The sequence below is a fragment of the Tachyglossus aculeatus genome, chromosome 2 (genome assembly GCF_015852505.1).
Source record: "Tachyglossus aculeatus isolate mTacAcu1 chromosome 2, mTacAcu1.pri, whole genome shotgun sequence".
In the NCBI taxonomy this organism is placed as follows: domain Eukaryota; kingdom Metazoa; phylum Chordata; class Mammalia; order Monotremata; family Tachyglossidae; genus Tachyglossus; species Tachyglossus aculeatus.
Window position 1 is genome coordinate 46,523,266 of NC_052067.1, and position 72,089 is coordinate 46,595,354.

The following is a 72,089-nucleotide window of genomic DNA, read 5'->3' on the forward strand; positions in this document are numbered from 1 at the left end:
GTGGAGAGAGGGGTGATCTGGTGTATATGGAGGGGAAAGCAATTTCAGGCCAGGGGGAGGGAATGGGAAAGGGGTTGGTGGTGAGATAGATAAGATTGTGGTACAGCGAGCAGGTTGGTGCTGAGAGGACGAAGTGTGTGGGCTGGGCTGTGAAAGGAAATCGGTGAAGTAAGGTAGGAGTGGGTGAGCTGACTGAGTATTTCAAAGCCGACGGTAAGGAGTTACCATCTTTTTCTATCCAGGAACTTCGCTTCTCTTCCACTGGAGGGCTGGTAGGATCCTCTCTATGGAATTGCCTGATGGAAAAATGGGAAAATCTGCTAACAGTACACACCACGGCTGACAAATTTAAACCATCTCTAGACTGTTAGCTCATTGTGGGCAGGGAACGTGTCTGCTAACTCTGTTGTTTTGAATTCTTCCAAACGCTTAGTACAGTGCTCTGCATAAAGTTAGTGCTAAATAAATATCGCTGATTGATTGATTTATTGATTGATCTCTGCACCGAGATATGTTGCCGACTTGTACCTCCCAAGCGCTTAGTACAGTGCTCTGCACACAGTAAGTGTTCAATAAATACGACTGAATGAATGAATGCACCACATCCTGAACACCCCCTGCCCTTCAGGCCACGAGACAAGAGGTATCAACGTGCCCATATTTTAGGCAAACGTTTGCCTTTTCCTGATCCACCCGGCACTCACTGAACCAACCTCTTTTCCCAAAGATGGAAAAAAACACCCACTGACCATCACTCCCATCTCTTGAACTTTATTCTTCTAGACTGTACGCTCCTTGTGGGCAGGGAATGTGTCTACCAACTCTACCATATTGTACTCTCCCCTTTGATATTCACCCCATCCCAGCCCCACACTGCCTATGTCCATATCCCCATACTGTATTCCTTCTCTATGGGTAATTTATTTTAATATCTGTCTCTCCATTCATTCAGTCACTCCTATTTATTGAGCACTTACTGTGTGCAGAGTACTGCAGTAAGTGCTTGGAGAGTACAATATAACAATAAACAGATACAGGCTCCACCCACAACCAGCCTGACTAGATTGCAAGCAGTCCAGTACTTTACATACAGTAAATGCTCAATAAATACTACTGATTGATTGATTGACTGACTGGGAGGAGAACTGCAGAAATTATGGATTCACCAGCTCAGAAGGGAGGAAAAAGTTCAGAAAAATAATTTGGGGGAGATTTCTACACTCTTGCATGAGTTTCAGGAAATAAATCCATTGACCTCCAGTTACTGCTGCAGCTATCCGTTTGTTATTGGTGGTCAATATCTAGAAACTGGAGGATAACAATCAGTTTACAGATAGAACTGGCTACTGGCTCAGGAAAAAGCTATTCTAGTTTTGCTGTTCGGAGGAATATGGCAAGCCCGGGACTTGAACCAGTAACCTTCCATTCACTGTGAAAGCTCTTGGACATCTAGAGCAAAGCTACTTCAACCTATCATTTAATCAGTCAATCACTCAATCAAAGAAGCAGTGTGGCCTTGTGGATACAGCATGGGCCTGGGAGTCAGAAGGATCTGGGTTCTAAATCCAGCTCTACCACTTGCCTGGTGAGTGACCATGGACAAGTGACTTCACTTCTCTGGGCCTCAGTTTACTCATCTGTAAAATGAGACAGGGAACATGTCCTACCTGATTGTCTTATATCTAGCCCAGCACTTAGTACAGTGCCTGGCACAAGGTAAGTGCTTCATCAACATCACCTCATCTCCTGCTCAGTTTGGGCTCTGGGTCAGGCTGTGGGTCCACGAGAGCCGGCTCATGTGCAGACCTGCTCTATGGATGACACATTTATTCATTCATTCAATCGTATTTATTGATCACTTACTGTGTGCAGAGCACTGTACTAAGCGCTTGGGAAGTACAAGTTGGCAACATAATGACACATGGCCTCCCTACTCCCCCTGGAAGTCAGACCTGACCCCCTTCTATCTTGAACCACAATTTGGGTCCTGGGAGAGGACTCAGACACTGGGTTTGGGGAGCTCAGTGTGTTGCAGAAAAGATTAAGGCCTGGGACCAAGGCTGTTGATTCATGCAATGAATGAACGAATGAATCATGAATGAATGAATTCAACTGTATTTATTTAGCACTTCTGTGTGAGGAGCACTGTACTAAGCACTTTGGAGAGTACAATATAACAATAAATTGATACATTCCCTACCCACAGTGAGCTTGCAGTCTAGAGGGGAAGACAGGCATAAATAAAAATAAATAACAGATATGGACATAAATGCCGTGGGGCTGGATCGGGAGATGAATAAAGGGGCTAAATCAGGGAAACACAGAAAGAAGTAGGAGAAGAGGAAAGGAGGGTTTAGTCTGGGAAGGCCTCTTGGAGGAGATGTGCCTTCATTAAGGCTTTGAAGTAGGGGGAGAATAATTGTCGGATATGAGGAGGGAGGGCGTTCCTTGCCAGAGGAAGGACTTGGGCTAGAACTAGGCCAAGAGCTAGATGAGATTGTGGTGCAGTTTCTGGTTCCAAAAGCCCAGCCCAGAGGCTTCCCATGCAGCCCTACTCTCCATCCGCCTTGAGGAATGTCTTTTGCCCCCATCTGAGGGAGTTCACTCTCAGGAGAGGCAGTGACAAACTGCTACATGATGCTTGGGGGCAATTTACTTAGGGAACCTCCTGTGGGATAGGGACTTCCTGTGGGATAGGGACCGTGACCGTGTCCGACCTGATGACCTTGTATCTACCTTATCACTTAGTGCAATGCTTGGAAGGTCATAAGTACTTAACAGGTACCTTCACTATTACTATTAATAGTAATTCCTTCTCTAAATCCTTTAACCTGTAGGGAAGCAGAAATGACAACCCTGACACATCTGGACAAGTTATAACTCCGAAGAATACAGCAACAAAAAGAGGAAGATAAATTCCCCTTGGGGAAGTGACTAAGCATTTAACAGGAGGAGAAAAGCTGCATTTAGGGAGCAGAAAATCTCCGGGTCCTCCCCCTCAACACAGTAAATCACATGTGGTGGGGCTCTGTGAAAGAGGAAAGATTTTAGCACAAAGCTTGGTCAGGGATCTTCACCAAGTGGTGAGGGCTGAGGCTAAATTCAGCAGCTTATCTCTGCCCTACAGGAACTGGAAGAAGGGAGCGGTTATTTATTTTGTTTTCTTGGCTCTTTTTAATGATTGTCTCATCTCTTTCGAGCTTGTGGTGAAATGTAGAATATTTAGCATTTGTTCTTTAACCCTGACTCCTGGGAGTGAAGTTAAAGTTTCCTGAATTGGATAGTCAAGGGAGAGTGATGGGTGCGGGACATTTTCTCCTAACCCAGAACTCAACAGCTAAATGGCTTTTGGCAGCAGGATAATAGTAAACCAATTCCAGAGCAAAGGAGGGCAAGAAGGGATGCTGGAAAATCACGTTCAGTCACAGGCGAGTCATTTTATTTCTCTGGGCCTCACTTTCCTTCTCTTTAAAGTGGGAATTCAATACTTGTTCTCCCTCCCCCTTGGTATTTATTGAGGGGTTAATGTATGCAGAGCACTGTACTAATTAAGTGGTTGGATGAATACAATGCAACAGAGTTGGTAGACATAAACCCTGCCCTCAAGGAGTTTAAGTCAAGAGGGTCAGGGACTGTGTCTGACCTGATTAACCCATATCTATCCCAGCACTCAGTAAAATGCTTATCAATCAATCAATCATATTTATTGAGCGCTTACTATGTGCAGAGCACTGTACTAAGCACTTGGGAAGTACAAATTGGCAACATATACAGTCCCTACCCAACATTGGGCTCACAGTCTAAAAGGGGGAGACAGAGAACAAAACCAAACATACTAACAAAATAAAATAGAATAGGTATGTACAAATAAAATAAATAAATAAATAAATAGAGTAATAAATATGTACACACATATATACATATATACAGGTGCTGTGGGGAAGGGAAGGAGGTAAGATGGGGGGGATGGAGAGGGGGATGAGGGGGAGAGGAAGGAAGGGGCTCAGTCTGGGAAGGTCTCCTGGAGGAGGTGAGCTCGCAGTAGGGCCTTGAAGGGAGGAAGAGAGCTAGCTTGGTGGATGGGCAGAGGGAGGGCATTCCAGGCCCGGGGGATGACGTGGGCCGGGGGTCGATGGCGGGACAGGCGAGAACGAGGTACGGTGAGGAGATTAGCAGCAGAGGAGCGGAGGGTGCAGGCTGGGCTGTAGAAGGAGAGAAGGGAGGTGAGGTAGGAGGGGGCGAGGTGATGGACAGCCTTGAAGCCCAGGGTGAGGAGTTTCTGCCTGATGTGCAGATTGATTGGTAGCCACTGGAGAGTTTTGAGGAGGGGAGTAATATGCCCAGAGCGTTTCTGGACAAAGATAATCTGGGCAGCAGCATGAAGTATGGATTGAAGTGGAGAGAGACACGAGGATGGGAGATCAGAGAGAAGGCTGATGCAGTAGTCCAGACAGGATAGGATGAGAGCTTGAATGAGCAGGGTAGCAGTATGGATGGAGAAGAAAGGGTGGATCTTGGCAATGTTGTGGAGCTGAGACCGGCAGGCTTAGCACATAGTAAGTGCCAGATCATTATTAATAGAGTCAAGAGAAGAGGATTCAGGTAGTTCTGCCTAAATTCCTTCCTTCCTTGCCATTTCCCCTTTATTTACCAGACACGACCACACCCGTGTGGATTAAATACAGTTTCCTGTTTTTTTTTTTTAACATAACATTTGTTTAGCACTTATTATATGCTGGGCACTGTACTAAGTGCTGAGGTAGATACCAGCAAATCAGGTTGGACACAGTCCATGTTTCACGTGGAGCTCACAGTCTTCATCTCCATTTTACAGATGAAGGAAATGAGGCCCAGAGAAGTGAAGTGACTTGCCCAAGGTCACATAACAGACAAGCAGCAGGTCCTGAGATTAGAACCCAGGTCCTTCTGACCCCCAGGCCCTGAGTCTATCCAGTAGGCCCCGCTGCTTCCCTGTTTCTCCCAGAGTTCACATTCCCCTCCTCTTGTCTGCCTGCCCCTACTTCCTGGCTGGATTTGGAATCCTCCTTCAGGACGCATTGATTGTTTTCTTAAATGTCTGAGGGCTAACCAAAATCGGGGAGAGGAGGGGTGGCCTCCTCTTTCTGCACACCCAGACCACACAGAACAATAATCCTGGGGGTTTATGTTGGCTCTGAAGACCTTTGACATACATCCTTCCATGACTCTCATCTCAGTAGCCCAGAAAAATGGCTAAATAGATATAACTGTTAAAACACTACCATGAAGTCCCAATTCCCCCAGATCTAAAAGTTATTCCCTAATCCTCCTAGCAGGGATGAAGCTCAGCAGACTTTTCGTTGTTCTAATTATGATCTTCGTTAGCACTGAACAGCCTCCCTGCTCTGTATCTCAATTTCACTTAAGTAAATAAGCTGGACCGTTTGGCAAATCTTTGCTATTTTCAACTCTTCACTAGTCCTCAATCAATCCATCAGTTGTATTTATTGAGCACTTCTTACTATTGCGGAGCACTGTACTAAGCGCTTGGGAGAGTACAACACAACAGAATTAGCAGATACGATCCCTGCCGGCAACAAGCTTATGGTTTAGAGGATGAGACAGGCGTGAATATGAATAAGTAATCTGTGATGTATAATTTGAAGATATGTACACAAGTGCAATGGGGTGGGAGCTGATATCAAATGTTCAAATGCTGCACATCTAAGTGCAAAGATGAACCAGAAGGGAGAGTGACCAGGGAAAAGAGAACTTAATCAGGGAAGGCCTCTTCGAGGAGATGTGACCTCAATCAATCAATCAATCGTATTTATTGAGCGCTTACTATGTGCAGAGCACTGTACTAAGCGCTTGGGAAGTACAAATTGGCATCACATAGAGACAGTCCCTACCCAACAGTGGGCTCACAGTCTAAAAGGGGGAGACAGAGAAGAGAACCAAACATACCAACAAAATAAAATAAGTAGGATAGAAATGTACAAGTAAAATAAATAAATAAATAAATAAATAGAGTAATAAATATGTACAACCATATATACATATATACAGGTGCTGTGGGGAAGGGAAGGAGGTAAGACGGGGGGATGGAGAGGGGGACGAGGGGGGAGAGGAAAGAAGGGGCTCAGTCTGGGAAGGCCTCCTGGAGGAGGTGAGCTCTCAGCAGGGCCTTGAAGGGAGGAAGAGAGCTAGCTTGGCGGATGGGCAGAGGGAGGGCATTCCAGGCCCGGGGGATGACGTGGGCCGGGGGTCGATGGCGGGACAGGCGAGAGCGAGGTACAGTGAGGAGATTAGTGGTGGAGGAGCGGAGGGTGCGGGCTGGGCAGTAGAAGGAGAGAAGGGAGGTGAGGTAGGAGGGGGCGAGGTGATGGAGAGCCTTGAAGCCCAGGGTGAGGAGTTTCTGCTTGATGCGCAGATTGATCGGTAGCCATTGGAGGTTTTTGAGGAGGGGAGTAATATGTCCAGAGCGTTTCTGGACAAAGATAATCTGGGTAGCAGCATGAAGTATGGATTGAAGTGGAGAGAGACACGAGGATGGGAGATCAGAGAGAAGGCTAGTGCAGTAGTCCAGACGGGATAGGATGAGAGCTTGAATGAGCAGGGTAGCGGTTTGGATGGAGAGGAAAGGGCGGATCTTGGCAATGTTGCGGAGCTGAGACGGGCAGGTTTTGGTGACGGCTTGGATGTGAGGGGTGAATGAGAGAGCGGAGTCGAGGATGACACCAAGGTTGCGGGCTTGTGAGACGGGAAGGATGGTAGTGCCGTCAACAGAGATGGGAAAGTCAGGGAGAGGACAAGGTTTGGGAGGGAAGACAAGGAGCTCAGTCTTCGACATGTTGAGCTTTAGGTGGTGGGCGGACATCCAGATGGAGATGTCCTGAAGGCAGGAGGAGATGCGAGCCTGGAGGGAGGGGGCGAGAGCAGGGGCAGAGATGTAGATCTGGGTGTCAATAATACTTTACAGTAAGTACAGTGGTAGTCTGGCACATATTGGGGGGGGGAGGTGGGAAAGGGGTCAGCACCTGATCCCACTGAGACAAGCCAAGAAATCGAACTTTTCCGTTACTTTCCCAGAGATGTCCTTAGACCTCATTCTTGATCCATTTGCCAGCTCAGCTTCCTCAACACTCAATCATTTTCTGGTTTTGCCTTCCACGATGTGACCTGTTTCTCTCTCCCCAGGATTCTACAATTTTCCAGGGAAAAAGAGTGGACGAGCATAGACCTGCTATGGAGTTTTGTAAACAGACTGGGTTTTTTCTGCCCCTAAAGCCAGGACTTGCTTTTGCTATCTCAGAGATATCACTTACATTCTTGAAAGGGTTTAGTGGGGTCTCATTCCCCGATTTACTCTGGTACTCGATAAAAACGTAGGTTGTTCTTAACCTCTGTGGTCTCGGGAGAAGGGAGAAACTGCACTGGATTCAGTTTGTTGTGGATGGTGGTCTTCTGACAGAGTGGGTAAGACTGCTATTACTACTACTACTACTACTAATAATAATTATGGTATTAAGCACTATGTGCCAGGCACTGTACTAAGCACTGGGGCAGATACAAGCAAATCGGGTTGGACACAGTCCCTGTCCCACATAGGGCCACAGTCTCAATCCCCATTTTACAGATGAGGTAACTGAGGCACAGAGACGTTAAGTGACTTGCCCAAGGTCACATAGCAGATGGGATTAGAATCCATGACCTTCTGACTTCCAGGCCCATGCCCTATCCACTAGGCCATGCTGATTCTCTACTGCTACCACTACTAATAATGTTTGTGTTATTTGTTGAGCACCTACTATGGGCCACGCATTGTGCTAATCTCTAGTGTAGGTGCAATACAATCAATCAATTAATCATATTTACCGAACACGTAGTGTGTGCAGAGCACTGTACTAAGTGCTTGTGTGTCTCCCCATCTAGGCTCTAAGCTAATTGTGGGCAGGGAATGTGTCAACTCCGTTATATTGTTATACTGTTCTAATGGACTCTCCCAAGCACTCAGAACAGTGCTCTGCACACAGTAAGTGCTCAATAAATACCACCAATTAAATATGACATCCAGAGTAACTATTAAGGGTCAGAGCATCTTTTCCACTTCTTGTTGAAACCAAGCAATCAATGGTATTTATTGAGTGTTCTGTATGTGCAAGGAACTGTATTAAGTACTTAGGATCATGCAATAAAGTTGGTAAGCACAAATTCTACCCTCAAGAAGCTTACAATCTAGTGGAATGGATATATTCATATATACATCTTTATACAAATATATATATATATATATGTAATTTAAATGTATATAAATACACACACCTGAGACCTCTAGCTTGAAAACCAGGGAAAAGCCAAACAAGGCATAATGATGATGATGATAAAATTATATTTGCTTAGTGCTATGTGTCAAGCACTATTCTAAAAGCTGTGATAGATACACATTAATCAGATTGGACACAGTTCCTGTCTCACATGGGGCTCAAAGTAAGATATGAAAAACAGAACTCTGGTTTTCTTCCTAATCTTCAGCCTTCACAAGGGCTAGTGGTCCATATCTGATTAGTAACAACAAACTACTATGTGAAAACACACACACACACACAAGAAACACAATGGCATGCAGCCCCTTGGTGAGTTCTAGATATACCTTGGGGAAAAAGAGAGATTAGATTATAAAAGTCTCTCAGTACAAGGCTTCCTCTTCAGTCAGACACATTCCCTGATAAAATGTCTCAGAACAATTCTCAGACCCCTGTACAGCCCTACTTTAAAGAGTCTGAAAATGATCAAATGTCCGATGAAGGCTTTCTAGGGTCCCGAGGAAAATTCCTGAATAAAGGACCACAAGAAACCATCAAATACCAAATGTAAAAAGATCATTGATAATAAATGTGAACATCTTCACTTTAAAATACTTTTCTTTCCAATCACCATCTTCCCCATAGCTCAAGTCCACAACCTGGTCATTATCTTTGACCCCTCTCTATCTTTCAACCCCCACATTCAGTCTGTCACCAAATAACCCTGTCGCTTCTTCATTACCTCATTTACAGAATCTGCCCTCTTCTCAACCATCCAAACAGTCACCATGCTGGTACAAGCACTTGTATCTCAAATCAAGTACTGTATCAGCCTCCACACAAACCTCCCTGTCTCCAGTCTTTTCCCTTTCAAGTCTAATTGCATTATTTTCCTGCCTGGATTGTTTTCCTCCCCTTCTAGACTGCAAGCTCGTTGTAGGCAGGGATCATGTCTATCAGCTCTGTTATACTGTACTCTTCCAAGGGCTTAATACAGTGGTCTGTACAGAGTAGGAACTCAGTAAATACAGTTGATCGATTGAGTGATTTTTCTAAAAAAATCATTCTGCCCACGTCTCCACACTCCTCATAAACCTCCAAAGGTTGTCTATTCTTCGCCTCCTAACAGAAGCTCCTGACAATTGGCCTTTAGGAATTTAATCAGCTCTCTCCACACAATACATTAATCAATCAATGGTATTCATTGAGCACTTACTGCGGGTGGAGCACTGTACTAAGTGACTGGGAAAGTACAATTCAAGTAACTAAGGCATGATCCCAGCCCACAAGGAACTTACAGTTTACATGGGGAGAGAGATTTTAATAATTGGCAGTAATACTAATTATGGTACTTGTTAAGTGCTTACTATGATGTGTCGAGCACTGTTCTAAGTCTTGGCACTGTATATTGAAATAAATTATTTATAGGGGCTTTGGGTGAGTTTAAGGATATGTAGATAAGTGGTCTTGAGGTGGGGAGAGAGAGCTGGAAAGGAAGAGAAAGTGTAGCAGGAAATGACAGTGCGATGAGCAGGTAATGGAAGAATTTTAGGAAGTTCACTATTTCTATTTCTATAGAAATAGTCATACAGAAATAGTTTCTGTCCAAAAGAAACTATAGAAACTATAAGATTAGTTTTTATTTTACAACAAGATAGCTGGCAAGTCTATCGGAGTTCAGCAAAGGAAGCAGTGGAGTCATTGGTTGCTACAGAAAGAAGTTGGAGGTTTGGAATATCTGGAGTGGGGGCTGCAGACATGGGAGTGGTTGATGGAAAAACAGAAGTGTCAGGAAGCAGTGTGCCCTATTGGAAAGAGCATGGGCCTGGGAGTCAGAGGACCAGGATTCTAAACCTGGCTCTGCCACTTACTTCCCTGCTGTGTGACCTTGGGCAAGTGATTATCAACTACCAAATCTTCATGATGGACAGCCCACTTGCCCACACAAACCTAAAGTGAAGTGACCTACCCAAGGTCACTAAGTAGACAAGTAATCAGGTTGGACATAGCCCTTGTCCCATGTTGGGCTCACAGTCTTAGTCCCCATTTTAGTGGTGAGGTAAATGAAGCACAGAGAAGTGAAGTGACTTTCCCAGGGTCACACAGCAGACAAGTGCCAGAGCCGGGTCCTTCTGATTCTCAGACCCATGCTCTATCCACTAGGTGATGCTGCAGTTTTGTAAATCGAGTTTGGTCCCAAAGAACCAAACAGCCCTAGGGTGACTTTACTTTTGGAAATGAAGAGGTGGCCCTTAACCGCTGTAATCCCAATTGTGAGAAAAAAAAAAAAAGAGTCAACCAGCGACTGTAGGAAATAGAATGTCCAATTGGTGCTGGGCCTGATTGCTACTCCTGCTGGTGACCCACTCAGGAAACTCCAAATGAGAGCCTTCAAGGAACACGACCAAACCTTCCTAAAGGAATTTCCATCTCATTAGCAACAGGACATGGTGGAGGTTACAGATAAACTTGATTCCTTCTGAGCCAAGGGGGCCAGGGACATTGGAAAGACAGCAGGGGTTGGGGTAGGAGGAGTGGGGAGAGGGAAGGTCAGTTGGTCTGTTGGCCCAAGGGTGACCCTGAGAGTAGAGGGACCCTTCCTGCCTGAGCTTGTTGTGGGAAGGAAATGTGTCTGTTTTATTGTTATAGTGTACTCTCCCAAGTGCTTATTACAGTGCTCTGCACACAGTAAGAACTCAATAAATACAACTGAATGAATGACTTCTGTGAATGGCCCCTCCATCTGCAGTATAGTGAGCATTAAGGCCTTAGAGTGTCATTATCGGCATCCCAGAGTTTCTGCTTTAAGGGCCTGTGGCACCTGGAAAGCAGTGAAAGAAACTTTCTGTGGACTCCAGCTTCCTGTTTGCCTACCGGCGGGGCTCATGATTATGATGCCCTGCACTTACCCCAACGTCGTCTCTAGGAAGAGAAGCAAGAGAAGCAGTGTGGGTCAGTGGAAAGAGCCCGGGCTTTGGAGTCAGAGATCATTGGTTCAAATCCCAGCTCCACCAGTTGTCAGCTGTGTGCCTTTGGGCAAGTCACTTCACTTCTCTGTGCCTCAGTTCCCTCATCTGTAAAATGGGGATGAAGACTGTGAGCCCCTCATGGGACAAACTGATTACACTGTATCCCCTCCCCAGTGCTTAGAACAGTGCTTTGTACATAGTAAGCGCTTAATAAATGCCATCCTTATTATCTGTATCTATACCCTTTGGGAACTTGGTATTCACCCCATCCTCTGCCCCACAGCACTTATGGACATATCTGTCATTTATGCATTTGTATTAATGTCTGTCTCCCCCTCTAGACTGCAAGCTCGTTGTGGGCCGGGAATGTGTCTGCCATACTCTCCCAAGTTCTTAGTTCAACGCTCTGCATATAGTAAGCACTCAATAAATATGACTGATGGACTGGGGAAGCAGCATGGTCTAGTGGATAGAGCATGGGTCTGGGAGTTAGAAGGTCCTGGGTTCTGATCCTGGCTCCACCACTTGTCTTCTGGGTGACAAGTGGGCAAGTTACTTCACTTCCCTGGGCCTCAGTTTCCTCATCTGTAAAATGGGGATGAAGACTATGAGCCCCAGGTGGAACATGGATTGTGTTCAACCTAAATAGTTTGTATTTACCCCAGTGATGATCATGATAATGATGATGGCATTGTTAAGTGCTTACTATGTGTCAAGCACTGTTCTAAGCACTGGGGTAGATAAGTCACCTTCACCTCTCTGTGCCTCAGTTCTCTCATTTATAAAATGGGGATTAAGACTGTGAGCCCCATGTAGGACAGAGAATGTGCCCAACCCTAATACCTTGAATCTACCGCAGCATTTAAAACAGTGTCTGACACACAGTAAGCGCTTAAAAGACACCACAATAATTATTAATCCCCACTTTTCTTATGAGGTAACTGCAGCCCAGAGAAGTGAAGTGATTTGCCCAAGGCCACACAGCAGACAAATGGCAGAGCCAGTGTTAGAACCCACATCCCTCTGATTTCCAGGCTCATGCTCTATCCACTAAGACAGGCTGCTTTTTCTTCTATTACTAGTACTACTACTACTATTACTACAAAAACAGCAGGGCGTAGTGGATAGCACATAGGCCTGAGAGTCATAAGGTCATGGATTCTAATCCCTGCTCCGCCACTTGTCTGCTGTGTGATCTTGAGCAAGTCGCTTCATTTCTCTGGGCCTCAGTTCCCTCACCTGTAAAATGGGGTTTAAGACTATGAGGCCTGTATGGGACATGGACTGTGTCCCATCCTGATGATCTTGTATCTACCCCAGCACTTAGTATAGTGCTGGCACATAGTAAGCACTGACCATGTCTACACATGCACCCCATTTTTAAAGGTCCCCCAGATCTGTGTGGATCTGACATTGGATCCTGCACAGGTTTGAGAAGCCTGGTTCAAACAGAAACTCATCACCCTCGGCTTTAAAGCACTTAATCACCTCGCCCCCTCCTACTTTACCTCCCTGACTTTCTCCTACAACTAGCCCACACACTTTGTTCCTCTAACACCAACTTACTCGCTGTACCTCAATCTCATCTATCTTGCCACCAAGCTCTAGCCCATGTCCTGCAATGCCCTCCCTCTTCACACTGACAGACGATCACTATTCCCACCTTCAAAGCCTTACTGAAAGCCCATCTCCTCCAAGAGGCCTTCCCCAACTAGCCCTCATTTCATCTTATAATAATATAATAATGGCATTTATTAAGCACTTACTATGTGCAAAGCACTGTTTCTAAGCGCTGGGGAGGTTACAAGGCCATCAGGTTGCCCCACAGGGGGCTCACAGTCTTAATCCCCATTTTACAGCTGAGGTAACAGGCACAGAGAAGTTAAGTGACTTGTCCAAAGTCACACAGCTGACAGTTGGCAGAGCCCGGATTTGAACCCATGACCTCTGACTCCAAAGTCCATGCTGTTTCCACTGAGCCACACTGCATCTTCTCTCATTCCCTTCTGTGTTGCCCTGGCAGTTAGATCTGCCCTCTTTATTCACCCTTCCCTCAGGCCCACAGCACTTCTGAACATATTCAAAATTTATTTATTTACATTAATGTCTTATCTCCCTCTAGACTGCAAGTTCACTGTGGTCAAAGATTCGCCTACCAACTCTGTCACATTGTACTCTCCCAAGCATTTAGTATCATGCTCTGTGCACAGCAGGCACTCAAATACGATTGATTGACTGATTTTCTCCAATCTTTAAAACCATGTGTCCAGTTGGGGCCTTGACAGCTAATCAAACCGATGGACATCCTCTTTGGTCATGGCTGAACAAAAACTCAGCTGGCCCTTATTCATTCAATCATATTTATTGAGCACTTACTGTGTGCAGAGCACTGTACTAAGTGCTTGGGAAGTACAAGCTGGCAACATACAGAGATGATCCCTACCAAACAATGGGCTTACAGTCTCAGGAGCTGCTGTTCCCTTTCCAGGCCTGGGACTGTTTCAACCAGGGAAAGAACCGAATCTGTGTTGCGGTTAATGTCCCAGGGAGAGTCAAAAGTCATTTGTCCGTGTTGAGCTCGGTGCACCTCCCCGAAGAGTCAAGCTATAAGAACACTGCTCGTGTTTCATGGAGCTAAGGAGGCCCTGAGACAGATCTTCAGTCCATGCTACATGGGGGAAAGAATCTGCTGACTCAGCCCACACTGGCAGCTCTTCACTGGTAGGAACAGGTGCCTGCAATCTCCTGAACGGTGGGGAGACCCTATCCGCACCTGTTTCCCAGAAGCCTGTGGGCTCGTTATCCCTTGGCCACCCACCAGCTAAGCTGATCCCAAACAGGGCTGGGCCCAGCAGATGCCAGGATTCATCTTGGCTTTCTCCCTACTGCAGATGAGCTATCTGTGTCTTCATAGGGAGCTGGGATCTTATGTCCCCTCCCTGAGAAGGAGTTAAATTGGTTTCAGGCTCCCAGTAGGCCTAGCTGCCCAGATTCTTCAAAGACACATGCCCTAAGGTGGGTTAGACTCGAGGAGAATCTGATAGGTTACTGGAGGAATCCCGTATCAATGACCTACAGATTTTGAAGTTTACACAAAAACTAAAGCTTTGAGGAATGGCTTTGCCTTTTAGAGAGAAATACGGAGGTGGAGATGTTATTTGACACTGCACGTTTGGCCTGCAGGTTTTTCAAGTCTTTTTAGGATCAGCATGCCCACGTCTCCCCCATTCTAAAAAAAACCCTCTCTTGACCCCACCTCCCCTTCTAGTTATCACCCTATCTCCCTCCTACCCTTCCTTTCCAAACTCCTAGAACAAGTCATCTACACTCACTGCCTCAAATTCCTCAAAGCCAACTCTCTCCTCGAACCCCTCCAACCTGGCTTCCATCCCCTACACTCCACTGAAACTGCCCTCTCAAAGGTCACCGATGACCTCCTTCTTGCCAAATCCAATGGCTCTTACTCTATCCTAATCCTCCTCAACCTCTCAGCTGCCTTCAACACTGCGGATCACCCCCTTCTCCTCAACACGCTATCCAATCTTGGCTTCACAGACTCCATCCTCTCCCGGTTCTCCTCTTACCTCTCTGGCCATTTACTCTCAGTCTCCTTTGTGGGCTTTTCCTCCCCCTCCCATCCCCTTACTGTAGGGGTTTCTCAAGGGTCAGTTCTTGGTCCCTTTCTGTTCTCCATCTACACTCACTCCCTTGGTGAACTCATTCACTCCCACGGCTTCAACTATCATCTCTACGCAGATGACACCCAAATTTATATCTCTGCCCCTGCTCTCTCTCCTTCTCTCCAGGCTCATATCTCCTCCTGCCTTTTGGGACATCTCCATCTGGATGTCTGCCCGCCATCTAAAACTCAATATGCCCAAGACTGAACACCTTATCTTCCCTCCCAAACCCTGCCCTCTCCCTGTCTTTCCCATCACTGTACATGGCACTACCATCTTTCCCATCTCACAAGCCCGCAACCTTGGTGTCATCCTTGACTCCGCTCTCTCGTTCACCCCCACATCCAATCCATCACCAAAACATGCCGGTGTCACCTCCACAACGTTGTCAAGATCCGCCCTTTCCCCTCCATCCAAACTGCTACCTTGAAGGTTCAATCCCTCATCCTATCCTGACTGGATGACTGAATCAACCTCCTCTCTGATCTCCCATCCTCCTGTCTATCCCCACTTCAGTCTATACTTCACTGCCCGGATTATCTTTGTACAGAAACGCTCTGGCATGTTACTCCCTTCCTCAAAAATCTCCAGTGGCTGCCTGTCAACCTACGAATCAAGTAACCATTTGAGAGTCAGAAGATGTGGGTTCTAATCCTGTATCCACCACGTCTGCTGTTTGACTTTGGGTAAACCACTTAACTTCTCTGTGCCTGTTAATCTGCAACACAGAGATTAATAATAATAACAATAATTATTATTATTATTATCATTATTATAATGGCATTTGTTATGCACTGTTCTAAGAGCTGAAAGATCAACATGGGGCACAAACCCACGACCCTGAGATGGAGAGTCTCATGCTCTACCGACTGAGCTAGCCGGGCTCAGAGCGTGAGCCCCACGTGGGATAACCTGATTATCTTGTATCTACCCCAGTGCTTAAAACAGTGCTTGGCATATAGTAAGAGCTTAACAAATACCGTTATTATTATCATTATTAACAAATACCACTGATTGACTGGGCTCCTGAAGGGCTTGTGCTCATTTTGCCTTGTCCTTCCTGCAAAAGTGTACTTTTTCCGAGGATCCAATCAATCAATGATACTTATTGAGCGCTTACTGTGTGCAGAGCACTGTACTAAGCTCTTGGGAGAGTACAATACCACAGAATTAGCAGAAACGTTCCCTGTCCATAATGAGCATACTGTCTAGAGAAGCAGGTGAAACCAGATTTTCTCCCAGAGAATCCAAAGTAAGCCATTTAAAAGATGACTAAGAAAGCAGGGGGAGGAACTTGATGTATATAAGAAAACTAAAATTAGAAATAATCCAGTGCCATATACTTGCACTCCACAGATCTCCAGTTTGCCTTTTAACCTCAGCAGTGTCTTGGACAAGCTGTGGATCTTCACCCCAAGGAAGTGGACAGCTAGGAAGGAGGCAGCAAGACCTGGGAACTAATTCTGGCTCCACTCCATGTCTGCTGTGTCACTTTGGGTAAGTCATTTAACTTCTCTGGGCCTCAATGACCTCATCTGTAAAATGGGGGTTAAGAATGTGAGCCCCATGTGGGACAGGGACTCTTTCTAACCTGCTTAATTTGTCTCTACCCCAGTGCTTAGAGTAGGGCTTGACACATAGTAAGCACTTAACAAGTAACATTAGTATCATATTGTTACTATTAAGAGAGGTTTACCCACCTGGCCCCTCTCAAGATTGCACCTGGAGAGTTTCCAGTACACTACCCGTCTCACCTACAGGAGGGTGAGTCAAGCAGAGGCCTACCCATTCCATTCCTAGCTGAGGCAGTGGCTAGCGAGTGGAATGCAATCTGCAACAAGTCAAAACTCACCTGTGCTGGGCAGCAGCGGCATGGGAGCGAGTCGAGGGCGGAGACTCAAGTTTACCGTGCAGAAGGCAGCAATGGTAAACCACTTCCGAACTTTGACCAAGAAAACTCTATGGATCCACTACCAGAAAGATTGTAGTTGGAGGAGGGGCATTCTGGGAGAGATTTGTCCATGGAGTCGCTTTGAGTAGGAAAAGACTTGACAGCATAAGATAAGAGAAGACCCACCTGGAGTGCAGTAGTTTGCCCTGAAGTTTCAGATCTGCCGCACAGTCGTCTGACAGTTCCTCTCAAAAACCGTCTGTGGAAAGAGAGAACACGGAAGCATTAGACTCCAGGAGAGGCTTTGAGGGTTTTACAAAAGAGAAGCAGCATTGCCTAATAACCACGAAAGCAGGGGAGAAACTTGATTTTTATAAGAAAACTTCAATTAGAAATAATCCAGTGCCATATAGTTGCACTCCTCAGGTCTCCAGTTTGCCTTTCAACCTCAACAGTATCTTGGACAAGTTCTGGGCCTTTACCCCAAGGAAGTGGGCAGCTAGGAATGAGGTGGCACAAGGAACTGGGTTCTAATTCTGGCTGCGCCACATGTCTGCTGGGTGACCTTGGGCAAGTCACTTCACTTCTCTGTGGTTCAATTCCCTCATCTGTAAAATGGAGATTAAGACTGGGTGACCTATGTGGGACATAGACTGTGTTCCTCAGTTCCTCAGTGCTTAGTACAGTGCCTGGCATATAGTAAGCGTTTAACAAATACCATTAAAAAAGGTAACAACCTCTCCTGTCTCCCCCCAGGGTAATGGGGGCAAAAAGGGGGAGATATTTTGACTCCTTTCCTCTCTCTACCACCACCACCTTGGGGTTCACAACTGAGGCAATCCCAACATCCCAATTTACTTAGGCTTCAATTCCCTGAGCCTTGTTAGGACCAGCTCTGGGAACATAGCCATGATGAAATCAATCCATTATATTTACTGAGCCCTTACTGTGTGCAGAGCCTAAGCTCTTGGGAGAGTACAGTGCAACATAATTAGCAGACACAGTCCCTGTCCGCAATGAGAGGGACCCAAACAATATAAACAAATTACAGCTCTTAGCATATCTCAAGAGAGTTTTTTTAAGAGGATCATTTGTTTGCTGACCCTTTAGGAATGAGTACAGAAAGGAGTTTGGGAAAATAAGGGAAAGGAATGCACTTAGTACAGTGCTCTGCACACAGTAAGTGCTAAATAAATGCTTAGTGATATCCTCACTGGGATTCAGAAGGATCTGAGTTCTAAAATCCCACACCACCACTTGTCTGCTGTGTGACATTGGGCAAGTCACTTCACTTCTCTGTGCCTCAGTTACATACGTAAAATGGGGATTAAGATTGTGAGTTACATGTGGGACAGGCGCTGTGTCCAACTCGATTCATTTGTATCTGCCCTGGCGCTTGGAAGAGTGCCTGGAGAATAAGTGCTTAAAAAATTCCACCATCTAAAGCTCAGGGACAGAGATTTGGTTTCAACCGAATTTAATTTGTAGCCCAAAGGGATTTTCTGTTAAATCAATCTCCCCAGCCTGAGTGGTCATGGCTACTGGCAACCATCTTATTTACCCTGGAGAAGTTTGGTTCTTTTTGGACATTTTTTTCCACACATGGAGATCCTAGCCTGCTTTGCTGGTGTTTAGGAAGGCTAAGCTATTGGCTCTAACGAACACTCCGGTCTACTGGCGGGGGAGACAAGTACAAGACAGGGATGCCATTGAAACAGTGCCCGTGGAAATTCACAACTGGGGGCCCCATTTCCTCACAGCATAAAGTTCCCTAGCCAACCATCCCTTTCTCAATTACAAATAAGAGACTCGAGAAAGGCCTGTAGAGAAGATGGAGATTTTCCTGAAAGTCTTAATTTTGGAGTGGAAGACAAAGTAATCTATCAAGACTGTAAGCTCATTGTGGGCAGGGAATGTGTCTGTTTACTGTTACATTGTACTCTCTCAAGTGCTTAGTGCAGTGCTCTACCCTCAGTAAATGCTCAATAAATATAATTGAATGAATGAATTAATGAAATCTGCCAAGAGCCAGGTTACAGCTATGTGCCAGATTACTGCCTTTTTGCTTGAGAACCAGTCAATCGTATTTATTGAGCACTTACTGTTTGCAGAGCACTGTACTAAGCGCTTGAGTGAGTAAACTATAACAATAAACAAACACATTCCCTGCCCACAGTAAGCTGTCAGACTTCTTGGAGACTTTGACCAATCAATCAATCAACAGTATTTATTGAGCACTTACGGTGTGGAGAGTACTGTACTAAGAACTTGGGAGAGTACCAAGAGCAGACTACCCATTGTCCAGCTAACTGAGGACTCAGCGAAAGGAAATGGGATTCTCCTGAAGTAGACAAGATTTCAAGCTAGATCTAAAGAAGAATGAATGGCTCTGAACATCGGAATTGGCGACTGAGGAGAGCTGAGGAGACTCCTTCTATGAAGTTTGTAAAAACAAGATGGCTTCTCCAAAAATCCAGCCAGAAGGATTGGTTGACTTCTTAAGAATGACCCTTCCAGTTCCGCATCCCTCTGATGCCCTTATCTTCATGCTTCTCTCCAGTATGATGGATGGACAGCTGTTTCTGTTTCCTGTTCCTGGCTTCACAAAAGTATTTCCTCACCACCGTTTGCAACCCCCTTTCCAGCTCTGAAATGAATCCTCCCCTGTCTGAAAGGGTCAAGACAAATCTGTTTAATTCAAAGATGCCTGAGTGTAAACCCAGAAAAATCATCAGTCTACTGTCAGATAGAACATTCATTCGATCATTCTTTCATTCATATTTATTGAGCACTTACTGTTTGCAGAGCACTGTACTAAGCACTTGGGAGAATACAAGAACACCTTGGCCACACGCCTGGGTAGAGATTTTGTATCTTTTAGGCACTTGTTATTCATCCCACCCTCAATCCCACAGCTCTGATGTACATATCAGTCATTTATTTATTTAGATTAATGTCTGCCTTCCCCCTAGTCTGTAAGCTTTTTAGGGGCAGGGAACATATCTACCAATCCTGTTTTATTGTACTCCCCAAGTGCTTAGTACAGCACTCTGCACACAGCAATCCCTCAGTAATTACAATTGATTGAATCAGTGATGACCAGTGTCCTGCAGCTGGCCAGGGGAAGAGCTGAAATTGGAACTAAGAGTCTCTGTTCCTCCCCAAACCTCCAGGATCCTGAAAGAAACAGGAAGTATCCCGGGGCCTAATGTTGATTGTATTTTCTTTGAAGGAGTGGGAACCACAACACCCATAACACAAACAGTCACCATCTATTAAGGGACTGTTGAAGCACTTCAATGTACCAGAACTTTATCCGAGGGGTTTGAGGATTACAGAAAAACATCGAGTACAGAGACAGTCCCTACCACAGGGGAGCTTCCATCCTGAAAGGGAAATCTAAAAATAACTCAGAGTGAGAAGCAACGTGGAGAGAGTCCAAGCCCGGGAATCAGAGGACCTGGGTTCTAATTCTAGATCAGCCACTTGTCTGCTGTGCAATCTCCAGCAAGTAACAACTTCTCTTATCCTCAGTTTACTCACCTGTAAAGTGGATACTTAATACCTGTTCTCCATCTGGTGTTAAGCTGTGACCCCATGGGGGACCGGGACTGTGTCCAACCTGATTATCTTGCAACTTGTACAGTGTGTAGCAAGTGCTTTACGAAAACCACAATAAATGTTATTATTACTCTAGGCTCCCACTGCAACCATTATAATGGGCTAGCTGGTGGTGGGGAAATCCCTCAGATACTACCCCCTTGCCCCTCTCAGGGTGGTACCTGGAGAGTTTCCAGTACTTTTCCGGTCTTGGCTATGGGAGGGAGAGTCCAGCAGAGGCATATCCATTCCATTCCTAGCTTGGGCAGTGGCTCGTGAGTGGAAGGCCATCTGCTACAAGTCAAAACACCCCAGTGCTGGGCAGCAGTGGCATGGGAGAGAGTCGAGGGTGGAGACTCAAGTTGAATGCACGGAAGAAGGCAATGGTGAACCACTTCTGGATTTTGACCAAGAAAACTCTATGGATCCACTACCAGAATGATTGCAGACGGAGAGTGGGGTGTTCTGAGAGAGCTGTGTCCATGGAGTCACTATGGGTCAGAGACAACTCGACAGTATAAGACAAGACACGACTGTCCTTTCACCTCTCACCCCTATAGACTGGCACCCAGAAAGTCTGACCAGCAAATAATAGATGAAACAATCAATCAGTCAGTAGTATTTATTGAGCTTTTGCCATGTACAGAGTACTGTACCCAGCACTTAGATAATACCAACCACTTCCACAGCAGTCTTGTCCCTTCCCTTCAATGCCAGCTGAGATGCCCATTCCTTCCCTAAATCACAGCCTGCCAGGGCTGGTGCCACCTGGGGAGAGAAGCAGTGTGGCATAGTAGCTAGAGCACAGGCCTGGGAGTCAGAAGGTCATGAATTCTAATGTTGGTTCCGCTATTTGTCTGTTTGTGGCCTTGTGCCTCAGTTACCTCATCTGTAAAATGGGGATTAAGACTGTGAGCCCCATGTGGGACAGGGACTGCGTCCAACCAGATTTGCTTGTCTCCACCTCAGCAGTTAGTATATTGTTTGGCACAGCAGAAGTACTTGTCCCACATGGGGCTCACAAGCTTAGTAGGAGGGAAGGGGATTGAATTCCCATTTTACAGTTGCAGATACTGAGGCCCAGAGAAGTGAACTGACTGGACCAAGGTTAAACAGCAAGCAATTGGCAGAGCCGGGATTAGAACCCAGCTGGTGGTCCCCTTTCCACCAGAACATGCTGCTTCTTCCTTCCTCTTAGCCTGGGAGTCCAGTGTGAGACAGGGGCTGTGTACTAAATGCCTTTAGCATATAATACATGCTGAGTAAATGCCATAATCAACCTAACAAATCCCCCATGGCTTTAAAACTCAGTGAGCCCTGTGTGGGTCAGGCACTGTGTCTGACCGGATTATTTTGTATATTTCCCAGTGCTAGATGCATAGTAAGGCTTAACAAATACCACTATTATTATTATTTCCTCTCCTGTCACTATAACTCCGCTTTAAAGTAACATCCAACTTGCTTTCCTTCCTCTTCTCTTCCGCACTACCCTGGCATCATACATGGTAAAACACATCTCCAGTTTCTCCTCAGTCTGGGAAAGGATCATTTGGAAGCCCAGAAAACACAAAGTTCAAGTGCCTGGTGCTAGGCAAACCTGGATTTAACGAGCCTCACTAATTCAGTGATACACTTGCGATTATCCCCATTAATCCATGCTTAATGGGACCTCCCAAAATTCCTCTCTGGGTGGAACAAATGTCTTGGATCCAAGTCCCTAAGCTTGGGAATGTTGCTTTTCTTTCCATATTGGCTCTGAGAATGATCTAAGAATGCAACTGCGTCTTTAAATGTTAAGTATTCTTGTGTCCCGGCTGCTGATCAATCAATCAATTGTATTTATTGAGCACTTACTGTGTGCAGAGCACTGTATTAAGCGCTTGGGAAGTACAAGTTGGCAACATATAGAGACAGTCCCTACCCAACAGTGGGCTCACTGTCTAAAAAGGGGGAGACAGAGAACAAAACCAAAACATACTAACAAAATAAAATAAGTAGAATAGATATGTACAAGTAAAATAAATAAATAGAGTAATAAATATGTACAAACATATATACAGGTGCTGTGGAGAAGGGAAGGAGGTAAAATGGGGGGGATGGAGAGGAAGGAAGGGGCTCAGTCTGGGAAGGCCTCCTGGAGGAGGTGAGCTCGCAGTAGGGCCTTGAAGGGAGGAAGAGAGCGAGCTTGGCGGATGGGCAGAGGGAGGGCATTCCAGGCCCGGGGGATGACGTGGGCCGGGGGTCGATGGCGGGACAGGTGAGAATGAGGTACGGTGAGGAGATTAGCAGCAGAGGAGCGGAGGGTGCGGGGTGGGCTGTAGAAGGAGAGAAGGGAGGTGAGGTAGGAGAGGGCGAGGTGATGGACAGCCTTGAAGCCCAGGGTGAGGAGTTTCTGCCTGATGCGCAGATTGATTGGTAGCCACTGGAGATTTTTGAGGAAGGGAGTAACATGCCCAGAGCGTTTCTGGACAAAGACAATCCGGGCAGCACTGTGAAGTATGGATTGAAGTGGGGAGAGACACGAGGATGGGAGATCAGAGAGAAGGCTGATGCAGTAGTCCAGACGGGATGGGATGAGGGCTTGAACGAGAAGGGTAGCAATATGGATGGAGAGGAAAGGGCGGATCTTGGCAATGTTGCGGAGCTGAGACCGGCAGGTTTTGGTGACAGCTTGGATGTAAGGGGTGAATGCGAGAGAGGAGTCGAGGATGACACCAAGGTTGCGGGCTTGTGAGACGGGAAGGATGGTAGTGCCATCAACAGAGATGGGAAAGTCAGGGAGAGGACAGGGTTTGGGAGGGAAGACAAGGAGTTCAGTCTTGGACATGTTGAGTTTTAGGTGGCAGGCAGACATCCAGATGGAGATGTCCTCAAGGCAGGAGGAGATGCGAGCCTGGAGAGAGGGGGAGAGAGCAGGGGCATAGATGTAGACCTGGGTGTCATCAGCGTAGAGATGATAGTTGAAGCCGTGGGAGCGAATGAGGTCACCAAGGGAGTGCGTGTAGATTGAGAACAGAAGGGGACCAAGCGCTGAACCTTGGGGAACCCCCACAGTAAGGGGATGGGAGGGGGAGGAGGAGCCTGCAAAAGAGACTGAGAATGAATGACCGGAGAGATAAGAGGAGAACCAGGAGAGGACGGAGTCTGTGAAGCCAAGGTCGGATAGCGTGTTGAGGAGAAGGGGGTGGTCCACAGTGTCGAAGGCAGCTGAGAGGTCGAGGAGGATTAGGACAGAGTATGAGCCTTTGGATTTGACAAGCAGGAGGTCATTGGTGACCTTTGAGAGGGCAGTTTCCATGGAATGTAGGGGACGGAAGCCAGACTGGAGGGGGTTGAGGAGAGAGTTGTTGTTGAGGAATTCTAGGCAGCGCTTGTAGACAACTCGTTCAAGGAGTTTGGAAAGAACTGGTAGGAGGGATATGGGGCGATAAGTAGAAGGTGAGGTGGGGTCAAAAGAGGGTTCTTTTAGGATGGGTGAGACATGGGCATGTTTGAAGGCAGAGGGGAAGGAACCAGTGGAGAGTGAGCGGTTGAAGATGGAAGTTAAGGAGGGGAGAAGGGATGGAGCGAGAGATTTCATGAGATGAGAGGGAATGGGGTCAGAAGCACAGGTGGCCGGAGTAGCACTTGAGAGGAGGGAGGAGAGCTCCTCTGAGGATACTGCTGGGAAGGATGGGAGAGTAGCAGGGAGTGTTGAGAGCCCGGGGGTTGGAGAAGGAGGGGAAGTGACCTTGGGGAGGTCGGACCTGATGGATTTAATTTTGTTAATGAAGTAGGAGGCCAGATCGTTGGGGGTGAGGGAAGGAGGAGGGGGAGGAACTGGGGGCCTGGGAAGGGATGTTGCTGATGTTGGTTACTGGTAAGATCTGTGAGAATTCCAAACAATCCAACTGAGATTCTCTTGGAGGTGGGAAGCAAACTGAAAGGAAGGAAAGGGGAAAAATTGTATTTCTCAATGAGGATTGGAAAAGGGGTTGGGGGTGGGGGAGTCAGACCTCTTTCTCTCCTTCTCTTGCTCTCTCTTCCATTTCGACCCTCTCCTAGCTGGAGATAAGGTGGTGGGCTGGGCTTGGGAAATGCCATTTTTTTTTATGGTATTTGTTAAGTACTTACTATGTGCCAGGCACTGCACTAGGCGCTGGGGTGAATAAAAGCTAATCAGGTTGGACACAGTCCATGTCCCATATAGGGCACACAGTCTCAATCCCCATTTTGCAGTTGAGGTAACAAAGGCACAGAGAAGTTAAGTGACTTACCCAAGGTCACAAAGCAGACAAGTTTCGGAGCCGGAATTGGAACTCAGATCCTTTGACTCTCAGGCCCTTGCTCTTTCCACTAGTCCATGCTGGTTTAAAAAATAATAATAGTAATGACAATAGTAATTGTTGTCAAAAGGGCAACTATAAAGGGGGCCACTGTGACTGAACAAGAAGAGAGGCAACGTGACCTAGTGAAAAGACCATGAGCCTGGGAGTCAGAGGACCTGGGTTCTAATCCCTGCTCTGCCACTTATCTGCTGTGTGACCTTGGGGAAGTCACTTCACTTCTTTGTGCCTCAGTTTCCTCCTCTGAAAAATGGGGATGAAGACTATGAGGCCCACGTGGGACATGGACTGTGTCCAGCCTGATTATCAATCAATCAATCAATCATATTTATTGAGCGCTTACTATGTGCAGAGCACTGTACTAAGCGCTTGGGAAGTACAAATTGGCATCACATAGAGACAGTCCCTACCCAACAGTGGGCTCACAGTCTATCTTGCATCTACTCCAGAGCTTAGTACAGTGGCTGGCATATAATAAGCGCTTAACAAATAACATTTAGAAAAAAAAAGGAAGGACGAGGGGAGGTCCATATAGCTAGGCAAATGTGACCATATGGCTCAGAATGAGTCCACAAGAGTAAGCAGGTTTGGACATTTGATTCATGAACAGGAGTCCATAAACTGTGCTGTCCAGTTACACAGTCTTTGGTTAGCAGAGTTCCTGTAGGAAGTGGTGAAGCAGTTGTAGGGAAGAAAATGGGAAACCACATTTCCTCGGTGGGAAGAAGAGAGGATTTGCTACATTTCCCAGCAGTTGAGACCCATCCTAAGGTGAGGCTAAGAGTTCCACAAACACACCTATCATACACCCAAACCAAGTTTTCCAACTTCTTTCAGAGAGTTTTGCGGGAAATTCAGGCATTCCCATGACCTCGGAGCTAACCGCATTCAGTTGCTTTTCCTCTGAGCTTTTGTAATAATAATATTTGTTAAGCACTTACTATATGCCAGGAACTGTACTAAGCGTGAGGGGGAGAGGGGGGATACAAGCAAACTGGGTTGGACACAGCCTCTGTCCCACGGGGGGGTCACAGACTTCACTCCCATGAGGCAACTGAGGCACAGAGAAGTGAAGTGACTTGCCCACAGCAGAGAAGTGGTGAGCTGGGATTAGAAAATAGGTCATTCTGACCCCCAGGCTAGTGTTCCATCCACTAGGCCATTCTGAGACATGATGATGAGTCACCTCTGTCAATTTTTGTGGGATAGGTTAATCAAGGTAAAAACAGGCCGGCTGTCCTGTTTTTCACTCTCACTCTCTCTCTCTCTTTTATGGTATTTGTTAAGTGTTGACAATGTGCCAGGAACTATACTAAGTGCTGGGGTAGCAAATCAGATTGGACACAGGCAACAGCTCTGTCTTCAAGACATTTTACCCAAACATTTGTCTTGAACCATTATGTCCCACCGAGCTGCACTGTGGGTAGCTTTTCCTACCAAACCTCCTGATTGACTGGGAGTCGGAAGAACCTGGATTCTAATCCCAGCTCTGTCACTTGTCTGTTCTGTGACCTTAGGCAACTCACTTCACTTCTCTGTGCCTCCGTTACCTCATCTGTAAAATGGGGATTGAGACTGTGAGCCCCATGTGGGACAGGGATTCTGTCCAACCTGATTTGCTTGTATCCCCCACAAAGCTTAGTACAGTTCCTGGCACATAGTAAGTGCTTATCAAATATTATTATTACAAAAGCTCAGAGGAAAAGCAACTGAGTGCTATGATTGAGTATTCATAGTAAACACTTAACAAATACGACAATCACCACTATTATTATTAGTATTACTGACATTTGGAGGAAAACATCTTACCTCGATTTGATTGAGGGCTAACAATATAGATGGAAAGAAAGCGCATTGTACCTGATAATAACCACTGCTGCATTACAAACACCATTTGCTAGGGCAAGGGACCACAGAAATCTTGATAACAAGAGCCTCATGGAAATTTAATTATGGAGAAACAGCCTGCCACCCCCCGAGCAGCCTAGACTTTAGTGTCCAATTAATAGCCCACGACATGTCCAAATGCCGGCAGGATCCCTGCAGTTATGATTTTGGATGAAAAAACCCGAGATGTTTTATCCGCCACTGGAGGCCCTCCAAACAAACTATGTCAAAGCAGACTTTATGATCTGCCCTCAGGGTAACCATTACTGACCAATGCGCCAGATTGCCAACATATGTCCCTTTCAAAGATAATCTGGTGCGATCCTAGTCATCACTACACTTCTGTGACCTCCAGAAGCTTTCTCTAAAAATCCCTGCAACTGCACCTATGCTTAGTACAGTGCTTTGCACACAGTAAGCACTCAATAAATATGATTGATTGATTAAATTATATATTATAAATGATTTATTCAGATCAGTTTCTGTCTCCCCCTCTAGACTGTAAGCTAGTAATAGGCAGGAAATTTGTCTTTCAATTCTGTTGTACTGTACTCTACACATAGTAAGTCCTCACTGAATATAATTAAACAATAGTAACCGCTTAACAAATACCATCATTTAATGATGATAATGATGAACAGCGATAAATCCTCAAGCAATGATTAGAGGTTCAGTTTATGTCTGTCTCCATCTCTAGACCATAAGCAAATTCATTCACTCAATCGAATTTACCGAGTGCTTACTGTGTGCAGAGCACTGTATTAACCACTTAGGATTGTGGGCAGGGAACGTGTCTGTCAACTCAGTTGTATTATACTCTCCCAAGCCCTTAGTACAGTGCTCTTCACATAGTAAGTGCTCAATATATACTACTGATGGTGGTTGTACTTCCCAAGCACTTAGTACAGTGCTCTGCACAAAGTAAGCGCTCAATAAATATGATTGAATGAATGAATAATGATGAGGCAAAGATCATTTATTTAAAGGAAGGTCTGTACTTCTAGACTGAGCCCTAGACCAGTTGAACTCTGGGGCAGGTCTTGATTTCAGCTATGTATGAAATCATTATTCCTGTCCAAAACACCAGGAATTTTAAATAATTTCTGCTCCTGACTCATTATTATCACTTTGTCTTTTTTTTTAACAACATGTGTTAAGCATTTCCTAGGTGCCAAGCACTGTACTAAGCAAAGGGGTAGGTACAAACTAGTCAGTTGGACACAGTGCATGTCATACATGGGGCTTACAGTCTTAATTCCCATTTTACGGATGAGGGAACTGAGGCCCAGAGAAGTGAAGTGACTTGCAGACAAGTGACAGAGCCAGGATTAGAACCCAGGCCCTCTGACTTCCAAGCAGGTGCTCTATCCAGTAGGCCAAGCTATTTCCCTACTTAACATATGGATCACACGAAGTAAAGGAAACATCCTTCTAGCAAACTTGCTATTTTCTGTACTTTCTCTGGACACCAGGAACTTCAAGCCACATTCTGCAAACAATCCTTGTGACCTTTGTCTATATCTTTAGACCATCATCCGATGTTACAGGAATTCATTTGTAAAAGTGACTCCTAGGAACTTTCCCTCAAAACAGTTCAATTTCACATCTGATTGGGAAGCAGGAAGCATGAAAACATCAGCAGCGAAATGAACATTTTTGGGTTTGTTTTACTCTGTGCTTTTGTTCTCTGGCCCAGCTCAGAGACCAATATGATTTGTTTCTTCCTTGTTCTTCCTTATTTCTTCCAAGAGGCCTTCCCTGACTAGGCCCTCATTTCTTCTTCTCCCATTTGTTTCTGCATAACCCTTGTACTTGGATTTACTCCTTCTATTCACCCCTCCCTCAGCCCCACAGGACATATGTATGTACTCATAATTTATTTACGTGCATTAATGTCTGTCTCCCCCTCAAGACTGTGGACAGGGAACATGTCTACCAACTCTGTTAAAGTGTACTCTCCCAAGCGCTTAGTAAAGTGCTCTGCCCACAACAAGCGTTCAATAAATACGAATGATGGATTACTCATTCACAAAAATGGAGGGTGGTCTTCCCTCCCTGATTCCTGTTTGGAATTACAAGGCCCAGAAATGTAATAATAATAATAATAGTGGTATATGTTAAGCACTTATGTGCCAGGCACTGTACTAAGCACTGGTGTGGTTACAAGCTAATCAGGTTGGAAACAGTCCCTGTTCTACGTGGTGCTCACAGTCTCAATCCCCATTTTCCAGATGAGGTAACTGAGGCCTAGAGAAGCAAAGTGACTTTCCCAGCATCCCACAGCAGACAAGCAGTGGAGCCAGTATTAGAACCCACACCCTTCTGACACCCAGCTCTGCGCTCTATCCACTGTGTCTTGAAACTTCTGACCTGGTTCCTCTGTGCTATCTTCTGCCCCTTCTTCCAGAATGAGGACAGGTTGAAGAGCTGGCAATTCCTTCTCCTCCTTTCCTACCATGTGCTCCCCGAGGCTATAGGCGACTTCAAACATGATTGGATCGATCACATCCTATACCCTTGGCTGAAACAGAAAAGAGAGGAAGGAATGATGTACTGTGCCCTGAGGGATGGTTAACACATTTTCTTCCAGTCATTTCATCTCCCTGCCCCTATTCCTGGGGAAGGAGGGAGGGAGAGAGAATTTGTGTAATGGGAATGGATACACCATGCCATTGTGGAGTCAAACCAGTGGTCCTAACCCAGGATTCTGTCTCCAGTCGTGACAAAGTAATGCTTAGGGGAGTCATGTGACCATGCGCCATCTTCATATCAAATTTTCCCTCAAGTAGACTGTTACAACACAAGTGCTGTCTCTCGCCTTGCAAAAAGACCATCTGGATCAATCAATCAATGATATAAATCAATAACAACATGTGTTAAGTGCTGACAGTGTGCTTGTCTTGTCTTATCCCATCGAGTTGTTTCCAACCCATAGCGACACCACGGACACATCTCTCCCAGAACGCCCTGCTCTCCATCTGCTAGTGTTCTGGTAGTGTAGACAGTGTGCTCATTCAAATATTAAAATCAAAAACAAACTATAACAAAGAATCACAGTATCATCAGTACCAAAGGTGTTTAGAGAATTCCCATTTTTTTAGAGTATCTGTTAAGCGTTTACTATGTGCCAGGCACTGTGCTACTAAGTGCTAGGGTAGGTAAAAGATAATGGGGCTGGACACAGTCCCTGACCCATATAGGGCTCACAGTCTTAATCCCCGTTTTACAGATGAGGTAACTGAGGTGTAACTGAGGTGTGAGGAAGTTAAGTGACTTTTCCAAAGTCAGACAGCAGACAAGTGGTGGAGCTGAGCTTAGGACCCAGGGTCTCTGACTCTCAAACCCACATTTGGTGCAGATCATTGTATCAGGTGCTCTGGGACATATGAAAGGAGTCAAGGATGTGATCCTATCCTTGAGAAGCTTTCAATCTAAAAGCTTAGAGACATTCAATTCAATTCAATCGTATTTACTGAGCGCTTACTGTGTGCAAAGAACTGTACTAAGTGCTTGGGAAAGTACAATACAACAATAAACAGACACATTCCCTGTCCAGTGAGCTTACAGCCTGGCAGGGAAAGGGGGGAATATATGCCAAGGGAGATAAACCGAAGTTAGTACTGACAGATTGGAAATAAATAATAGATTCAAGAGACTGAAGGAGAAATCAATCAATCAATTGTATTTATGGAACATTTACTATGTGCAGTGCACTGTACTAAGTGCTTGGGAGAGTACACTTTAACAGAGTTCATAGACACATCCCTTGCCCACAACAAGCTTACATTCTAGAGAAAATACATAAATGACAAATCAATGGTATATAGTAAGGGCTCAATAAATACCATCGATTTATTGATTGACTGGAGCTGGCCAGTGTATGGAAGGCTTCTGAAGAGAAGGTGATGTTGGCAGAAAGAACTAGCTAGCTACTATTCTTCATGACTCAAACTACAAGATGTTGGAAGAACGAACTAGTTAGCTACTCCTAATAATAAAATAATAATAATCATTGTGGTATTTGTTAAGTGCTTTCTATGTGCCAGGCTCTGTTCTAAGTGCTGGGGTGGATACAAGCAACTCAGTCACTGTTCCACACGGGGCTCACAGTCTTAATCCCCATTTTCCAGATGAGGAAATTGAGACTTAAAGAAGTGAAGTGACTTGCCAACGTCCACAGCAGACAGGTGGCAGAGCCAGGATTAGAATTTAGGTGCTCTGACTCCCAGGCCCATGCTCTATCCCCTAGGCTATGCTGCTTCTAAGTGTCAACCACTGTACTAAGCACTGGGGTAGATATAAGATAATCAGGTCAGACTCAGTCCCTATCCTACATGGTGCTCACAGTCTAGAAAGAGAGTGAATCTGTACCCGAGATATAGCCCTCCATTCTCCCTAGCCAAGTGGGCTGGTTACATTCATCCCCATGACTCAAAATACATAATAACGATGGTATTTGTTAGGTGCTTACTATGCGTCAAGCACTGTTCTAAGCATTGGGGTGGATACAAGCTAATCAAGTTGGACACAGTCCCTGTTCCACATGGGTGTCACAGATTTAATCCCCATTTTATAGATGAGGTCACTAAGGCCCAGAAAAGTGAAGTGACTTGCATAAGGTCACCCAGCTGACAAGTGGATGAGCCAGAATTAGAACCCAGGTCCTCTGACACCCAGGCCCATGCTCTATCCAGTTGGCCATGCTGCTTCTCCACATGAAGGTACCAGAATCAGTTGCCTGCAGCCAGTAAGCACTCAAATACCACTGATTGACTGAATGGTTGATAGGTTGGGTAATCTACTTTCCCACACTCCTAGTTCAGTTCTCTGCACCCTGTAAGCACTTAGTAAATACCACTGATTGATTGGTTGATTGACTGATTGAAAGGGTGGAGAGGGAGAGAAGGGAAAGTTCAGGTGAAGGGGAAGAGAGAGTGGAAAGAGGAGGCAGAGGAAAAGGAGAAGATAAAAAGGGGGAGGCAATGGCACAGTGCCTGTACTAATTGAAATCAGAAATCCTAGCCAGCCTTTTAGCCAGTGTTGCCATAAAGTTAACTTGTCCTGCTGCCCTGAATCCAGCCCTGCTTGGCTAGGGGGAATAGTGGGCTATGCCTCTTATACAGATTCATTCTCTTTCTAGACTCTGAGCCCAGCGAGGCCTCAAGCAGGGGAACGGACCGACGGGTTCAGCCGACAGGGTTCAGACGGGTCACCCAGACAACACAATAATAATGGCATTTATTATTCCCTTCAAAGCCCTACTGAGAGCTCACCTCCTCCAGGAGGCCTTCCCAGACTGAGCCCCCACCTCCCCCTCCCCATCCTCCCCGCCTTACCTCCTTCCCCACCCCTCAGCACCTGTATATATGTTCGTACTTATTTATTACTCTATTTGTACATATTCAATTTATTTTATTTTGTTAATATATTTTGTTTTGTTGTCTGTCTCCCCCTTCTAGACTGTGAGCCCACTGTTGGGTAGGGACCGTCTCTAGATGTTGCCAAATTGTACTTTCCAAGCGCTTAGTACAGTGCTCTGCACACAGTAAGCGCTCAATAAATACAAATGAATGAATGAGCCCCAAATGGAACAGGGATTGAGTCCACCCTGATTATCTTTTATCCACCCCAGTGTTCAGTACAGTGGTTGGCACATTGTAAACTACTTAACCAATACCCTAATCACCATAATTATTATTACCATTTTTTCAAAGCTGAGTTTTCGCTCTGGGTTCCTAAGAAATCTGTGGAGGACCAGAGATGTCCTTCCTCCTCTGCTAAGAGCACAGTTTCATGTAGAAAGTATTTGGCCCCATTTGAGCCAAGTTGGAGAGAATAATAATTATTATTATTATGGTATTTGTTAAGCACTTACAACATGCCAGGCACTGTATTAAGTGGTGGGGTGGATACAAGCAAATGGAGTTGGATACAGTCCCTGTCCCACACGGCGCTCACAGTCTCAATCCCCATTTTACAGATGAGGGAACTGAGGCCCAGAAAAGTGAAATGACTTTCCTAAGGTCACACAACAGACAAGTGATGGTGCCAGGATTAGAGCCCCTGACTTTCTGACTCTCAGGCCCGTGCTCTATCCACTATGCCAGGCTGCTTCAGTGAATCCTTTCTGACACTGGCTAGAGTCCTCAGTCTGAGAGAACCTGGCATAAGAACTCTGGGTAGCGTGCCAGTGTGGGAGGCCAGACTTTAATTGCATTTCCTCAGTGTCCAAGGGCATTCCCCTCCATGGGAGCTTTTTACAAATGTGGAAACCCTCCCAACTCTCACCCTCCCCTGATCATTTCCCTCTTCTCCAGTAGTCTAATCCAAGATCCAGTCCGCCCTTTAGCTTCCAAAATATCCCAAAAAGATCCTTATTGGCCTGAAGCTATGTATGGAAATTTTCCGCCCGAGGACACTTAGCTGAGAAAAGAAGGATGAAAACATGGGTTCAGTGGTTTGTGGGTCATATTAAATATCGTTTGCTATTTCAAATCCACTTGCACACCCACAACACACCCTTAACCCATTTTGACTGCATCCAGATTTATCCACAGGTACAATCTGATGTTCAGAGACCCAACAGGTGAATAGTTTGCTGGCTGATGGGTTGACTAATGACCATTCCACAGCCTTCCTCAGTCAGCTTGTTTAGTCAATCAGTGAGTGCTTCCTGTGTGCAGAACACTGTACTAAGCACTTGAGTGAGTACAACAGTGAGTTTACAGTCTACCTTACAGTCTTTCAATAATAATAATAATAATAATAATAATAATAATAATGATATTTAAGTGCTCACTATGTGCCAAGCACTGTTCTAAGCACTGGGGTAGATACAAGGTAATCAGGTTGTCCCACATGGGGCTCACAGTCTTCATTCTCATTTTACAGATGAGGTAAGTGAGGCACAGAGAAGTTAAGTGACTTGACCAAAGTCACACAGCTGTTGAGAGCAGGGAATTTTGGAACTCTGTTGTACTCTCCCAAGTGCTTAGTATAATGCTCTGCACAAAGGAAGAGCTCAAAAAAGACGACTGATTGATTATCATCATTACTGTATGCAGTACTTGGCTTAGTGAGAAGAGCACGGGCTTGGGAGTCAGAGGTCATGGGTTCTAATCCTGGCTCTGCCACTTGTCAGCTGTGTGACCTTGGGCAAGTCACTTCATTTCTCTGTGCCTCAGGGACCACATCTGTAAAATGAGGACTGAAACTGTGAGCCCCAAGTGGGACAACCTGATCACCTTGCATCCTCTCCAGCACTTACAACAGTGCTTTGCACATAGTAAGCACTTAACAAATGCCATTTTATTATTATTAATAAATGCCAACATTATTATTATTAAGCCCTTGAGGAGTCCATTAAAACAGAGTTGGTAGACAAATTCCCTGCCCACGCTGAGCAGGAAATAATGTTATTATTGAGTGTCTACTATGCACAAAGTTTGAGATGCTCAAAGCCCTCCTAAAACTCCACCTCTTCCAATAAGCCCTCTCTGATTACTTCCCAACGCCCAAGTTGTGTCAATCTAAATGACCACTGTTCAGTCCACTGAGTTGATTGTACATATAAGCACATATGTGCGTGTATTATACATATATGTGCACATGTGGGTGTGTATAAACACTCTGTATTTAGCAGGCATTCAGTTAATAACCTTGATTGACTGAATTATTGGACGACAAGAGAGCAAAGCCTTGAGCGTAGCAGTTCTGCCACATCACCCTAGTTTTTCCTCAACTGGCCAGGAGAGGACCTGGGTTCTAATCCCGGCTCCCCAACTCATCTGCTGCGTGACTTTGGGCAAGTCACTTTTCTGGGCCTCCTTTTCCTCACCTGTGAGCCCCATGTGGGACAGGGACTGTGTCCAACCCCATTATCTTGTATCTGCCCCAGCGCTTAGTACAGTGCCTGGCACATAATGAGCCCTTAACAAAAACTATTATTATCATGAGCATTTTAAAAAGGCTCTCTCCCTTGTTGAAGTGTCTAAAGAGGCAGAGTGTGAGGGTCCTGTGATAACCCTGAAGGCAGGAAAGCAGAGACAATCCTATTAGAATTCACTCTCCAACTCCCTTACTCCACTTTTCAAAGAAAGGATGAGGAAAGGCTTCCAACCCACTCCCCTTAAATTGTGAGTCACCCCCCCACCCCACCCCCCAGCCCCTTTCACTGTAGGACCTAAGAGGGACAAGGACCTTGTATGATCTGATTCTCTTGAATATACTCCAACGCTTAGTACAGTGCCTGACAAAGAGGAAGAGCTTAGGAAAAATGGCATTAAAGACTATCAGATATGCAGAGGCAAAATTCCATAATCCCTGTGCTTAGCACAGTGCCTGGCACATAGTAAGCACTTAGTAAATATGATTGGATGGTTTAAGAGAAAAGTCTGGGAATCCTCCAGGCGAGAGAGTCTGCAGTCTGTGTGGTGTGCTCCTGTTTGACCTTTTTTTTCCCCAATGGCATTTGTTAAGTGCTTACTATGTGCCAGGCACTATTCTAAGTGCTGAGGTAGATACAAGGTGATAATAATAATTATGGTATTTGTTAAGTGCTTCCTATGTGCCGAGCACTGTTCTAAGTGCTGGAGTAGATACCAGGTAGTCAGGTTGTCCCACGTGGGGCTCCCAGTCTTCACCCCCATTTTATGGATGAGGTAACCGAGACCCAGAAAATGAAATGATTTGCCCAAGGTCACACAGGAGACAAGTGGAGGAGCCCAGATTAGAATCCACATCCTTCTGACTCCCTGGCCCGGGCTTTAACCACTAAGCCATACTGCGGTTTCAGTGATATAATTACCCTCCCGCACCATCACCACAGGTACTTTCTGAGGATCCCGAAGAGTAATAATAATGATAATAATAATAATCAGGGTATTTGTTAAGCACTTACTTGTGAGCCAAGCACTGTACTAAGCTCTGGAGGAGATACTAGATAATCAGGTTCAGTACAGAGCTCACAATCTTAGTAGGAGGGAGAAGAGATTGTGAATCTCCATTTTGTAAGTGAGGGACCTGAGGCTGAGAGAAATTATGCAAAATTAGTTCACACAAGTGGCGGAACTGGGATTAGAACCCAGATCCTCTGACTATCAGTTCCATCTTCTTACCACTAGGCCACACTTCTCTGTGGCATCATCCTGAGCGTTAGGAGAGTACTACTAAGCACTGAGGTAAATACAAGCTAATCAGGTTCCCCTTGGGGCTCACAGTCTATGTAGGATGAAAAACCCTTATTGAATCCCCATTTTGTAGATGAGGGAATTAAGACGTTGTAAGCAAGGAATGTGTCCATTATATTGTTCTATTGTACTCTCCTAAGCAGTAGTACAGTGCTCTGCACACAATAAGTACTCAATAAATATGACTGACTGCCCGAGGCACAGAGAAGTTAAAATCTTGTGCAAGTTACCCAGCAATAAAGCGGCGGAGTCAGGATTAGAACTCAGGTCTTGTGACTTCGAGGCCCGCGCTCTCTCCAGTTCATCATGCTGTGTCATGGCACCGTTTTCAGATCTAAGAGGATACTAAAGATAACTTGGGTCAGGAAAAACGTGTCAAGCCAGGGGGCTGGCCCTGTTAGAGCCAGTCTTCCGTCCTCTCAGCCCCCAGCCAGACTCCTGATAGGGTGTAGCGGTCGTTTGGCAGTGGCCTCAGATCACCTCTGTGGTCTCCCGGGCAGGCTGTCTCCCACTGAACCGCTCTCTCTTCCCTGACTAAATGAACACCACTGCCATCCCCACTGAGGTGAGCCATGGGGCTCTGGTCCACACTTTCCTGTGGTGGTGTTTACCGGGGGAAACCTGTCGTTCTTATTTAAGCCTCCCACCTCAGTCCTGTCACACCATAGCGACCAAAAGGCTTTAAAGTCAAAACAGATCTTTTCTCTGGTGGTCCTTGAGGGAAGGGTGTCTCCTGAGAATTGGGGAGGAAGGGTCCAGGCAGCTATTCCTAATGAGAGGGGAGGTCAGGCATTGCTAAGCTTGTCTCTAATGAGACTAGTCCCTGTGCCATGTGGGGCTCACAGTCTTAATCCCCATTTTACAGTTGAGGTCCCCGAGGCACAGAGAAGTGAACTGACTTGTCCAAGGTCACACAACAGACAAATGGCAGAGCAGGGATTAGAACACAGGTCCTACTGACTCCCAGGCCCGTGCTGTAGCCACTAAGCCACACTGCTTCCCCAGCATGTAAACTCAGGGGCAGGAGATGCATACACCAACTCGGTTGGATGGGATTGTCCCAAGTGCTTAGTACAGTGTTCTGCACATGGTAAGGACTCAGTAAGTGAGAAGCAGCATGGCCTCATGAATAGAGCATGGGCCTGTGAGTCAGAGGCCCATGGCTACTGCGTGATCTTGGCCAAGACACTGAACTTCTTTGTGCCTCAGTTCCTCATAAACACTTAGTACAGTGTTCTGTGCACAGTAAGCACTCAGTAAACACGATTGAATCAATCTGTAATATGGGTATTAAGACTGTGAGCCCCACGTGGGACATGGACTATGTCCAACCTGATTACCTTGTATCTATCCCAGAACTTAGTACAGTGCTTGGCACATAGTAAGTGCTTAACAAATACCATTTAAAAAAAAATAAGTACCACTCATTGATTGGAAGGAAGGCAGGAGTTCCTTTGTCCTTTTTTCATCCCAGCGCTTAGAACAGTACTTTCCACATAGTAAGCACTTAAATACCATCATTATTATTATTATCCCACAGTGCACCTGGGTTCCACTGAGGGGCAAATGCGCCTTCACTGACAGAAAGCTCCAAAGGAGAGAGCACATATGTTTTACTCATCAGGGAACTTGGCTAACAACTCTGTTGTATTGTAATCCCCTAACAATCCTGATATCTGTTAAGGGCTTACTATGTGCCAGGCAGTGTTCTAAGTCCCAGAGTAGATATAAGATAATCAGGTCCCACTGCAGACTCACAGTCTGGAGTAGGAGAGAGAACAGGTTTTGAACCCCATTCTTCAAATGAGGAAACTGAGGTCCAGAGAATTAAAGTGACTTGCCCAAGGTCATGCAGGGGACAAGTAGTGTAGCCAGGATTAGAGCCCAGGCCCTCTGACTCCCAGGCCCATGCTCTTTCCACCAGACCAGGCAGCTTCTCACTCAATTGGGTTCATCTATAATGCTGAAAAAAGAGTTCAAAGAGGAACCCCAGAGAGAAGCCCTTGGAGGTTGTTAAACCCATCTTGACTACAGGAAGACATCAGGATCTAAGACTCCCACCATCCCCTGTTCCAGGCCCACCCCTGGGACCTGACAATACCTGAGCTAGGAAATTGTCACACCCTGCCTTCCCCAGTACAGGAAGCCATTTCCTCTGTGCCGGTGCTAGTTGCCATGGAGTAATAAACAGAATGTAGACAGAGAGAGGGATTGACAAAATAATTACAATACTTGTAAACCGCTTATTATGTGTCAAGTACTAGATCCACTCGGGTGGATACAAGATAATCAGGTTGGACACAGTCCCTGTCCCACATGGGGCACACAGTCTAGCTAGGAGGGAACAAGAATTAATCCCCATTTTATGGATGAGGAGACTGAGGCCCGGAGAAGTGAAGTGACTTGCTCAAGGTTACAAAGCAGTCCAGTGGCAGATCTAGTAATAGAACCCAGGTCCTCTGACTCCCAGGCCCGTGCTCTTTCTACTAGGCCACGCTGCTCCCATCCTCATGAGTTCATAAAACAAGTCATCAAGCCCATTCCACTGCTCCAACAGATACCACAGCACTTTTCTATGGGGTCTAAACTCTTCCAATTCCCAACCACAAAGTCCTTCAATTTTCCTTTTCCTTCTTCCCCATCCCCTCTTCCCAGTGGTGCTCTCTGGGCATTAGCAACTTGGCAGGGCCTGACGAAAAGTGTGCAGCCCCATTAGAATTCTCACCAGCTTAAAAGATTCATTCACTCAATCGTATTTTTTGAGCTTATACTGTGTGCAAATCACTGTTACTAAGTGCTTGGGAGAGTACAATATAGCATTAAACAGACATTCATTCAGAACCTCTCAGATCTACAGAGCTGATCTAAAGGGATTCTAATTATTAGCATCTTTTGGAAGATCTCAGTGAGGTGTCATACAGTAATGATAATGATAATAATAATAGTAGTATTTGTTAAGTGCTTAAACTGTGTCAAGAGACTGTGCTTTAAATTATTTACTTATATTAAAGTCTGTCTCCCCCTTTAGACTGTAAGTTCATTGTAGGTAGGGAATACGTCTGTTTATTGTTATAGTATACTCTCCCAAGTGCTTAGTACAGTACTCTGCACACAGTAAGTGCTGAATAAATACAACTGAATGAATGAATGACTAAGGGCTGGGGTCGATGCAAGCTGATTATATTGGACACCCTGTCTCTGTCCCACAAGGGGCTCACAGTCTAAGTAGGAAGGAGAACAGGCACTGAATCCCCATTCTGCCGATGAGGGAACTGAGGCACGGAGAAGTGAAGTTACTTGCCCAAGGTCACACAGCAGACAAATGGCAGAGCCAGGACTACAACTCCCAGGCCCGGGCTCTTCCCACTAGGCTACAGTGATTCACAGCGCACCTCCCTAAGGGAAGATCTGCACCCTCCACAGTTCAAATCAATCCTTGGTGTTTACTGAGCACTTGCTATGTGCAGAGCACTGTACTAAGTGCTTGGGAGAGTATAGTACTACGGAATTAGCAGTCATGCTTCCTGATCACAGACCTCCATGAAAGAAATAGAGTTGTTAGGGAAGCTGAGTTAGCACAATGAGGAGCCACGACATCTCTAAATGCACACAAAAGAAGCAGCTTGGTCTTATGGGCTCAATCACCTCACTCCCTCCTATCCCACCTCACTACTCTCCTACTCCAACCCAGACAGCACACTTAGTTCCCCTAATGCCAACCTTTTCACTGTACCTCGGTCTCATCTATAATAATAATGGCATTAAGTACTTACTTTGTGCAAAGCACTGTTCTAAGTACTGAGGAGGTTACAAGGTGATCAGGTTGTCCCATGGGGGGCTCACAGTCTTCATCCCCATTTTACAGATGAGGTAACTGAGGCACAGAGAAGTTAAGTGACTTGCCCAAAGTCACAAAGCTGACAAGTGGCGGAGGCAGGATTTGAACCCATGACCTCTGACTCCAAAGCTCGTGCTCTTTCCACTGAGCCACTCTACTATCTCACCAGTGACCTCTCACCCACTCCTGTCTCTGGCCTGTCCTCCCCGCTCATGTCCAACAGACTCTTAATCTCCCACACTTAAAAGAGGCCTTCCCTGACTAAACCCTTTTTTCCTTTTCTTCAACTTCCTTCTGGGTGGCCCTGACTTGCTCCTTTTATTCGTCCCCACCTCCCAGCCCCACAGCATTTATGGACATAGCCATAATTTATGTATTTATGTTAATGTCTGTCTCTCCCTCTAGACTGTAAGCTCATTGTGGGCAGGGAATGTCTGTTATATTGTTATATTATACTCTCCCAAACACTTACTACAGTGCTCTGCACACAGTAGGTGCTCAATAAATATGATTAATTGGCTGACTGACTAGTGGAAAGAGCACGGGCCTAGCAGTCAGAGTACCTGGGTTCTAATCTCAGCTTCACCACTGGTCTGCTGTAAATAACTAAACTTCTCTGTTCATCAGTTACCCCAGCAGTCAAACAAGGATTAAAATCTCCTTCCTTCTATTTTGACTGAGTTCCTTGTGGGACATGGACTGTGTCCAATTTTATTATCTTAAAATAATAAGCTGAGCATGGTACTTGACACATAGTACAGGCTTAACATGTATCATTAAAAAAAATTTCTGAGCTTTCCATTGAAGCTGAACATGATGGCAGTGCAGGCTCTATTGGGGAGGAGCATTTCAATCTTGTAAGCGAATATTTCATGCGGTGAAGAGAAATATCTGTTTTCAAGCTGAAGACTGAATGAAAAATGCATATCCACATAACTCCCAGCATGGTTGGAGAAGGGGGATGCAGACCCCTTTTGGGTCTCATCCCTGACTTGAAAAAGGAATTCTGCACATGAATAACGCCTCCTGCTGTTTTATGAGGCCCAAGTGGCAATCTTTACATCTAAAAGGCTTATGCTGATCCTGGAGAGGGATTCTTGGGGAAGGGAAAAACCTTCCATCCTTTATTTTTAATGGTTTAGGAAAAGGGCACCTCACTGATCCCCCTGAGATTTCCCCTGAGATTTCCCTAGCTCCCCTTTGCCCTGTTTTGGGCCAAAAGAACCAAGCTGTCAGCTTTGCGTTATTTTTTACTTTATGATATTTGTGAAGTGTTTACTATGTCAAGCACTTGTTCTAAGCTCTTGGGGTAGATTCAAGTAACTGTACTGTGCTCTCCCAAATGGTCAGTACAGTAAGAGCTAAATAAATACGATTGAATGGATGAATAAATCAGGCCCCATCCCACACGGGGCTCACAGTCAAGTGGGAGGGAGAACAGGCATTGAATCCCCACCCTGCAGTTAAGGAAACTGAGGCATAGAGAAGTTTAAGTGACTTGCCTGAGGTCACACAGCAGGCAAGTAGCAGAGCCAGGATTATAACCTAGGTCCTCTGGCTCCCAGGCGTGTGCTTTATCTACTAGGCCATGCTGCTTCCCCATTACAACCATGAAGCATAAAGAAATCATAAGCTCATTGCAGGCAGGGAACGTGTAGTATTGCACTTTCCCAAGTGCTTAGTACAGTGCTCCGCACACAGTAATGCTCACTGCTCGGTAAATACCATGGACTGAGTTGTGGTTTTCTTGGAAAAGAAAGATGATGCTGTAAGCTCCCTGTGGTCAGGAATTGTGTTCTACCAACTCTGTGGTACTGTACTCTCCTGAGAGCTTAGTACAGTGCTCTTCAAACAGTAAGCACTCAGTTCATTCAATCACATTTATTAAGTGCTTACTGTGTGCAGAGCACTGTTCTAAGCACTTGGGAGAGTACAATAAAGAGATGTATTCCCTGCCCACAATGAGCTCACAGTCTAGAGGGGGGAGACAGACATAAATAGACATTAATAAATAAATGCCACTGATTTATGGACTGATTCAGACTTTTCCCTAAATGCCTCTCTCCCCTGGGAAGATTTGCCCTCTTCCTCTTTTCCTCCCCCTCCTCCTTCCCTCACCCACAACGATCTGGCCTCCTACTTCATTAATAAAATTAAATCCATCAGGTCTGAGCTCCCCAAAATCACTCCTCCCCCTTCTCCAACTCCCTGGCTCTCAATCCTCTCTGCTACTCTCCCATCCTTCCCAGCAGTATCTTCAGATTAGAGTCCCTCCTCTCAAGTGCTACTTGAGCCATCTTGCCTTCCAGTGAGGCACTGGTTTCCCCGAAGACATGCTCTGTGCCTTGGAGCAAATCAATCAATCAATCATTGGTATTTATTGAGCGCTAACTGTGTACGAAGCACCATACTAAGCACTTGGGAGAATACAATATAACCGAGCAGGTAGACATGTTCCCTACCCACAAGGAGCTTCCAGTCTAGAGGGGAAGAGAAAAATTAAAAAATACATTATGGTTATGTACAGAAGTGTTGTGGGGCTGAAGGTGGGGTGAATAAAGGGTAGAGATCCAAGTGCGAAAGTCACCCTTACACGGTTTCCATTTCTCCATTCGCAAGGTGGAGTGGCAAGTGGGCCCCAGTACCTGGACAGACGAAGCCCCCTTCCTTGGACCCCTCACATCTCCCACGTGACGCCGGAACAAGTGATGACATTCATTAAGCATTCACTCTGTGCCAAGCACTGTACTAAACACTGGGGTAGAAACAAGATAGGCTGAACGCCCCCCGCGGGAATCCCAGTCGAAGTAGGAGGAAGAACTGGTTGTATTGTACTCTCCTAAATGCTTAGTACAGTGCTCTGCACACAGTAAGTGCTTAATAAATACGATTGAATGAATTAATGAAGGGGTATTTAATCTCCATTCTACAGATGAGGTCACTGAGGCACAGAGAAGTGACTTGTCCAAAGTCTCACTGCAAGAAAGTGGCAGAGATGGGATTAATCAATCAATCAAGAAATCAGTGGTATTTACTGAGCACTTATTGTGTGCAAAGCACTGGACTAGCACTTGGGAGAGCACAATAAAACAGTTGGAAGAGAGTAGGACCCAGGTCCTCTGACTCCCAGGCCCGTGCTCTATCCACTAAGCCATACTGCTTCTCAACTGTTGCCCTTCACCACCCCAACACAACCTTCACTCCGATCGGTCCTCAGGCAGCTTCTCTGTTTTGGGGGATGAAGAGTTCCTTACCAGGACACTTCCTCTCAGAAGGGGAAGTCGAGTCACCCTAGAATCAGATGGTCATGTTTTTGAAAAGATAAAGCATCCCACAGCAGGAAAGGGGGAACATGTGCTGGAATGTTTGTGGGGGGAGGGGGCAGGAGACCCCACTGCTCCCCATCCTCATGAGCCCCCTCTGGGCTAAGCTCTCTCCCCAGGTGCCTGGTGATCCTGGCAGCCGAGCGGATACTGACTGCAGGAAATGCTTGGGGCACCTCAGAAGCTTCTGGAAACCAAGTGACCACCTGGTGGCATCAGGAGAGCTGCTATCTGGCCTGCTTTGCCCCCACTGCTCTCCACATGGAGGTGGAGGCCTATCACGCCAGACTCTGCAAGCTGCCTTTTTGTTCTCTGGGAGGATTTTATAAATAATAATGAAAATAATAATAATGAGAATCATAATAATTACTTGTCAAGCACTTACTATGTGTCACACACTGTTCTAAGTGCTGAAGCAGAGACAAGCAAAGCGGGTTGGACGTAGTCTCTGTCTCACAGTGGGCTCTCAGTCTTAATCCCCATTTTACAGATGAGGTAACTGAGGCCCAGAGAAGTAAGGCCTCTTGCCCATGTTTACCCAGCAGACATGTGGCAGGCCTGTGCTTAATTCACTAAGCCAAGCTGTTTCCCTGGAGTCACTGTTATTTGCTGACTGTAAGCTTGTTGTGGGCAGGAAACGTTTCTGGTATATTGTTTTACTGTATTCTCCCAAGCACTTAGTACAGTGCTCTGTGCACAGAAAGTGCTCACTAAATAGGATTTTGAAATAAAAAACCATATAAACCAGTCACCACTCTGTCCTCAATCTGGGCTCTCGTCCAACTCACCACCACCTACTCCAGTCTAGACCAAGAAGCAGCATGGACTAGTGGTTAGATCACAAGCCTAGGAGTCAGAAGGACTTGGGTTCTAATCCTGGCTCCGCCACTCACCTGCTGGGTGACCTTAGGGCAAGTCACTTCATTTCTCTGAGCCTCTGTTCCCTCATCAGTAAAATGGAGATGAAAACTGTGAGCCCCATGAGGGACAGGAACTGCATCCAGCCTGATTGCTTTTTTTCACCCCAGTGCTTACTATGGTGCCTGGCAGATATTAAGCACTTAATACAATTAAAAAAAAAGGAGAAGTCGCCCAGGGGGCTGTGAGAATTTCCACCAGCCCTCTCTACGGGGATGCAATGGAGAGGGAAGAGGGCCAGGGCCAATTTTCTCCTTTCTTAGTTGGCTCCTTTTGGCACCCGCTAGACGTGGGGATAATGAGAGGAAAGCAGAACTGGGTGGAGGGAGAGCATCAGTCATAGCCCTAACCACAAAGCAGCCCAGCTTATCCCAGAGATCAGCCTCAAGCCAGGAAGCTTCCATCCATCTCCCCTCCATGGCCAGGATGCACTCCGTGGTGGCAGGGTTTCCCTCTACTGCTTCCCGGCAGCCAGAGAAGAGGGAGGTAGGGGTGGCTTCCTTTCTCGATAAGCACCGCTGTCCCATGGAAAGGGAGGTATTGTCGCTATTCTGTTTTCTAGACAGTTAAAAAAAAAAGAGGCTTGCCAGTGCCCCCTCATGTGTGGGGCATGCGTGTGTGTCCGTGTGCGTCTGCCTGTGTCTGTGTCTCTGTGTGTCTGCACATGTCTGTGTTTGTGTCTTTCTGTGTGTGTCTGTGTGTGCCTGTATATGTGTCTGTCAGTGAGCACATCTGTCTCTGTGTACTTGTCTCTGAATGTGCCTGTGTTTGTGTGTGAGTGTCTGTGTATGTGTGTTGGTATTCATTTGTGTGTGCATGTCTGTGAGCACGTCTGTGTGCATGTGAATGTCCGCAAATGTGACTCTTATTATGTCCGTGTGTGTGTGTGTACATGTGCAACTGTGTGTCTATCTGTGTCTGAGTGTGCCTGTGTGTGTGTCTGTCTGTGAGCTTGTCTGTGTGTGTGCTGGTCTGTGTGTGTGTCTGTGTCTGAGTTATTTTGTCTGTGCATGTCTGTGTGTGTCTGGATGCGTGTCTGTCTTTGAGTAACATCTGTCTATGTGCTTGTGTGCCCGTGCATTTCTGTGTTTGTGTGTGTCTGTCTGTGTCCATTCTGTGTGTATCCTGTCTTCCTATTCCACCCTCTAATACAAGGATGACATCTTATTCATTCATTTATTCATTCATTCACTCATTCAATCAATCGTACTTACTGTGGGCAGAGCACTGTACTAAGTGCTTGGGAAAGTACAATACACCAATAAACAATGCCATTCCCTGTCCACAATGAATTTACAGTCTAGAGGGGTCCAGCAAGGTAGGCCACTGCCTGAGGTGTTTTCTGGCTCAGGACAACTAAATGCTTGATGCCTGCCTCATGGTCCTACTGCCCCCTGCCATCCCACATGCCTGCTCATAAGGGCATGGCCCTGCTCAGTGTTTAATAATAATAAATAATAATGATGGCATTTGTTAAGTGCTTACTATGGGCAAAGCACTGTTCTAAGTTCTGGGGGGGATACAAGGCGATCAGGTTGTCCCACTTGGGGCTCACAGTCTTAATCCCCATTTTACAGATGAGGTAACAGACTCAGAGAAGTTAAGTGACTTGCCCAAGGTCACACAGTAGACATGTGGCAGAGCAGGGATTCGAACCCATGACCTCTGACTCCAAAGCCCGTGCTCTTTCCACTGAGCCACGCTTCTTCGCTGTTTGACAGGCAGCTGCTCTCCTAACCCCACTGGGAGGCCGCTTGCTTTCTAGAAGTTTCTGAGGCACCCAAGCGACTCCTGCCAATACATATCTGCTCCACTGAGGGAAGCACCAGGCAACTGGGGAGACAGCTTAGCCCAGAAGGGGCTTGCAAGGACGGGGAGCGATGGAGTCTCCCGCTTTCCCCTCCCCGCATTCCACCACTCATTTCTCTTCCCCTCCCGCCACATGTTTTACCCTTTAAAAACAAAGCCGCCTGATTCTAGGGCGGTTAGACTTCCCCTTCTGAAAGGAAGTGCCCTGATTAGGAACTCTTCATCCCCCAAAACAGAGAAGCTGTCTGAAGCTGCCCCAGGAGTGGGGGCTGGGGAAAGGGAGGGAGGGAGGAGGGGCAACAACTGAGAAGCTGCATGGCATAGTGGATAGAGCATGGGCCTGGGAGTCAGAAAGTCATGGTACTAACCCCAGCTCTACCACTTGTCTGCTGTGTGACCTTGGGCAAATCGCTTCACTTCTCTGGGCCTCAGTTACCTCATCTGGAAAATGGGGATTGAGACTGTGAGCCCCATCTGTGGCAGGGACTGGGTCCGACCTTATTAGCTTGTATTTGCCCCAGTGCTTAGTACAGGGCCTGGCACAGAGTAGGCACTTAACAAACACCATAACTATTATTATTAAGACTCCCCTGCCCTAGGACCTTTGTGAGCCTCAGCAACCAACCCTCAAGACACATTGGGGATGGGATGGAGGCTTCCCCGTTTCTTCAACCGGGACTAAAGTGGCACATTCAGAAATTGCTTTTTTTTTTTCCTAACCTCCCCAGAAAACATGGAAACCTCCCCTCTTCTAGAGGACAGCAGCTTTGACAGCATGTGGCTTGTTAAGATAAACAGAAGAGCGTGAGGGCCCCTTTATTGTTCTGAATATAAAAATAAACAGTTCGGCAATGGCCTACAGGTCACTAGGGAAATGCTGATGCCAAACACAGGTGGGATCGTGGGATCCTAGAGATGGGAAGGAACTGCCCACCCAGAGGTCATCTGGGGCAGCCCCCTGCCTTCTGACAGCAAGGTGCCAAACCTGCTCGGGGCTCTGCATTACTCTATAAACAATAATAAACCAAGTTCCAGGTGGAGCAGAGAAGTTTTGTTTAAGAATATCGAGAAAAATATCAAGAAAGAGCCCTGGGCCTTTTCCAATGAATGTTCAAGTAGGGAGGCAGAGAGGGGCAGATCAGAGAAGGGAGCCTGCTGGGACTAAATTGCTCTGAGGTCTGTCTGAGGACCACCGCCACCCCAAGGCAGGCTGGGAAATATTGCCAAGTGGGCGGCTTGGAGGGATCGGGCCCTTACCTTCATAGCAAGGAATCCGGGTCCGGCCATTGGCCTGGAAATTGGAGGGGATGATGTAGCAGAAGCCATGAGGGAGGATGTGGTCCGTCGCATAGTAGATGTTCTTCCAGCGATGGACACAGGCCTACGGGGAAGCAATGTCGAGGGGGAGATCAGTATGGCCACCCGGGCTGGCCAGAGGGTGGGGAGGGGCTTGGGGTGAAGAGAACTAGGAGGGCAGTCCACGTATCACTTTGGATAGAAAGGCCCCATCACATTTCTTCTCCTCAACTCCAAGAAGGCTGAATCAACTCTTCTGTCACTGCTGGGCTCACCAACTCTCTCCATCCTCCTATTGATCGATGGTATTTATTCAGTGCTTACTCTGTGCGGAGCACTGTACTAAGTAAGCATTTGGGAAAATACAGTATAGGTAGTAATAATAATAATAATTATTATTATTATGGTGCTTGTTAAGCGCTTACTGTATGCCAAGCACTGTTCTAAACACCGAGGTAGATATGGGGTAATCAGGTTGTCCCACATGGGGCTCACACTTTTAATACCCATTTTAAAGAGGAGGTAACTGAGGCACAGAGAAGTGAAGTGACTTGCCCAAGGTCACACAGCAGACAAGTGGCCGAGCCGGGATTAGAACCCACTCCCTCTGACTCCCAAGCTTGTGCTCTTTCCACTAAGGCATGCTGCTGGGTAGACACGGTAGACATGTTCCCAGCCCACAAGGAACTTCTAGTCTGGAATCTAAAACATCAAAGACTAGTCTGGATTTCCTCCGAACCAGGGCCTCTCCCCAGACCCATGTGGTGGTGAGGTTTCAAAGTTGCAGCAGTGAGCGGCCATTGAAAATGGTAGAATGATGGGAAGTTTGAGATGGGACTGGACTCCAGATGGCATGGGCAGCAGCACCCTGGGGCCTCTCCTGGTCCCCCTGACCACCTGACCTGTTAGATTCCGAACTTGGTCTTTCATCTTGTTCTGGTATTTATCTTGTCTTCTTCTTTCCTAATGCAGTTGTCACTAAACCCTTCCCTGATAATTCTTTGACAGAGCCCTCGGAGAGTCAGGGTCTGGGTCTAACTCTCTCCTGGTCTACCCTCTTCCCAGTGCTTAGCTCAGTGCTCTGCATCCAGGAGATGCTTCATAAGTACTATATCACAACTGTCACTAGCCTAATAAGCCTGTTTCTGTGGGCCTTTGTGCAGATTTTAGAACATTTCTGAGGCTAAGTCTAAGCAAGACAAACAGAGAGGGGTGGCAGAACACAGACAGTGCCAAGATTTTGGAAAAGGAAAGGAAAATCTAGGCACATTCCCTCAACTCCACTCTTCTCAGACTCTCCATCCTTCTCTCTCTCCTACATGAAATCTTTCCACTCAGACTTGGATACATGCCCACAAAACCTCACTGGGGTGGGCTATAGGCAGGCAGCCCTGTGTTCATCCACACTGACACTGGCAGGTGTAGATTAGAATCAATGGTAATTACTGGGGACTTACTGTGTACATAGCACTGTACTAAGCATCTGGGACAGTACAATACAAGGGGGTTTGTAGACCTGTTCCCTGCCCACAAGGAGCTTTCAGTCTAGAGGCAAACACAATCTAGAGGAATCTTCTAAAAGAGCAGGGTCTGGTGTGTTTGACATGCTTTCTACAGATTACATACAGCATGTCACATAGCTCTGCACCTGGATTAGCACAGCATAGTGAACGGAGCCTGGGCCTGGGAGTCAGAAGGTCATGGGTTCTAATCCCAGCTCCACCAATTGTTTGCTGTGTGACCTCGGGCAAGTCACTTCACATCTCAGCCTCAGTTACCTCATCTGTAAAATGGGGATTAAGATTGTGAGCCCAATGCGGGACAGGGACTGTGTCCAACCCGATTTATTTGTTTTCACCCCAGCACTTAGTACAGTGCCTTGGCACATAGTAACTGCTTAACAAACACCATAATGATTATTATCATTATTATTATAAGCAATGATGTTGCATTCATTCTTTCCCTACCACACTACACACACCTGGATTGTTCTCCAAGAGCCATGCTTCTAAAAGCCTGGTTCATTTTCCCTCCCATTATCTAGTTCACTTGGGTAAGTCCAAGCTCCTAAAATAAGGGCTGTAATTGAAAATTTCCCCTCTCAGAATCGCACCTGGAGAGTTTCCAGTACTTTATCAATCTCTGGCTGCGGGAGGGAGAGTCAAACAGAGGCCTATCCATTCCATTCCTAGCTTGGCCAGTGGTTTGCGAGTGGAAGGCAATCTGCTACAAGACAAAACTCACCTGTGCTGGGCAGCAGCGGCATGGGAGAGAGTGGAGGGTGGAGACAATTTTACTGCACGGAAGGAGGCAATTGTAAACCACTTCCAGATTTTTACCAAGAAAATTCTACAGATCCACTACCAGAACGATTGCAGACAGAGGTGGGGTATTCTGGGAGAGACGTGTCCATAGAGTCGCTATGGGCTGGAAACGACTCGACGGCATGACGAGTCAAGTGAAAACTCCCAAAGCCTTCAGGCTTTAAGATATCCTCTGAGTGAAAATCTCCATCCAGTGTGGGAATGCTCTTGGATTTGGTCCCTGTTTTTACACCTTTCCCTCAGTCCCATAGAATTTACAGAACTTTATCTATATTAATGCCTGTCTCCCCCACTAGTCTGCAAGCTTGCTGAGGGCAGAGAACGTCTAATGTTTTATACCGTACTCTCCCAAGCACTTAGTACAGTGCTCTGCTCTCAGTAAATAACATTAACTGATTGACTGGGAACTCATCGAGAGCAATTCACGGGGTTGGCCATGTTTCATTAGCTCCAGGAGCAGGTTGAATTTAATCAGCTCCGAGACACAAAAATAATAATAATAATTATGGTATTTGTTAACGATTTACTCTGTGTCAAGTACTGTTCTAAGCACTGGGGTAGATACAAGCTAATCAGGTTGGACATAGTCCCTTTTCCACATGAAGCTCACATTTTACAAAATCCCCATTTTACAGATACGGTAACTGAGGCATAGGGCAGTTAAGTGACTTGCCTGAGGTCACACAGCAGACAAGCTTGGCGATTTTCGGAGTCACCCCTGACCTTCTGAGCTGGTCATTTTAATTATGAAAGTGCAAAGAAAATCCATGTTTTATCTATGAAAACACCTTATAAAGAAAAATCTATCACTTGTACAATATTATCCTAAGAGGCTGCTCTTTCGAACAAACTTATAACTGAAATTTGTGGCAGTATTACTGTCATTTAATGACAGTGACACTGCCATGTGTTCAAAATCACACCTAATTTAAAATTGGGCAATTGCCTGAGCATTGCCAATTAATCATGGCATGGGAGAGGACACACAACCCACAAGCCTCAGCTAGAACAATGACAAAAGCACTCATGTGAGAAGCAGCATGGCCTAGTGGATAGAGCGCAGACCTGGGTCCTAATCCTGGCCCTGTCACTTGTCTGCTGTGTGACCTATGGCAAATCACTTTGCTTCTCTGCACCTCAATTACCTCATCTGTAAAATGGGGATTAAGACTGTGAGCCCTATGTGGGACATGGACTGTCTCCAACTTGACTAGGCTTGTATCTATCCAGCACTTACAGTACTGAGCACTTGGGAGACTACGATATAACAGAACAGACATGTTCCCTGCCCATAACAAACTTGCAGTCTAGAAGACTGTAAATACAAGTGCCAAGCACTGCACTAAACAAAGTATTGTAGTCTCCCAATGGTTTAGTACAGTGTTCTCAACATAGTAAGCGCTCAGTAAATATCATTGATTGATTGACACATTCCTGCTCAGAGAATCTTTGGAGGAGACAGAATACTGACGTGGTCAGCCTGACCCATGATCCTTGTTTCTGGTATTTGTTAAGTGCCTACTATGTCCCAGGCACTGTACTAAGCACTGGGGTAAATACAAGATAATCAGATTAGACACGGTCCCTGTCCCACATAGCACTCACAGTCTTAATCTCCATTTTACAGCTGAGGTAACTGAGGCACAGAGAAATTAAGTGACTTGCCCAAGGTCAAACAGCGGACAAGTGGCAGAGCCGGGACTAGAACCCAGGGCCTCCGACTCCCAGGCCTGGGCTCTTTCCACTACTCCACACTGTGCCTCTCGGTGCCCTAATACACCGAAGCATGCAGAATCTCAGGAATAATCCATTGCATTAATGCTGCCATTTTTAATAATAATGATGGTATTTGCTAAGCGCTTACTATGTGCCAAGCACAATACAAAACCCGAGGGCACTACTTAACGTGCATAGCTCCCCCGCTCCACAGAGGATTGCTTGGGCTAAAATAGCATCCCCATAGTCTATAAATGCAAGTCTGAGAACGGCTACTCATATGAAACAATTCCAATCGCCCATTTTTACTCATGAGTCAAATTTTTATGGCTTGAGAACTTAAAGTACTTAACAATATTATTTATGTCGGACACAATTATCTGGGAGTTTGTGGGGACTGGTGGATAGGGGCTCGACCTTTGGGGCTAGAGCTTTCCATTGCCCTTTTTTGTCAGTGAGCCATACATTAGGAGGAGGTTGTTTATAATGGCCCTTTCCTCAACAGTCCAGAGCCTTGTCAGGAAGAGTGGAGTGGATTTAACAACTTCTTCCTTTAAGCGAGTCGGGCGAGGGCACTCTCCGTAAGGATCATTCTTCAAGTACCGGGAACTATTGCTTTTCAACCTTATCTGGAAATGATTTCTCTTGTGAACCATTTCTAGACAGCAAAGGCCCCAAAGACTCACATTTCTGGTTCAGGCCCGAATAACCCTAAGATGACATTAAATCCTTACTGTGAGGCTGGAAGCCAATATCCCTGAACGGAAAAGGGCCCAATGTGGAAAAGCCAAGGGAAATTCCTCAGGATCTGCTTATAAGTGATGGAAAACGCATTGAAGTATTGCTCGGTATCACAAATGACCGTGGCCACTTCTCATTTGAACATCCTGCTGACTGCCCCAGGCTGATTAATGACCACAGGAATCTCTCCCAGAGGAGAAGTCAGTAATGAGGGAGAGCAAAAAGAGGAGACTAGTTCCGGCTGAAGGGAAGTTCTGAGGCTGGGGGGAGGGGAAGGAATGAGGCAGTGTCCCAAGGTGACCCTCGGGTACCGGCCATCTCAAGGTCAAAAGCTATCTCGTGACCACCTGAGCCAGCAGGCGGAACTCGGAAGTGAGGGTGGGATACCGCCCCCACGACCAAATCTGCTAGATTGACAGCCCAAGCTGGGAATACAGAAGGTGTCCCTCGCCCCCGTGCCAATCAAATTAGGTATGGAGGAGGCGGGGAGGACAGAGATTGGATAGACTGAGGCCGGAAGCTGGAATGGCCTAGGGGCACAGGCAATAAATACCTGTCGACTCTGACCTTCGGGGTCAGAACACCAGGACACGCAGCAGCAGCAGCAGCAGCAGCAGCAGCAGCAGCAGCAGCAGCAGCAGCCCACGTGTCTCTTCCTGCCCAGAAGGCCAGATGCCCGCTCTACAACCAGAACCAACACACTGAGGCAAGGGCCGCGGGATGGGTGAGTGTCTCGTGGGTGGGACGCAGGTATCCCGCTGCTGATGGGAATTATGAGTGGTTTCCTCCCATGTAGGGAGAGCACACTGTGAGAGCTAGCCACCCACCATGTGCGCGGGTAATGTAATGAATTCTTCCCATGTGGGAAAGTAAGTGGATTCTTCCCGAGTGGGAAGTGCACATGGGTGAGAGTTAACCAACTCACCCACGCACGATTAACGGATGATTGTGTTCCTCCCGTGTAGGGAAGCTCTAATATTGCTAATTGATTATATTCCTCCTGAAAGGGAAGCTCAACCCATTGCGCCTAAACTACATAAATTCAATTCACCTCGCGGAATAAATTTTATATAAAACTTAGGCTTTCCGTCCCCGGCCTCTCTCTCGCCTCGCCGATCACTGAACGAACCCGTCCCCGGACGACGGGTGACAGGCAGATAGAATTCCCTGAACTGGAGAGTGGAGGTTTGACCAGACTCTCAGGGCCAACAGGAATTCCTCTTCCACAGAAGAAAAAAAAAGTGGGGTGGGGGAGGGGACAAGGGAAGGGGGTGGGAGAGCAAAAAGTGATGAGACAGCATTACCTAGTGAATAGAACACAGGACGGGGAGTCAGAAGGACCTGATTTTTAATCCCAGCTCTGCCAGTAAAAAGTGAAGAAGCAGCAGAGCCTGGCAAATACAGCAGCATGGGCCGGGGAGTCAGAAGGACCTGGATTCTAATCCCAGCTCTGCCACTTGTCTGCTGTGTTACTTTAGGCAAGTCACTTCACCTCTCTGGTCTTCAGTTCCCTCATCTGCAAAATGTTCTCCCTCCTACCCAGAGACTGTGAACTCCATGTAGGATGCTATACAACCTTGGCTTCACAGACGCCGTCCTCTTCTGGTTCTCCTCTTATCTCTCTGGTCGTTCATTCTCAGTCTCTTTTGCAGGCTCCTCCTCCCCCTCCCATCCCCTTACTGTGGGGGTTCCCCAAGGTTCAGTTCTTGGTCCCCCTCTGTTCTCGATCTACACTCACTCCCTTGGTGACCTCATTCGCTCCCACGGCTTCAACTATCATCTCTACGCTGATGACACCACATCTACATCTCTGCCCCTGCTCTCTCCCCCTCGCTCCAGGCTCGCATCTACTCCTGCCTTCAGGATATCTCCATCTGGATGTCTGCCCGCCACCTAAAACTCAACATGTCCAAGATTGAACTCCTTGTCTTCCCTCCCAAACCTTGCCCTCTCCCTGACTTTCCCATCACTGTCGACGGCACTGCCATCCTTCCCGTCTCACAAGCCTGCAACCTTGGTGTCATCCTCGACTCTGCTCTCTCATTCACCCCTCACATCCAAGCCTTCACCAAAACCTGCTGGTCTCAGCTCCGCAACATTGCCAAGATCCGCCTTTTCCTCTCCATCCAAACTGCTACCCTGCTCATTCAAGCTCTCATCCTATCCCGTCTGGACTACTGCATCAGCCTCCCCTCTGATCTCCCATCCTCGTGTCTCTCCCCACTTCAATCCATACTTCATGCCATTGCCCGGATTGTCTCTGTCCAGAAACGCTCTGGGCATGTTACTCCCTTCCTCAAAAATCTCCAGTGGCTACCAATCTGCACATCAGGCAAAAACTCCTCACCCTCGGCTTCAAGGTTCTCCATCACCTCACCCCCTCCAACCTCACCTCCCTTCTCTCCTTCTGCAGCCCAGCCCGCACCCTCCACTCCTCTGCTGCTAATCTCCTCACCATGCCTCGTTCTCACCTGTCCCGCCGTGGACCCCAGGCCCTCGGCCCACGTCCTCCCCCCTGGCCTGGAATGCCCTCCCTCCCCACATCCACCAAGCTAGCTCTCTTCTTCCCTTCAAGGCCCTACTGAGAGCTCACCTCATCCAGGAGGCCTTCCCAGACTGAGCCCCCTCCTTCCTCTCCGCCTCGTCCCCCTTTCCATCCCCACCGTCTTATCTCCTTCCCTTCCCCACAGCACCTGTATATATGTATATGTTTGTACATATTTATCACTCTATTTATTTTACTTGTACATATCTATTCTATTTATTTTATAAATAAATAATATGTTTGGTTTTATTCTCTGTCTCCCCCTTCTAGACTGTAAGTCCACTGTTGGGTAGGGACTGTCTCTATATCTTGCCAACTTGTACTTCCCAAGCGCTTAGTACAGTGCTCTGCACACAGTAAAGCGCTCAATAAATACGATTGATTGATTGACAGGGAATGTACCCAACCTGATTACCTCATATCTACTCCACTGCTCAGGACAGTGCTTGACACACAGTAAGCTCTCAATAAATACAATCGATCAATTAACTGAAGGATTGAGAGAAAGAACCTGCGGAGGCAGCTTACTTAGAGAGGAGTCATTCAGTCATATTTATTGAGTGCTTACTGTGTGCAGAGCACTGTTCTAAGCACCTAGGAAAGTACAATACAACAATATAACAGACACATTTCCTGCCCAAAACAAGTTTACGGTCTAGAGGGGGAAACACATTAATATAAATAAATAAATTACAGATAGTACTGTGGGGCTGGGAGGGGGGATGAATAAAGAAAGTAAGTTAGGGCTACACAGAAGGAAATTGAAGAAAAGGAAAAGAGGATTTAGTCAGGGAAGGCCTCTAGGAGGAGACATGCCTTCAAATAAGGCTTTGAAGTTGTGGGGAGAGCGAGCATCTGTTGGAAGTGAAGAAGGAGGGCATTCCAGGCCAGAGGCAGGATGTGGGTGAGAGAGACAAGATCGAGGTCCCCTCACAAAGAGTTACCAGAGTCAACAACCCCCTGGCAGACCGCCACCCTTTTGGGTCCAAATGGCTCTATTGCCCAGCCCAGGTCAGCGCGGAGGTGCGGTTCTTTCCAACACGCGGCCATCGGCTTTGGGCTGCCCTGCCAGGCTCACCCCCATCCACTCGTCATCTTGGTCCTCTTTGCAGGTCTTTCTGCAGAGACTGCCGTGGATCTTCCCTGGAGGTGGGGGACAGTGGGAAAAGGTGTCATGTTTGTAGGGAGAGGGACTTTCCTCTCAAAGGGAGGAAGACGCCACCTCTGCTGCTTTAAAAAATTGGTCTCCCTCTCTGCCTATTCAATGAAGAAACCACCACCTCTCGTCGCTCAGAAATGAAATTATGGACCCAAAGGTTGAGGCGGGGAGAGAAAGGGGCTAGGGGAGAGAGGCAGGGGCTCTCTATGGGATGAAACAGCAGACAAGGCCAGCCTGGTGGAAGATCAATCAGTGGCATTTATTGAGCGCTTACCGTGTGAAAAGCATGGTATTAAGTGCTTGGGAGAGTGGAATACAACAGTGTTTTTCATTTGTTTGTTTTTGTGATATTTGTTAAGTATTTCCTATGGGCCAGGCACTGTTCTAAGAGCTGGGATAGATATGAGGTAATTCGATTGGACACAATCCATGTCCCACATGGGGCTCCCAATCGTAATCCTCATTTTGCATGTGAGGTAACTGAGAGAACAAAAATGACTTGCCCACAGTCACATCAGACAATTGGTGGAGCCGGGATTAGATCCCAGGTCCTTCTGACCCCCAGATCCGTGCTTCATCCCCGCCCACAAGCAGCAGAGGAAATAATCATGAAAATAAATAACAGATATGCACATAAATGCTGCGGGGCTGAGGAGGGGGTGACCCTCATAGTGCTGAAAGGTCACAGATCTAAGGGCAGAGACAACGCAGAAGAGAGAGGGAGTAGGGGACTAGACTGTGAGCCCGTCGTTGGGTAGGGACCGTCTCTATATGTTGTCAACTTGTACTTCCCAAGTGCTTAGTACAGTGCTCTGCACACAGTAAGCGCTCAATAAACACGATTGAATGAATGAAAGGGGAGATGAGGGCTCAGTTGAGGAAGACCTCTTGGAATCTGTTGTTCTGTGAAGAGGGAGGGCATTCCAGGCCAGAGGCAGGACGTGGGTGAGAGGCAAGATCGACGTCCCCACTTCAAAGAGATACCAAAATCAACTGCACTGCACTAAGTGCTATGGTGGATACCAGCAAATCTGGTTGGATCCAGTCCCCATCCCACGTAAAGCTCACAGTCTTAATCCCCATTTTACAGATGAGGTAACTGAGGCCCAGAGAAGTGAAGTGACTTGCCGAAGATCACAAAGCAGACCAGTGGATGGGATTAGAACTCAGGAACTTCTGATTCCCAGGCTTGGGTTCTATCCACTAGGCCACGTTGCTCCTCAAAACCCTGATTTATGGGAGGGGGGAGACCCCGGGCACTTGCCCCCCTCACACTGACCAATACCACCAGCTCTTCTCCGGGTGCCCTCGATCTAGGCCAGCTGGTCACCCCCTGAACCACTTAGCCCATCCAATCAATCAACCAGTCTGACCAGAAGCTGGGGACGAAGCTTTGAGCCAAGGGATTGTCCCTTTGCCCTCTCCTCATTTAACACTTAAAGACTCTCTCACGCCCGCGGGGGCTTAGGGCCACTACGGACCCCCGGCATCCTGACCCTCTGTCCTTTTGCCAGGTTGGGAGGTCCATCGAGTCCCGACCCAGAACGGACTGACATTCTAGCAGCCCCATCTCATTCATTCAGTCAATTTATTGAGCGCTTATTGTGTGCACAGCACTGTGCTAAGAACTTGGGAAAGTACAATTCAGCAATAGAGAGAGACAATCCCTGACCACAACAAGCTCACGGTCTAGAGGGGCGGGATCTCGTATCGAAGTCTTCATTTAATAGTATTTATTGAGCGCTTCTGTGTGCAGAGCACCGTGCTAAGCGCTTGGGAAAGAACCATTCAGCAATAAAAAAGACAATCTCTGCCTACAGTGAACTCACCGTCTGGTGGGGGGGGGGGATCTCGGGGTGAAACCCCCTTCCTGCGACCCCCTGCACAGCCCCCCAACCCCACACACCCCACAGACCGGCTATGGTGGGGCGGGGAAACTGACATGTCCTTGTGGACACATTTCGACCAGAGGAAAGAGGGAGAGGGGGAAGAGGGAGGGAAAGGTGGGCACAGTCATGCCCTGAAGTGCTGCTGGGGGTGACCCCCTCCCCTAGGGAAGATTCCCCCCAGGTATCAGGGCAGCCCCAGAAGAGGGTGGGGGGACAGTCGTGTCCTGAAATGCTCCTGGGGGTGACCCCAACCCCTAGGGAAGATTCCCCCCCCCACACACACACACACACTTATCAGGGCAGGCCACAGAAAGAGGGTGAGGGGACAGTCGGGTCCTGAAGTGCTGCTGGGAGTGACCCCCTTCCCTAGGGAAGATCTCCCAGGTATCAGGGCAGCCCCAAGAATGGGGGGGACATGGGGGGGGCAGTCCTGTATTAAAGTGCTGCTGGGTGTGACCCCCACCCCTAGGGAAGCTTCCCCCTGCCCCCAACACACAGGTATCATGGCAGGCCACAGAAAGGGGATGGGGGGGACAGTCCTGTACTGAAGTGCTGTTGGGGATGACCCCCACCCCTAGAGAAGATCCCCCCGGGTATCAGGACACCCCCCAGAAGGGAGGGTCGGGGACAGCTCATAGGGGAGACTGCAGGGTCTCGGGAGCCCCTAACCCTTCGCCCCAGCAGCAGCCCCCTCCCTCGACCCCCCAGGGAGGATGGGAGGCAGGAGGGAGTGGGGAGGTCGGCTCCTCAGAGCAGGGCACCGGTCCTAGAGCCCTGTCTTTGTGAAAGGTTATCAATCAATCAGTGGTATTTATTGAACCCTTATTGTATGCAGAATGCTGTTCTAAGCACTTGGGAGTGTACAATACAACAGAGTTGGTAGAAATATTTCCTGCCTATTACGAGTTTAGAGTCTTGGTTTATGACAAAAACCAACTGACCTTAAATTAAAACAGTTCAAAATAAAAAAAAAATCAGTGGCATTTATTGAGCAGTCTAAGGACAAGGCACTGTACTAGGCACTTGGGAGAGTACAATACAACAGAAGTAGCACAAATGTTCCCTTCCCATAACGAGCTTACAGTCTGGAGGGAGAGCCAGACATTAATATGAAAAAGTAAATAACAATATAATTTAAAGAAAAGTAAATAAGTGCTGAGGGGTTGGGGCAAATAGCAAATGTCCAAGGGTCACAGATCCAAGCCCCAAAACTTCCCAGACTGGGGCAATACTGGAGAAGTCATTTATCAAAGTGAGCTCGCAAAGAGATTCCCTCAGGATATTTTGCCCTTGGCTGAAATGCCTCTAGACCCATATTTCCACAACTTGAACATTACTGTACAGACAAGTCAAAACAGAACGATCCTCACCTTGATTCTAAGGAAAGATAGTACTGTGTGGTAGACAAGGTTGCCTGAGAAAAACAAACCAAATTTTCAGATTCCTGTCCGTTGGTTCCTAAGGCCCCATCTGTCTGGGGGTCACCTGCCCTGGGGGTTTAGGGATGGAATGGGGGTTTGGATACAACAAACTGTGTGACAAACTTGGACAGACAGAAGATGTCTGCTGGCTTACCTTCACTCCTGGTTGGGCTCTCTCAGAAAAAACAGTGAATTCCACTTGCTGAGCATACAGTCGCCCAGCTGAGAGCAATGCAAGTCACCTAGTGGGCGGAGCCTCAGAATGGTGGCACCTGTGAGACAGGCCATCCACTTAACCCTTGCCTGGAAGCAGCAGCTCTGCCCTTGAAAGCCCTCTCTGCACCCTGGCACGGGCTTAATACCTCAATCCCCCCTTCTGAGTGCTCTGAGTTTATCTTAGAAGGTCTTTCTCAATCAATTGTATTTACTGAGTGCTTACTTTCATTCATGCATTTATTCACTCAATCACATTTATTGTGCACTCACTGTGTGCAAAACACTGTACTAAGCACTTGGGAGAGTACAATATCAATAAAGAGACACGTTCCCCACCCAAAACGAATTTACAGTCTAGCTTCTAGCCAGAAACCCCAAGCTGGAGAGATTCTTTGCATTTTTACTGCAGCCTGGATTCCCCGGCCAATTCCCGAAGCCGTGTGGGGCAGACTGGTGACTGGGAAGGGGCACAGGGGGAAATGGGACACCAGGCCCCATCCCCCATGGGGACCACTAGGATAAATAATAGTAATGATGATGGTGTTTGTTAAGCGCTTATTATATGCCAGGTACTGTACTAAGTGCTGGGGTGGTTACAAAGCAAATTGGATTAGACGCAGTCCCTTTCCCACATGGGGCTCTCAGTCTCAATCCCCATTTTACAGATGAGGTAACTGAGGCCCAGAGAAGTGAAGTGCCTTGCCCAAGGTCACACAGCAGGCAAGTGGCAGAGCCAGGATTAGAACCCATGATCTTCTGACTCCCAGGTCATTCATTCAATCGTATTTATTGAGCGCTTACTGTGTGCAGAGCACTGTACTAAGCGCTTGGGAAGTCCAAGTTGGCAACATCTAGAGACGGTCCCTACCCAACAGCGGGCTCACAGTCTAGAAGGGGGAGACAGACAACAAAACAAAACATATTAACAAAATAAAATAAATTGAATAAATATGTACAAATAAAGTAATAAATATGTACAAACATATATACAGGTGCTGTGGGGAGGGGAAGGAGGTAAGGTGGGGGGGATGGGGAGGGGGAGGAGAGGGAGAGGAAGGAGGGGGAACCAACAACTTCCCAAGCGCTTAGTACAGTGCTCTGCAAAAAGTAAGCACTCAATAAATACAATTGAATGAACGAAATTAATCAGGTTGTCCCACATGGGGCTCAGTCTTCTTCCCCATTTTACAGACTCCCCACTTTACAAAATCCCCATTTTAGAGAAGCAGCATGGCTTAGCGTTTTAAGAGCTCAGGTTTGGGAGTCAGAGGTTGTGGGTTCTAATCCCAGCTCTGCCGCTTATCAGCCTTGTGACTTTGAGCAAGTCACCTCACTGGGCCTCAGTTCCCTCATCTGTAAAATGGGGGTCAACCTTGGGAGCCTCAAGTAAGCCACTTCACTGGGCCTCAGTTCCTCATCTGTAAAATGGGGGATCAAGGTTGTGAGCCTCAAGTAAGTCACTTCACTGGGCCTCAGTTCCCTCATCTGTAAAATGGGGGTCAAGCTTGGGAGCCTCAAGTAAGTCACTTCACTGGGCCTCAGTGACCTCATCTGGAACATGGGGATCAAGCTTGTGAGCCTCAAGTAGGACAACCTGATCACCTTGTGTCTATTCCAGCGCTTAGCACATAGTAAGCGCTTCACAAACACCAACATTATTAGTACTGTTATTACAGATGAGGGAACTGAGGCCCAGAGAAGTGACTTGGCCAAGGTCACCCGGCTGACAAGCAGTGGAGGCAGGATTAGAACCCAAGCCCGGGCTCTTTCCAACGAGCCACATCTCTGAGGCCGATTTGTCCTCTCCCAAACTCTCTGCATGCAGTAAGCGCTCAATAAATAGGACTGAATGGGAGCTCAGTCCAGTGTTCTGCACGCATTAAGCACTCAATCGATAGGATTGAACGAACGAATTGAATGAATGAACCATGCTCTAGCTACTCCAGGTCATCTCCAAAAAGGAAGCCTGCTGGGAAAAACGGTCTGAAGCCTGGTTCGGTGCCCCCAGGGCTCTTTGCCCAAGGTCACACTACAGACAAGTCAGGGACTGTGGCCAACCTGATTATTCCATCTCTTCCCGGGAGCTCAGGACTGCGCTTGGCTCATAATAAGCACTTCAGTAATGCAGTGATTGATTATGATTCAATGTAGGAAAGGTCACCACACTGTCACAGGGGAGACACAAAGGATTCAACAAGAAGAGGAGTCGAAGCAAGTAGCAAGAAATGGCCAGTGAAAAAGTGAGCAGTAAAAGTAGACTATCATATTCCACCAATCTACATATCACTATATATACCTATGTGCAGGAGTTAGGGCAACATACTTAAATGCTAATAGAGCTACTGGGAATGCTTCAACTTAGGGTCTTGGTAATTAATCAAAAAAGGCTTCCTGGAGGAGGAAGAGGGGGGTTCTGGAGGCACTGAGGATGGGAGGGGATGTGGTAATGTGCTTGCTGTGTGTCAAGCATTGTAATAATAATAATAGTATTTGTTAAGCACTTATTATGGGCCAGGCACTGTACTAAGCACTGCTGGGATAGATACAAGATACGTTCTACATGAGGGATACAAGATAGGTCACAATTTTACAGTTAAAGAAACTGAGACCCAGAGAAGTGATTTGCCCATGGTCACATAGCAGGAATGTGGAGGAGCAGGGATTAGAAATAACTGTGGTATTAGTTAAGCGCTTATTTCTATTTATGCCTGTCTCCCCATCTAGACTGTGAGCTCGTTGTGGGCAGGGAATGTGTCTGTTGTTCTATTGTCCTCTCCCAAGCACTTAGCACAGTGCTCTGTACACAGTAAGTGCTCAATAAACACAATTGAATAAATGAATTAGATCCCATGTCCTCTGAATCCCAGGCCAGAGCACTTTCCAATAGGCAACTCTGCTTCCCGATCCTCTTTAGATAGGAGGTCACAATAGGAAGCAATGAGAAGCAGCTTGCATTATTGGAAAGAGTACATGCCTAGGAGTCAGAGGACCTGGGTTCTAATCCCAGATCTGCTACTTGCCTGCTGTGTGACCTCAGGCAATTCATTTAACTTCTCTGGGCCTCATTTTCCTCATCTGCAAAATAGGGATTCAATCCCTGTTCTCCTTCCCCCACAGCCTGTGAGCCCCCATGTGGGACAGGGACTGGCTCTGAACTGATGATCTTCTATCTAGCCCAGCACTTACTACTGTACTGGGCACAAAGTAAGTGCTTAACAAATATTACAGTTACTATCACTGAATAGGAGACGAAACATTTGTGAGCATTTCTAGACTGGTAAGCTCCTTGAGAAGAAGCGTGGCTCAGTGGAAAGAGCACAGGCTGGGAAGTTAGAGGTCATGGGTTCAAATTCCAGCTCTACCAACTGTTAGCTGTGTGACTTTGGGCAAGTCACAACTTCTCTGTGTCTCATTTACCTCATCTGTAAAATGGGGATTAAGACTGCGAGGCCCACATGGGACAATCTGATCTGCTTGCATCTATCCTAGCGCTTAGAACAGTGCTTTGCACATAGCACTTAGCAAATGCCATCATCATCATTATTATTATTGTGGTCAGGAAACGTGACTCCCAAACCCTTAGTACAGTGCTCTGCACACAGTAATCCCCATTTCAGAGAAGAGGTAACTGGCACAAAAGAGTGAAGTGACCTGTTAAAAAAAAAAAACAGGTGCAAGAGAAATGAGAAAAGCACCTGCATTGATCAATTTCCCACAGAATGGCCAAATCAGACTTCCCGGATAATAATGATGGTTAGAATTAAGAGACAGGATCCCTGCCCTCTTTGAACTTACAGTTTTCCTCCTCCCCTGCTCTCCTTCTCCTCTCCTCCTTCACAGCCTCTCTTTTCCCCCTCCCACTTTCACCATCCTTCGCCCCCCTCCCTCCCTTTCCCCCCTTCTCTTGGCAAGGAAAAAGCTAAGGAGCAGACATTTGGAGATGACAGCTTAAGGCCAGAGAATACATCAATCAAACAGTGGTTGATTCAGTGCACACTACCTGTACTAAGTGCTTGGGGGAGCATAAAATGATAGATTTACTACCCTCCTCCATATCTAGTAAATGCTTAACAAACCCCCAGAGACAACTGAGAGGAAATGCTGGTGGGTTTTTCAGGCTCATTCCAAGCAATGAGGGTCCACCGTGACTCTTGTTTTTGTGGTTTCAGTGTAAACATGCTAGGAGCACCATTGCTTCCTTCAAACAGCTGGACCCATATGATGTATGTGTGTGACATTATCTGCTGGGGAAAATAAGGGGCCACACATGACTTCTGGGATAAACTTCATGCTGTCATCTTACCCTTAATCGGTTTTCTTTCAGCAAAAGAATGTTTTCAAGGTCTTCAAGCCTTAATTTGGGGGCGGAAGGGTGCAAATGTGCTCGCAACAAGTCAAGTGAGCTAAAAGGGAAACAAAAGCTGCAAAAGCAGAATGACTGGTTTCTGGTCATATACATGGAGTCTGATCAGAAAATGGGGAAGGGAGACCCCACAACTTTTTTTTATAATATTTGTTAAGCACTTACTATGTGCAAGGCACTGTACTAAGCACTGGGGTAGATAAAAGCTAATAGGGTTAGATATAGGCCCTGTCCCATATGGGGCTCACAGTCTTGATCTCCATTTCATGAAAGAGGTAATAGGCACAGAGGAGTGAAGTGAGTTGCCCAGGGTCATACAGCAGACAAGTCACAAAGCTGGGATTAGAACCCAGATCCTCTGACTTCCAGGGCCAAGCTCCTTCCCCAAGCCATGCTGCTTCTCTGCATCTTTTATCCACCCCAGAGCTTAATAGACTCCTTAGCACATAGTAAGTTATTAAATACTATAAATAGTTAATACAGTGCTCTGCACAGATACTCAATAAAGAGCACTGATCACTTGATTGAGTAATCTGGCAATCTGGCTGGGATCTGTTTACGCTAGTGATTGCACTGCTTGAAGGCAATTAATATATAAACAGCATGGCCTACCACAAAGAGTCAAGACCTAACAAATACAATTAAAATAGTTAAAATTTAAAAAAAACAGGTGGCAAGAGAAATGAGAACAGCACCTATGCTGACCAATCTTCCACAGAATGACCAAATCGGACTCCCAAGATAGAAATAATAATAATTGTGGTATTTGTTAAGCACTTATTATGTGTAAGGCACTGTACTAACCGCCGGGGTAGATACAAGATAAACAGGTTGGACACAGTTCCGATCCCATATTGAGCTCATTTTACACAGATATTGATGGAGAAGGGAGAGTTAGGGGTGTTGGATGGTCCATGCTGGGTCACTAATGGAAAGTCAGAGATGGGGAGGGAAGAGTCAGGAGAGTTGGATGGCCACGCAGTAGACAAGTGGTGGGGCCGGGAGGAAAACGCCCCAAGGTTCTCTGACTCCCAAGCCTATGCTGTTTCTCAGTAACTCAGAATGGTTTGGGGTTACTGGTCAAGGTTTTGCCAGGACAGAAGACCAACTACCAGTCTCCCCAACCCCCACCAACAGGACAAAGCCCTTGGCCGAGCAGAATTAGTCAGTCAGTCCTATTCATTAAGCTTTTACTGTGTGCAGAGCTCTATACATAAATACATTACAGATACGGACGGAAGTGCTGCGGGTCTGGGAGTGGGGATGAATATGGACAGCAAGCCAGGGCGATGCAGAAGTGAAGAAAAGGAAAAGAGGGCTTAGTCAGGGAAGGTCTCTTGGAGATGTGCCTTCAATAAGACTTTGAAGAGGGGGAGAATAATTGTCTGTCAGATATGAGGTGGTAGGGTGCTCCGGGCCAGAGGCAGGATGTGGGCGAGAGGTCGGTGGTGAGATAGACAAGAATCAAGGTAGAGTGAGAAGGTCAGCATTAGAGGAGCAAAGTGTGTGGGCTAGGTTGGAGTGTGAGCGGTGAGGTGGTAGGAGAAGGCAAGGGGATTGAGGACTCGTGAGCCAATGTTAGCTTGGTCCTGGGAGGGTCCAGTCTCCTTCAGCTTTCCCTGCCAGGCCAACGGACAAGAGACGGTCCTCCCTGCCATCTCTGACATGTGGCTCCTCCTTCCCCTCGCTCGCCTCCTCCTCTCTGGACCACCCCTCCAATCCTCACGGAACAGATCAGCTTGAGGAAAAGTGATTCTACAGGGTTCTGAAAACCCCTGAGATTTTCTAGTAAATCCCAAACCCCCAAATCTCTTGGAAACAGGGCAAGCAGCAGCTGGGTGCAATCACTCCTAAGAGAAACTGATAGATGGTTATTGACAGATCACCATCCACCCAGCTAATGAATTATGCCAGCTAACTTCCCACTGAACTGCACTTAGCAGATCACTGGGTAATTCGATTCTGCTGCTTCAGATGCTCCTGCTGACGACAGGGGTAAGGAAACTTCAGACTTCTAAAGCCATACAGACCCTGAATCTGCAGAGAACAAGTTGTGACCATCAGGAAAAGCCCCTCGGCATCAGGTTCACAGGGCAGGCTACCGGGCGATGACATGTAGACTCTTCACATGAATTAATCAGGACTATAAGTGATAAGCTCCACCTCAGGACTCCCACATCTCACCATTTCCTTAGGTTTTAACCAATTAATCAATCAATTCAATGGTATTTATTGAGCTCTTACTGTGTGCACAGCACTGGACTAAGCACTTGGGAGAGCACAACAGAATGGAGTTTATAGACCTGTTCCCTGCCCACAACAAGCTTACAGTCCAGAGGGACAGTCTAGAGTCAATCAATGATATTTATTGAGTGCTTACTGGGTGCAGAGCATTGTACTGAGTGTTGGGGAAAGGACAGTACAACAGAGTTGGTAGACACGTTCCTGCTCACAACGAGCTTACCCAGATGTTTGTAGTGGAAAACAGGATGAGCTGGAAGTTCTCTTCACTGAGAAGTAAGACTCTCATCCTACCTTTCTGAATGCTCCTTTTTTTAATTCGTTAAGCCCTTTCCTATGTGCCAGGCACTGTGCTAAGCGCCAGGGCAGATACCAGTTGATCAGGTTGGACACAGTCCATGTCCCAAATGGTACTCACAGTCTTAATCCCCATTTTAAACTTGTTGAGGGCAGGGAATATGCATCGGGATTAATTTGTATCTACCGCAGCACTTAGTATTGAGGTTATAATGGTATTTGCTAAGTGCTTACTATGTGCCTGGAACTGTTCTAAGCGCTGAAGTAGGAACTAATCAGGTTGCACACAGTCCATATCACACATGGGGCTCACAGTCTTTATGTCCATTTTACAGATGAGGTTACTGAGGTACAGAGAAGTGAAGTGACTACCCAAGGTCACACAGCACACAAATGGCATAGATGGAACTAAAACCCAGGACCTTCTGACTCCAAGGCCCAGGCTCGATCCACTACACCACTACACCACACTGCTCAACATATACCATGATAATAATAATAATGATATGGCTTCAACTACCACCTCAATATAAATGACTCCCAAATTCATCTCTCCAACAATCTATGTGAGAATGAGAAAAGATTTTTCTTCCTGGACAGCGTCATCAAGTCATCCATTACACTTCCCCTCTACTGTTTCCCTTCTCTGTAATTTATATTAATGTCTGTCTCCTCTTCTAGATTGTAAGCCAATTGTGGTCAGGAATGTATCTCCCAACTTTTTCAAGTGCTTTGTACAGTGCTCTGAATACAGTAAGTGTTCAATAAATACCACTGATTGACTAGTGAACTTATTATATAATTATCACAATTCCACAAAGATTTGGATAGACTCACTGTAGCATCCAAAAATACCTGCATCCAAAAAGTGATTATAATAAGAAGATTTTACCATATAGACTTGTAAAAAAAAAAGTCATCAAACTCATGGTATTAGCCCCACGTGGGACAGGGACCGCGTCCAACTCGATTTGCTTGTGTCCACCGCAGCTCTTGGTACAGTACAGTTACTTACATATACTAAATGCTTAACAAATGACATTATTATTACTATCATTATTGATAGTAGTAGTAGTAAGAATAATAAGATGATGCTGGGAATTCAATACCTGTTCCACCTCCTCCTCATCTGTGAGTTCCACGTGGGATGGGGACTTAGTCTGACTTGATAATTTTGAATCTACCCAGTGTTTTGTACAGTGCTTGACACATAGTGGACATTTAACAAATGCCACTGTTAATTATTATGCAGGAGAGCATGGGACCCTGCTGGTTTCTCATATTTCTGTCCTCTCTCTTCCCCCACCGACTTTTTAACTAGAAAAGGGTGGTTTGGCTCAGCAGGCTAGACACTGCTGGAGAGGCCACATGGGAGATTAATCAATGGGGTTTATTTTACGCATAGCACTTTACCAAGCACTTGGGAGAGTTCAGCAGAGCTGGTAGAAATGATCTCTGCCTTAAAGCATCTTACATTCTACTGGGGGAGGCAGACACTGCGTGTGTGCCTGCCCAGGAGAACTACCTGTACACAGGGGTGTAGTATATAGGCAGTGTGGCTTAGTGGAAGGAGCATAGGTTTGGGATTCAGAGGTCATGGGTTCTAATCCCAGCCCCGCCCTTTGTCATCTGTGTGATTTTGGGCAAGTCGCTTCACTTTTCTGTGACTCAGTTAACTCATCTGTAAAGTGGGAAGTTAGACTGTGAGCCCCCCCCGGGACAATCTGAATACCTTGTATCTACCTCACCGCTTAGATTAGTGCTCGGCCCATAGTAAGCGCTTAACAAATATTATTAGTAGTAGTATTGAGTTGTGTGCTTGTCTATGCCCACCTTTGGTCTTCGTGCTGTGCATGTGTGACTCCATCCCCTTGCCCCATCCTACCTCATCTCACCCCTTCTATAACTCAACCCACCCACTCTGCTCCTCTAGTGCTAACCTTCTTACTGTGCCTCTATCTCACCACTGATCCCTAGCACCTGTCCTGGCACACCGTCCCTCCTCACATCCAACACACAATTACTCTATCCCCTGCAAACCCTTATCGATAGCCCACCTCCTCCAAGAAGCCTTCCCAGACTAAGCCCGTCCTTTCCTCATCCACCACTGGCATGGGCCTGGGAGGCAGGTGGTCATGGGTTCTAATCCTGACTCCACCACTTATTTGCTGTGTGACCTCAAGCAAGTCATTTGTCTTCTTGTGCTTTAGTTACCTCACCTGTAAAAGACTCCAGCACTCTTAACCTGCCTGGCTGAGAGTGAAGAAATTCATTCATTCATTCAATCATATTTATTGAGCACTTACTGTGTGCAGAGCACTGTACTAAGCGCTTGGGCAGTACAAGTTGGCAACATATAGACAGTCCCTACCCAACAATGGGCTCACAGCATCCCACATCGACCTTTACAGATACACACTCCCCAACCATTAGTGGCCTTTGCTTGTCAGTGGTGTCTTCTGCCTTGGTACTTGTAGGGTGAGGACTAATAGAAAACTTCTCATTTCCAAAAGGAATCATAATTCTGTTACTGCTGCTTGTGTTTCATCAAGTATATTTTACCAGGGTTGGCGTAAAGTTCATGGTGTTAACTTCCTTAACCTTTTTCCTCATTTTTTTATCTTAGAATTTTATTTACTCATAATTTGGAAGTAGGCACTTACTGCCTACTATGGAATTCCTGAAAAGAAAGTCTCTATTATTCCAAATAATAAAAACTTCAAAACTACATCTGTATTTTCTGGTACATATTTTCATATTTGGATTTGACAGTTTTACCTGATACTACAAAATACAAACTTGTTACAGGAATCCTCATTGCCAAAACCCCCTTAAAAATAATCCATGCCAATACATAGGTTATGAGCATATTATAAAACATGGACTTAAAACAAGAAATGAGATCTGGGGATGTGGGGGGGGGGGGAAGAGAGAGAGAGGTTGTCAACCTACAAGTTAGAAGCTGATGACATCACTCCTGCTTTGATTACACAGCTGATACCCAAAAATTATAATCCTTCTGGGGAGCAGAGCCAGCTGCCAGGGAGCTCAAGGGACTCAGGAGTGACAAATAACATATACATTTTATTCCATACAGAGGCATCTGGGCTTACAGAGCCCAGGCCACCAAGTGGACAGAGTGGGGAGGAGGAGAGGAGAGGGCCAGACCACGCCAATTCTGTTGGTAGGATGGGGGGAAACCACTTTGCATCTTCCCACTCTAGGATTTGCTGCTAGTCCTCTCCACCCCTCATTCTGCTTGTCCAGGAGGGATGGAGGATAGAGGGTCATCACACACATGTATACAGACATGCACACCCCTGACTACTCCTGTCCCTGTACCCCACTCCCCCACAGGCACCCCCCTCGAGCGGGAAAAGGGAGTCTGTACTCTTGAAGCCAGAGCTGGCCAGATAACTCCCAATGGACCAGGGCAGGAGGAAGTTGCACTGTCTACAGAAGTAAGGGCCCCGGGGTGACTTCACACCCACTCAGGGTCCACAGAGCACCTGTCCAGAACTCTAGACCCCTGTTTCCAGAACCCTTTCTCTGTCCAAAGAGGGGTGGCCCCTCTCATCCTGCTCTGGTCCCGGCCCTCACTCTCTCACTTGAGACACACCCCTCCATCAGCTCCTGGAGTAGCAAGGGACTGGTTTGGAACCCTTAATGCAGTGTTTGATCCTTAAGCCCCCAAAGGAAATGGTATTGTCTGGAAGGAAGGGGATACAATTGTGGGCTGGGGGGCAGGAGGGTGGGAGGCCAGTGGGGAGCAAGCTGGTGCCAACCAATTTCCTCACAGTGGGGCTGGTGCAATCTATGAATGTCCGTGGCATCTGATGAGTAGCTGGTCAGTCTTCCACTGTCCAGGGGGGCCGGTGGTCCAGTTTGGGGTTGTACTGCGGCTTCCTGGCGAGAGATGTGACTGTTGGTTGGCTGAGGCGGTGTACCGCAGCCCACCCCTGGGGAGAGTGCCAGCCCATCACAGTTGAGGGTGGAGTGTGAAGAAGGTTGGGATGGGTCTCCAGTAGGGAGCCCACACCTAAAGCCAGGGAGCAGGAAGTTAGATGTTGAGAGGAGCCTGCTTAGGGGGCACTACTGGGTCAGGTTGAAGTCGGTCACTGCTCTGGTTTGTGGACTATAAGGATGCAGTGGATTGTGTTTATGTGTAACGGAAAAAAGGATCTCTTCACTATACTCTCTCCTAGTCCCCTAGACCTAAGTGCTCAATAAATGTCATTCTTTGATTCCTCCCACTTTCCCGTAACAGAGCTCCAACAGTCCCAAGGTTAGGGCATGACACTAACCATGCTGTCCGCACCAACATGTCCTTCGGGAGGCGGGGATGGACCAGGGGGCCGGGCCTCCCAGTATGCATATAGGGCTCAGGCTCCTTCCTTGGCCCTAAGGATACACTTAGTGAGGTATCAGGGCAATCTCCCCCTGCTGGGGGTCAGGGGGTGCTGGTGCCTATGCCCAACCCCACCTGTGGCCCCACCCCGCAGCTGGACTGTCTCCTGCAGACTCACACCAGGAAAGAGAGAGAGTAAGACAGAGATAGGCAGAGAAGACAGAGCAGCTGCCACTCACACACCCTGCAGGAGAGGCCCTGGCCGGCTTTACCACCCCAAGCAGTCAGGGTTTCCCCCAAAGAGTCTTAGACCCTGCCAACCCCCCCCAGTATCTTACCTCAGAGCAGGATTGCCTGGGAGACTTCTTTCTGGCCCCTGGAGAAGCTGGGCTTCTGCCTTCTCTCCTCATGCAGAAGAGGCCCTGACTACTTTCCCAGGGCCAGGCTGGTCCTCCAGCCCTACTCCTCCTCCCACAACAGAGCCTGATTGAGGCATCGGACCCCTAGTTTGGTCTGACGAGTCAGACCCCACCTCATTAGGCACCCTCTTTGCCAAGTGGGTGTAGGAGACATAGCCCCTGCCCACCAGAAGCGTACAATCTAAGACAGTCAGTCGATCATATTTGAGCTCTTACTACGTGCAGAGAACAGTACTAAGCCTTTGAGAGAGTACAACAGAATGCAACCAAAGCAAGCCCTGCCCCCCCATAAACTTACCATCTAGTTGGAACAACATGGTACAAATGTTTCAAAGAGTTCAACACTGCATAGCACACATGGCCCCTGCTCTCACAAAGTTTCCAGTCTACATGCCAAACATTAAAACTGAGGTGCACACAGGTGGAATGGTACATACAAGCTTGGTACAGGAAGTCACGCACACTGAACCCAAGGCAAGCTTGAATCGGCAGTAAGAGTAGAAAAAAACACAGTAAATCAGTAGAGTGAAGGATGGCAGTATTGCATTAAGACAGCAGTAATGTTTATCAAATGCTATTGGTCAGAGCACTGTACTAAGAGCAGGATGGGGGTGAGATGCCAAGTTTCTACCTACCCCACCACTTCAAACAATACTTGACACATAGTAAGCACTTAACCAATACCATCATCATCACCACATCAGCCTTAGGGACAAGTCATTGGTATCAAACACATTCCCCATACCACCCTCAGCCCTCTCCATAGCCAGAACATCAATAATGCAGTTGACATTGACTAGCGAGCCCTGTCCATTCCCGCCCCTGCACCCCCATCACAAGTGCGTGTGCGCATACGTACGTACGTGTACACACACACACACACACACACACAGTCTCTCTCTCTCTCGCTTTATCCATCGCCTCCTGGATAAAATAGTACAGTAGATATCAGTTATCCAAACGCTAGATTATCAACCCAAATCATTGATATGAGTAAACACCCCCCCCAAAACAATCATATTTATGGAGTACTTACTGTGTACTGATCACTGGATGAGAGAAGCAGCATGGAATAGTGGGTAGAGCTCAGGCCTGAGAGTCAGAAGGTCATGCCACTTTTCTGAGACACCCTGGGCAAGTCACATGACTGGGCCTCAGTTCATTCATCTGTAAAATAGAGATTGAGTGTGAGCGCCCCATGTCGGACAGAGACTGTATCCAACCCAATTTGCTTGTATCCCTTCCAGTGCTTAGTACCGTGCCTGGCACATAAATATCACAATTCTTACTAGTCCTAAGCATTTGTGAGAGTATGCCATAACTCCCAACTTCAGCCCCCTCCCCCACCTCCAAAGTGTCACCTTTACCCTTTGTCAGTTATCCCAGATTTAGGTCTTCCCT

General features: G+C 46.7%; 1 non-coding gene across 1 annotated transcript; it reads left to right on the top strand.

The window, feature by feature from the left end:
• The first annotated feature begins 20,589 nt into the window (after window positions 1–20,589).
• On the top strand, window positions 20,590–20,727 carry LOC119923859. Its single transcript, XR_005448988.1, has one exon. It is a non-coding gene; the product is annotated as a small nucleolar RNA SNORA7 (small nucleolar RNA).
• Window positions 20,728–72,089: the final 51,362 nt, after the last annotated feature.